The sequence below is a fragment of the Brienomyrus brachyistius genome, chromosome 11, assembly GCF_023856365.1.
Source record: "Brienomyrus brachyistius isolate T26 chromosome 11, BBRACH_0.4, whole genome shotgun sequence".
NCBI lineage: Eukaryota > Metazoa > Chordata > Actinopteri > Osteoglossiformes > Mormyridae > Brienomyrus > Brienomyrus brachyistius.
In genome coordinates this window covers 12,608,584-12,666,550 of record NC_064543.1, presented here as the reverse complement: position 1 = coordinate 12,666,550, position 57,967 = coordinate 12,608,584, and the positions used below count along the sequence as shown (strand labels likewise).

The following is a 57,967-nucleotide window of genomic DNA, read 5'->3' as shown; positions in this document are numbered from 1 at the left end:
GCAAGATGATAATAAATGCTTTAAACACGCCAGCTTCCTGTTAATGTTGGGAAAAACGGGGGTGTTTGCGTAAGACACGCAGCCTCATTTGTGAGATTCCTGGCACGTAACTCCAGACTCGTCTTCATAAAAATCGGTCAATAAGCAAAATGCAAACACCGAGGGCATTGTTTCTCTGCCCTGTTCCCAAAGAGGGCATTTAACGAGTGGATGCACATTCGCCACGCGAGAATGAGTTTGTCCAATGTGTTTATGTAGCGAAAAATAAGGCCGTTATCCGCGGGCGCCATTGCCCAGGTCCCCATCGCGTCATCGGCCATTCATTCTGTGCTACGTGCGGCTCGGCACAACAGCGGGTGCGAGGAGAGGCAGCGCGCACAGGCAGCGCGCACAGGGCCCTAAGACCCCACTGTACCTTCACACTACAGCAAAGACTTAGGAACTCTAGTTTGTCAAAGGTTTTAATGGCGTACATGCATGAGCGTTGTATGATGCTTCATTTTATGGTTAATAATTTGCCAATAACGAATCAATGTCCACTGTCTACAACTGATATACAATTTCCTCTGTATGAACAGTATCACTCTTGAGACTGACGATGGTGACATCCTGCTGGATTACTCTAAGAACCTTATCGATGAGCAAGTCATGAAGATGTTGCTGGAGATGGTAATAAACTCATTTTACAAGCACCGTATTACTCCGCGTACCAGTGTGACCCGGGTGATCATTCTGGTGGTCTAGTCTGGGAAGAAATGCAGGACCGTAATGACCTGCCGAGACTCTGGCAATACTGAGCGATTAAACAGCGATTGAACTGTCATTCTTTATTAATCTAAGTCATCTTTTTATCCGTGCTGTCAGAGTAGTTTAGTCCCTCTTCAGCATGCCCATTGGGTAACCTGATGAACAGAAATGCTTTGAACCATAAAGATTCTGAAATAATAGTGTTATTTTCTGTGCTTTGAGTTGTCTATTGTGAACACTGGTTATGTGCTGATAAAACAGAAAGGTGGGGCGTCTTTTAATCTGCTGTCGTTCCCATAAAAACATACTTTGTGCGCATATCTAGTTTGCAGCTTTAAGGCAGGGATCCCCATTTCTGGTTCCTTACGGTAACACAGTTTAGATTTCCCAGTTCAAACATACCTGCTAAACCTGCCAGCTAACTGGTGAGCTGAATAAGGTGTTTGAGCAAGGAAATCTTAAAATTGTGTTACAGGCTGCCCGCCCCCCCAGGCCCAGAATTGAGGAATCCTAAACTAAATTATCCATCTTTATATCACCTGGTCCCAACCACATCCCCCCAAACTTTTGAAGGATAACTGGAACAGATATAATGAGGCTGCCTGGACCACAGTCATTAAAGTAACACATTTTCGGGCCATAAGGGATGTTCTTCAAGAGCCAAAAGCCTTCCCATTTGCCCCAGAGTTCTGTCAGAGGGTCCAGTTTGGTTAGATATTAGTCCTGTGCCCCTGTGAATATTTTCTTTTAATATTAAAAGTAAGTTTTCCACTTCTCTGATTATCTTGTTCCGTTTCTGTACAGGCAAAGTCCAGAGGCGTGGAGGCAGCGAGGGAGAGGATGTTCACTGGCGAGAAGATCAACTTTACTGAGGTACCTGGAGAGATAAGGATGGTTTTAAACATTATTAGTGGTCTCTTTATGATGAAAGGGTAAATATTTAGTGACTTTAATCCTATTTTCTGCATTGACCATACCTCTTTCTTTTTGTTTTTTAGCCTTCAGCACTGCTTGCTTCTGTAGGGACGTTTTTCAGTCTGTCTTTAACGTGTGAAACACAGGTTGTGCAATTGTGTGTCTTGCAAATCCAGATTACATGAGAAGGGAGAACCTTCCAAATGCATTGGACCATTATATTTGCTTATGTAACGTGCAGCAGAAATCGCAGCAAGTCGCATTTTAAAATCCTAGATTTGTTTGACATTGGAATTATTTCTCTGAAAAGTGTCACGATATGGGCACCTTCCCTAGAGCCCATCTGATAAGTTGTGACGCTGTGCAGAATAGAATTGATTATATTCACCCGCAAAGTCATAACTGGATTTATGTCGTCAATAATACCCGTCAACTAGCACAGTGTTTCCCAGTCCAGTCCTGGGGGGCTGTGCTTAGTCAAAATATAGACTGTCTGTGGATCCCTGAGGATCGGACTGGGAAACCCTGGTGCGGCATATGAATTGATTAATCGTGAGAGACTTCTATAACCCGGCCTGTACCTCGACTTCCTCCTGCTCCATGCCTGGATAGGGCCGTGCCGTCCTTCACATTGCCCTGAGGAACCGCTCCAACACCCCTATTCATGTCGGTGGGAAAGATGTCATGCCTGACGTCAACAGGGTCTTGGACAAGATGAAAGGTTTTTGCCATGTAAGTTGGATATTATTGTAGTGAAGGTTTCACAGATGTCTATTTTGCTAAATGTTGGCGTGCTTTTCCAGCTCATCTGTTGCATCAGGCGACAGTATTGAAATATTTTGTGAAACCTACCAAAAGCATTATGAACTGTACCACACTGCTGCCTTGTTATGGTGGAGCTTCTTACCATTTGGTTTATTTTTAGTGGTGACCTTGAAGGGAACCTGTTTGCAAGGAGAATTTTATAATGTAAGATGAATGCAGATGAAGATTTGGAAGCACTAGCTGTTGAACTTAAGTCTTCTGTGTTTTATTCACAACAAAGAGAGTACGCAGCGGGCAGTGGAAGGGCTACTCCGGGAAGTCGATCACTGACGTCGTCAACATTGGTATCGGGGGATCTGACCTGGTGAGATTCTGTGTGTTCTGTTTGAGGTCTGCCTTTAGCAGGCCTGCATATGTTTACCCCGTACTGAGATTCTGTTTGGTGATGACGTGCTTGTTCCTTAGGGCCCCCTGATGGTCACAGAGGCTCTGAAGCCCTACTCTAAGGGTGGACCACGTGTGTGGTTTGTCTCCAACATTGATGGGACTCACATCGCTAAGACTCTGGCTGAGCTCAATGCCGAAACCACCCTCTTCATCGTGGCATCCAAGGTATCTGTCTTCTACCATCTTTTAGTTTTTCAATATGGGGATGCACCTACCTGTTACGCAAGCACAAAGTCCGCCTTTAAGAGCGATTCATGCAGCCGTCGATTGTCGCAACAATGCGAATGCGTCCATAGTGTATGTGCATTTGTGCTCATATGACAAGAAACGTGCACTTTAACTTTTATATGCTAATTCATGCTTCGTTTGCGGTCTAAAGGAAAAAATGCATGGTAATTTGTCATAACAGCATGATTGTACATAATACGTGAGCATTAACGTTGTTAAAACGATCAGTTTCCAAACATGTTGTTTTAAAGGTGAATGCACACTTGCATACCAGTTATTTTATATAAACAAGGATACATATAAGGACAAATATATCAGTGCTGACTAAGGTTTGTTGCACATTACGTCTGTCGCAGAAGCCAAGAGGGGTCATCCATCATTTTTAGGATTCATCTCAAGGTTGGCAAGTGTAAATATAGACATTGGTTTGGATTAATTTAGCATGTTACACTGTACTTTTTTAAGTAGCTGTAAAGCAAATATTTGAGTTGTGAAGCTTAGAATTATGCTTATAATGCAGCTCAATACAGACACACAGAGAAGTATTTTTCAAAGCCCTTCTTGGGGACTCCTAGATGGTGCAAATTTTTATCCCTGGGAGCTGGGAGGGAGCAAAATCATAGATGGTTTCGGAGGCCCCTAGTTTGAGAAACTCTGCTCCAGGTGTCTTTGTGTTGAGCTGCATTGTATAAGCGTATTTAGAGTATTGATTTCTAAATGTTTTGCTAATGGCATAAAATGGGGGTGCAGCGATGCTGAGAGTGAGGCGTTGGATTGTTGTTAATTTTGCTCTGGATCATCAGCTTAGTGGAACTTCTGCTTTGCAGTGTGAGGGCGTATTGACCGTTTCCTCTCGCCCCTTGAGATTCTTCATTCTTGAGGTGAACGGTGTTCCCTCTAGTGGCCATGCTTGATAAAGCAAGTGGAGCAGGCAGGAGAAATGGTGGGACTCCGCTTTGCAGAGACAGGGGCTGTACTGGAGAGAGAAGGAGAAAACGTCACCAGGGACCTGTATCACAAAGCTGGATTTTTGGGTTAGCAAGATAACTTGTTGGATTTTAGGTGCCCCAGTTTAAATGGACTTCGTCTTCGTTTACATTGAACCCAGACTGGCTTAAATCCAGCGATCTGGGTAACAAATGTAAGCTTTGTGATGCAGGCCCCAGTTCAGCATGCTTCGCCCAGCAGTAGCATTGCTTTGTTTTGTAATTTTAGTCAACGAGCCACTTGTGGAAGCACAAGTGTAGGAAATTGCTAATATAAAACGAAGCCACATGGCAGGCTGCTGTTTCAAATCCCCCCCCCCCCCCCCCCATGTGTCACACTAGGTTCTGGAATCAGGAAGTAACTTGAAAGCAGACAGTTTAAGGAGAGTTGTGGGGACATGTGACCCTGTCATGTTTCCATTAAGTGGGTCCATCCATCCCATACCCGTATCTGCTCAAATGCCCATGAATTTCATGAGTTTTGGAGCTGGAGGAGAAATTTGTATGTTTGGGTCCTGTGGTAAGAAATCCGCCTACGTTCAGCTCGGCTTCCTCCAGCGTACTAGTACAGTGGCTGGCTGCCAAATCCAAACCAGTGCACATGCAGAAATCATTCACTGAGACAGTGTGACTCAGCTTCCCCCCATGAGGAAACTGGCTGCCCTGAATTTGGTTATTCTTTAATAAAGGAAGGAATGTGGCCCTGTAATGAATCGGGCTCGCCTTATCAGCCCTGCTTCTCTGCATGTTTCAGCCAATAGTTACCGTATCTACCCTCGACTGAATCTGCTGGTTTCTTATCTTTTCAGTTTTATTTATTGCTTCTGTTATCTGTTTGAGATGTTTGTGGCGACTGTGAAACATCTACATATCTTCCTCCATGTGCTATTTCAGTTACATGTAGATAGATCCTTTGTCATTGCATATTGCATAAATGGGGAAAAAAGTCTATATGAGAACAGAACTAGCAAAAATGCAAATTACATCACAACTTTAAAGTGCATATCAATGATTATGAAATCCATGTCTGTGACATCACAGTGCAACAATGTATCAGATCTTAAAAGTCCATGTCTTGCTCATCCATCCTTTCTTTGCACTATATTATATTGGTGTATTATGTCATTGTATCAGTGCCTCGGTGTAATGTGAACCCCCCTCCCACATTCCCAACAACTTTAAATTGCCTTTTGTGGCCTAACCTGTTTGTGATATTTGGTAATTGTCAAAAATGAATTGTGTACAAATGTGTTTTTTGCTGCATTTCCATTGGTGTGTGTGTGTCTGTGTCTGTGTGTGTGTGTGTGTGTGTGCGCGCTGTGGCCTTCAGCTGTTGCCTGACTAGCCTCTTATGTTTCCCCCAGACATTCACCACTCAGGAGACCATCACAAACGCGGAGTCTGCCAAGGAGTGGCTGCTTAGGTCTGCTAATGATGTGAGTGATCTGGCCTGGGGATAGGGGAGGGGTGTCCCAGTACAAAACAAACACACCGTAATTAATTCCCCCCCCCTCCCCTCTGTCCACAGCCTTCTGCTGTCGCCAAGCACTTTGTGGCACTGTCCACCAATGCGGTGAGTGTCACGCTGCTCCTCTCTATTCATAAACCCATCAGAACATAATCTCCTGTCTGGGTGATCGGTGCTCTGTGAGGTTCACCCTGGATTTGTTCCTCCTCTTTCAGCCCAAAGTGAAGGACTTTGGGATCGACACAAACAACATGTTTGAGTTCTGGGATGTAAGTGGCCTGTGCTTTTCAAGCAGACACATTATCGTCTCCATTTTTGAGTGACTGACATTACAGTTAATGGAACTGAACTGCAAGATTCATATCAATTGTTATTCGTATGATAGAGATGCTTATTTATCCTGCGCTTCTATAAAAATATTCCTATTGCTACTTTGTATGTATATTATTATCACTGTAACAGATACTGCAGCTGTCCTCTTTTGACTGCGTGCATTTTTTCCCCTCCAGTGGGTTGGTGGACGTTATTCTCTGTGGTCGGCAATTGGGCTGTCCATTGCCTTACACATTGGTACGTTACTAATTGTCAGTCATTATCACTCAAGAAACCCCCCCCACAGGGAGATTTTGGATAGAGTCAATGACTGAAGCATTGGATTATTCACTCGTTTTGACCTTGCTAATCAAGATTATGAACGTTATTGTTATCTGAGTGTTTCTTTTGATGAATATTTGTTTGGCCCGTATAGATACTTTATCAGAGGTCTTTGTCTCTTCTTCCTTCTCCAAAGGCTTTGAGAACTTTGAGCAGCTGCTTTGTGGAGCTCACTGGATGGTAGGTACCTATGTTTAAGTCCCGAAGTACCCAACATGTTGTGTAATTTTCGCCCCTGTCCTACTCGTAAACGGAGGAATCTGCTTAGCTTTTCTAAAAAATCAGTTTCCGAAACCTTTTCCATAAAAATCAATGACTGTCAGAAATCTACCATCCACTTAAAAAATGTAAATAATTTGCTGGATATTTAATTAATGATGGCGTAGATGAACATGCCCGGTATATGGGGCATACAAATACCAGTTTGGCATCGCCAACTGAAACGACTCCTGCCATTTACTTTGAAACTGGTGAAAGAAGAGAGGCTGTGTATCGGAGGAGAGGGTGCAGAAGGATCCCATTTTTCTAGCAGACGTCTGACCGGGCTCCCCCCTCCCCCACAGGATAACCACTTCCGCAGCGCCCCCTTGGAGAGCAATGTCCCTGTGCTGCTGGCCCTACTAGGGATCTGGTACATCAACTTCTTCCAGGCGGAGACTCATGCCCTGCTACCCTATGACCAGTACATGCACCGCTTCGCCGCCTACTTCCAGCAGGTCAGTGTCCCGGGACAGCGATGGTGAAGTTGCAGTGTTGGTGTGGGCGTGAGCCGTGTGGCAGCTCTCCTAAACGGGCTCCACTGCGGACTGCTGGATGTGGGCATGTCCTACAAGTCCCTCGTACGCCTGCAGTTTACACCATGAGAGAAAAAAGTCCAAGATGCAGTTTGGTTTTGCTTTATTGGCCTTGGCTGAAACCATGTGTAGCCTGGCTTATATGTATGAGTGATCATTTTGCGGTGTGTGCTCTGCAGGGCGACATGGAGTCCAATGGCAAATATATCACCAACCAGGGCAAGCGTGTGAGCCACCACACCGGGCCCATCGTGTGGGGGGAGCCTGGGACCAATGGGCAACACGCCTTCTATCAGCTCATCCACCAGGGTAAGCTGCCAGCAGGGGGCGCTTCCGCTTCACTGAGCAGAACGTGCCTCCACAGGGGTGTCTGATCCCACATTCGGGTAACGGTAGTGTAGCTGTTAAGGTTCTGCCGCGCCACCGGATGGATAGTTAGTCCAGCTCCTGGGCTGCTCCCGTGTCCTGAGTGAAGTGCTTTACCTTCGCTTAAGGTGTGTAAAGCAAGAAATCTGTATGCCGTGTTCCCTTTGCATGACACTGCCAGGCGTCTCTGCTTGACTTTCCTTAAGTCAGGCAATTCAATTACATTTCCTTTTTTATTGCACTGTGGCAATGGCAGCTTTTTTGGGTGAATTGACACTGATTAGGCCATTCGTTGTACCCCAACCCCTTTCAGGAACACGCATGATCCCGGCCGACTTCCTCATGCCGGCCCAGAGCCATCACCCAATCAGGGACAACCTACACCACAAGGTGAGCGCATCCAAGCCCGGCCTGAGCAACCACACCATCTCCATGGAAACAGAAAACATTCAGCCACAGCAGGACAAGTGTGAGTTCAGAAATAGCACAGGGTCAATACTGGGAATCCATTTGGAACAGAGACGGTGGTGATTAGGCAGCACACCACTGTCAAACTAAGGTGAAAGTTACCCTATAGTGCCTACCGAAGCTTATAATTTATCATGCTCATCCAATGTAATTGAAATGTGGACCTCTGCCTAAATCAATGTGGTCACTTTGATGGAATTATCAATACACATTACAGGACTCTTTATGTGATGATGCATTTTATCTGGTCCTTTAAATAACCCAGTAAGTTTAACAATTTCACCCCTACCCTTTCTAAAGAAATAAAGCAAGGATTACTATTTTTATACGACTCCCATAATATTAGCACAATTCTGTACTTGTTGAGCTACAGGAGCTATTAATCTGTGTGTATGACTTAACTCTGCTAATAGCTGTAGTGTAGAGCCCTTTGTAATGAACAGCGCCATGTTGGTATGGTGCTCTGGCCGGCTGGGATTTGCAGTAGGTGTTTTTGGGTTGGGTGGGTGTACAGTGCAGCCGCACTGGGGCCCACAGAAACAGGGGGCCCCCCACAGAGTGTTGATGGGGCCTCTTTGCAGGAAGGATCAAGAGGCCCTTGGTCTATTAATTTAAATTATGAACTATAAAAGTTCATAACGTATAACTTCACAGAGATGTGTGGTCCATCTGAAAATGTTTAACCATTAGGGATCAGAGGCTTTGAGCTCTTGGATATGTGTCCAGAAATGAGGACGGCCCCCCACCCCCAAAAAAAAATAAAAAAATGTTGCACTGGGGCCCATCATATGAAGCGTATACCACTGGGCTCAGCAGCTACTGCAGGAAGTTAAACGTGGTTTTCGTGACTGTCCAGGCTTTCTAACACGCTGTCTTTCATTGGTTCTGCAGATCCTGATCGCCAACTTCCTGGCCCAGACAGAGGCTCTGATGAAGGGCAAGACTGCAGAAGAGGCCAGGAAGGAGCTGGAGGGAAGCGGCATGAGTGGAGAACCTCTGGAGAAGCTTCTGCCCCACAAAGTGAGTAGCTTATGGGGAGCTGCAGCAGGACAGCAAGCAGGCGGGTACTGGCTAATGCCACGTGTTCTGCTGCTCTGTGAGCACTAGCCTTTTGGTTAAGAACGTTTAAGACAGTTTGTGGGCAATCTACTGGTGTAGCTTTGATATGCCAGAACTCTTAAGTGCTGCTGTGAAATGTTCAGCTGTGTACATGGATTATTGGAAAAATAAATCCTGGATTTGTTCTCGAGAGACTTTAAAGATTACACGAGTGTGATGTCTCACAGGGTACTATGTGGGGTTTTCACTCTGTGAATCTGTACTTCAAGGTTTTCCAAGGAAACAAACCTACCAACTCCATAGTGTTTAGGAAGCTGTCACCGTACATCCTGGGGGCACTTGTTGGTAAGTGTGGGTAGACTTGGGTTTACGGTTTTGGATATCTGGTTTTGGATATCTGGTTCTGCATCCATACATATTCAGTGTTGTAGCTTTACTACTGCAGGGATGGCAAATCTTATCCGCAAAAGACCGATGTGTATTTAGGGGTAACCATTAGGTCAGCTGTTCAAACCCAGGTATGAGGGCTCTTCAGCCAATCTGTCCTCTAATTAGTAATCTAATTAGGGAGCGAAAACCCGTATTCGCACCGGCCCTTTCTGGGCAAGACTGGCCACCCCTGAAGTACTGACTCGATTTAAGTAATTGTTATAATTGCACGTCTACATAGCCATAACTTTACAATTTTTATTATTATTTTTTTTTATCTTTTCACAAACAAAAACCTGAAATGCATTTCCTTACAGCTATGTATGAGCACAAGATCTTTGTGCAGGGAGTTATGTGGGAGATCAACAGTTATGACCAGTGGGGGTGAGTTTGAGCTCTATACAAAAGTTCATTTTTCCAAAGAAACCTTGATACTTGCTGTTATAAAGGCCTTTGATGTGGGGAAAGAAGCGTAATTTCACTGGCTGGTGTCTGGTGCCTCCCGACTGCCTGCTTCTAGGGTCGAGCTGGGAAAGCAGCTGGCGAAGAAGATCGAGCCGGAACTGCAGGACACGGCGGAGGTGCACACGCACGACTGCTCCACCAACGGCCTCATCAACTTCTTCAAAAAGAACTATGCTTAAGCCCCACCTCCCTCCAGACACCAGGGCCCAGTCAGCCAATGAGAATCAGCGCTTTGACACCTTATCCAGCACCGCCCAGTAGTGTAACTGAGGAAGAGCACTTTAATAGTCTGTGTCTGTGTATTGTGAGTCCTCACTGTACTTGTAAGCGATAAGGAAGAAGCCATTGTCACCTTTGTAGGTGTAATGTTAAAATGCCTCCCCCTCTTCTTGTATCTCTGGCTCCATAGTAACATTGTGACCGACCACAGTAAATGTTTACGTGCTTAAAAAGCCTGATGTGTTGTGATTTTCATCATCAGTGACTGAACTCTGCTGCTACCTGCAGCTGCTCAATTTATTCATCTAGACCCTCTGAATCATGGGTCACGCCATTGACTTTGGTGAGCCATTAAAACACTGGGCTGCAGCCCCTCTGCTCGCCACTAGGTGGGGCAACCCACTAGGACATTGGCAGGGGGGGTCCAGGACCTTGGACCTTGCAGGCAGGAATTGGTCCCTCCCTCTAGCTGAAATGAACCTGTATGGACAGTTTCTGGAGTAGGAAAAATAACAGAACAACTTATGTCAGCAAATTAGGGGCTAGTTCTCAAGCACTACAAAATATGCTGATCTAGTGTACATTCACTTTATATACATATAAATACAATAAAAAGATGCACATAAGTCAGTAATTTTAGTTTATCATATTTTAGCACCTGAACTGTAACAAAAAAACTCTTTAACCCAAGTAATGATCCAGGTTTTAGGAAAATGTCACGTAAGCTGTGGTATCTTGCTTTAGTCTTAAATACATTATTAACTATAATATTTAGAGTCTTTCTTTAACCAAGTGCCAGATACTGATGCCTGAACATTCCAGTTTATCAGATAAGCATCACTGTTCAGTTAGTCACAGGCAGTCACATACTTCCATCTAAATATAATCAAAAATGCAGTGTTGCTAAAAATTTAAATGGGAGTTAAAATAGTGCAGCTTGTGTAGGGATCGAACCCGGGTCCCTGGTGGGGTCATTCAGTTATACCTGTGAGGCAGCCTCCTGCTGCTGTCAAAGTCTAGCTGTATAAAAACCAGCTATGAATACGTATCTGAAAGACATCCACCTTTGAAGAATTACCTGAAGGACTAAAATCAGAATGAATCCGGGGATGTGTGACATACAGCTTTGGTGTTATTTTTGGAGGGCATGCTAGAGGCGGCTGTTGCGAAGCGAAATGTGCAGTTTCCTTCAGGTCAAATCTGCTCGCCACAGAGGTAAATCGGGGCCCCTGCGATCCCCGGACTCCATTTCTTCTGTCTCTCTTGGCGTCCCCGTGGACGGAAAGGGCCGCTGGCCAAGACATTTCAGGGTGATTCCCACGATCCGCTGCTGGTATCGCCGCCATGTCAAACGGCTGTGCTCATGTTACAGCTTTATCGTAATACCCTATTTTAGGCTCCGCAGAGAACCTGGGATAACTCCGCGACAGAAGCCGTTCGATTTGCTGGGAGTGGAGCGGGCACAGTGCCCACTCAAAAGCAGCCTCGGAATGGGCATGGCTACGGGTTTCGGATAAGGTTACCGTTTTGACACTGGATACTTTGATGGCGGAACTGGTTTTGTGCAGCCTGAAGAGCATAAAACCATCCCCTGAGAAGTGCGCAGTGACTGAACGCCCAAAGTGCCAAACCTCGGGTCCTCTGTGCCAATCATTCACTCCGTGTTCGGCCTGACATGACGCCGTAAAGTGTTTGCACAGCGTCATGCTGTGAGGACATGAAGAGTAATTAACACCTGCCAAAGCAGTGGATGGTAATCGCTTCAGAAACCTGAAAAACAAAAACCAGGCCACAGCCTGAAAGTGATACAGAGAATAAATGTGGTCAGACTGCCTTAATCCATAAAGCATTTTAGAAACTGCAATCAATAAGCAGTATTCTTTTTAAAGAGACTGAGAGGCAACAGTCTTTGAACTGTCCTGCGTGTGATTGGGCGCGTGCGTCATGTGACAGACTGGCATCCCTTGAAGGGTGTTCCCCTGCTTTGTGCTCAGTGCATTCTGGGATAAGTCCTGAGATCACCATGACCTTGCATTGGATAGTTACGGAAAATGGATAGTGGATGGAAAGGCAGATGGCTTCTATATTTATTTCACATATAACTTCACACACAGTTAATTTTAGTTCAACAGCTCGTCTTGGCAATCACTGACGGGAAATGGTTTAACTGTCTAATCCGAAACAACCAATTTTGTTTTTCATTAAGTAGATGTCAGAATTTCAAAAGATGTGAAACTCGTGTCCAAACAGGACCTTAAGATTCACAACCTTGAACCTGAGTATGCAGGTAGTGCCACCACAGTGCTGTAATTAAGGACCATTCAGGATTTCTGTCTGCCTGTCTGTACTTCTGCAGAACCAAGAAAACAAGTAACCTCAAACAGCGGTGATGGACTAGACAACCTTGTTGCCTGGCAACTACACATTAGTCCAAACAAGTTATCCTTTGTTATTCCCTGCTCTGGAGGGTGAAACAAGAAAACATGAGTTTGCGTTATTCAAAGGGTGGGTAATTTTGAAAGCGGAAACTCTTCCCAGGGGATTTGCTGATGATCGCAGTGCAGCTGTAAGGAAAGGCAAGTTGCAACTGGAGACAAACATTTGTGACACATAACTGGCTTTTAGTAAACCACACTTTTGGTGGCCGCAGCTTCACAGTACGAAGTGCAAGATATCACCAGGGGTGGGAAGTCCAGGTTGAGAAAGTACAAATCCAGACCAAGATTTTATTCCAACCAACCAGTTGAGCTTCTTGCTGACTGTGACTCTTTACCCTCAACTTTTTGGTTGGAACAAAATCTTGGTCTGGATTTCTACTTTCTCAACCTGGACTTCCCACCTCTGGATATCACAGAGGAATGTTTGAATGTTGACGAAACAGCTACAGATGTTACCTGCTATCATACAGCTGGACAGTATGCTGGAGCTATTCAGGTTAAACGTGATCATGACGTGTCTGTCTGTGGCTTGTTATTGGCTGCTTCAAACAGAAACCTTCCTCGTTGCGCTAAGCTGTCATGATAACCATAACCAACACCTTTTATTCTGTATCAAATTAAAATATCTAGAGAAAAAGTATTTGGAAAATATATTTGTACAGGTATACAAAAAGAATGATCCTGGGATTGACGCCTATTTGTTTGCGTAATTTAGTTGGTTACTTCAGTTAGTAAACACAAAACATTAGTCATCGGGGTTAATAGAGGTTGATAATCCTCCACAATTAAGTCATTAGCCGGTTGGATGGAAACAGCATGTCTCTGTACAGACCAACAGTACTTAGAGTGTTTTCACTTCATTTATTCCTGGATAAAAAAACACTTTATACTGGAGAATTACAGCGTCCACGTTGTCAGCTTGCCATTAAGCATTGCGACATCACAGCTCCCCCTCTGGCCGAAAGGCTCCACTGCGGTTATTCTGCATTCACTGTAGCAACCTGCCCGAAGTCTGAACTGAGGTTCCCCCTGCACACTGAGTGAGTTATGGGGTCCTTGGGAAGCTCCCAGGTTCATCAGATGCCGGAACCCCCATGGTTGGGGGGGGGGGGTTCTGGAGCTTGTCCTGGAAGCTACAGGCACAAGGCAAGGAAAAACCCAAGATGAGACACCAACCCTATCACAAGGGATCCATAAATATACATACAGTGCAAATATCTATATATTTTTAGATTTTATAAGTACATTTATGTATGTACATTATATGGACAATAGTACTGGGACACCTGGCTATTACACCTACAGGAATTTTTATGGCATCCCATTCTAAATCCATAGGTATCGATATGGAGTTGCCCCCCCCAGTGAAGCTATAACAGCTGCCACTCTTCTGGGAAGGCTTTCCACAAGATTTTGGAGTGTGTCTGTGGGAATTTTTGCTCATTCATCCAGAAGAGCATTTGTGGGGTCAGGCACTGATGTTGGACGTGAAGGTCTGGCTCTCAGTCTCCGTTATAGCTCATCCCAAAGGCTTGGGCCAGTCAAGTTCATCCACTCCAAACTCACCCCACCCTGTCTTTATGGACCTTGCTTTGTGCACTGGGGCACAGTCATGCTGGAACAGAAAAGGACCTTCCTTCCCCAAACTGTTCCCACAAAGTTCGAAGCATAGAACTGTCAAAAATGTCTTGGTATGCTGAAACATTACGAGTTCCCTTCACTGGAACTAAGGGGCCAAGCCCAGGTCCTGAAAAACAACCCCATATCTTTCACAAATGTTTGCAAACCTGACTGCATGGCTAGGTGCTTGATTGTATACACCTGTGGCATTGGGTCTGAATGAAACACCTGAATTCAACGATTAAGAGGAGTGTATCAGTGCCTTTGTGCATATAGTGTATATGCATATATATTTTTATATACAGTCATGTGTCACTTAATGATGGGAACACATCCTGAGAAATGCATCACTAGGCAATTTCGTCATTGTGCAAACATCATGGAGTCTTCTTACACAAACCTAGACAGTGTAGCGTACTATACACCAAGGTAAACTACAGTAAACTTTTTATTTACAATCAGAAAATAGAAAAAGTACACTCTCTAATATAATGATAAAAAGTACAGTATAGTAAATACATAGATTAATAAAGTCATTTATTATCATTATCAAGTATTACGTACTGTACATAATTGCATGTGCTGTACTTCTATGTGACTGACAGCATTTTCGCTTTGTTCACACCAACATCACCACGTGAGTCATGCGTCATTCCACGAAATCACTAGGCTATAGGAATTCTTCAGCTCCATTTTAATCTTCTGGGACCACCATTGTATACGAGGTCTGTCAGTGACCAAAATGTCGTTATCCAGTGCACGACTGCATAATTAAAATATACGCAGTGGGTTAATTTGGTGATTAATCTGACAAATTATTAAAGCTTATTCTTTTTAAACGGACTTATTTGCACAAATGGCAGATCATCAGGGTGAAAGACTAACAGTAGTGGTCACTGTGGATTCCGCAGCCTAGAGGCATAGCGCAGTATCTCATTCATAGTCACGCCCGCGGTGCCTCACAGCTTTCTATTGTAATAAAGGAGAAATAACAGCCGGACAAACAAAAACAAAGTTCATTGGGATGTTTAATAGGTCTGCTGGTTGGGAACACCGTGCTAAGAGGCCCTGGCGAGTCTGCAGCGCCTGCATGGCTGAACCTTTGAACCACACAGGCTTCCATTTTGTTAACTCATAAAGCAAGGAACAAAATGTCAAATGTCATTCGACTCCCATAATGCATCAGAGACAAACACCAGTGTCCAGGCCTCTGATGCTTTGTGGTCATTTTTTTTTCCCCCTCCTGCTATTTTTCATGTAAAATTCCTGAGTTTCCACATTTTTCTGCATTCCACACAAACAGAACTGGGACCCTATAGGTCGCGGAATGCGGCCTCCGAGTCAAACTGTGCACCACTTTCCCATGACTGCTGAAGTTATACAAAGGTTAGTCTGAATTGCTGCGAGGGGAGGAATCGTGCGGCCCTGGGGGAGGAGCCACTGCGGCCCTGGGGGAGGAGCCACTGCGGCCCTGGGGGAGGAGCCACTGCGGCCCTGGGGGAGGAGCCACTGCTGCCCTGGGTGGTCCTCGGCCCGTGATGACGATGACCTTGTCAGGACCATCTTTGACTAGGTCAACCCTGGGCCGTGACCTCCGCCACAATCAGGCTTTTTAGACAAGGCCACCACTGCTATATAATGGACCAGGCGGACAGATGTAGGTGCCTTTGGCCTTTCGGTTTGATTTGTCAGCTTTACAATAAAAACAGTGTTTATTGGATTGTGCTCTTTTTGTGCAGCCATTTTTCTAACAGCCAGCATAGTCCCACCTCCATCTCTCTTCACGACAGCCAGGCATTATTAGTTTTTATGTTTTTATATCCAAACTCTCCCTGATTGCACCCTTTGCCTAATTAATCATTTCAACGGGTGGCAGCCTCTTCCCTGCATCACGTTCCACGACTCTCTCCATACATAGGCTACAGCTCTGACACCTCCCCCGGATACTGACCAATCGTTTCTGTCCATATATCTTCTTCCAATCAGGTACCTTGTGCGACTATCCTGTAAAAGGTCTGCTGGCGTCATGCATCATTGAGATTTACCTACCCGGGTGGGATCAACCAACCAGGTCACAAAGTGCCACCCACTTGCTGTGGAGAAATTATGAGTCGGGGGAAGGGGGTGGCAGTGATCATACAACTAAACAAATAGGGCTTTTAATTTAATGGCTACAAGGGTGAAAGGGCTCAGGACACCATCTATTCTAAGCATCTTAAAAATAGTGTTCCACGCAACTCCAAATAATTGATAGAGCAGTGGGTAGCGTGTCACTGGAAGACACTGCCAGTATCACAAGGGGGTTACTGGTTCTCAGAAAATCCATCAGAGTTCTTTCAAGCGAAGCACCAGTATTGTTCCAATAAAAATATTCAGTAGTTTAAGTGGCTCAAACTTTATGCAAGCTTCTTACTGTAATATATTATAACATCATTTCTGGCTTGCACTAAATCCAGTGGGATGAGTGCTTGCAGACACCGCTTCCATAGCAACCAGCGCAATCGACTGCGTAAAGATCAGCCAACCGTGGTTCAGCTTTGGCTGGAACGCCTGCCTGGTATCACAGAGCACCGCTGCGCCACTAGCAGCTGTGATCTAGGGCTTACACTCAAAGACAGAACTCTATGCGTCTAATCTGATTCCCGCTTTTCAAATATGTCAAGCAGATTATGGCATTACAGCACTGAGGGCCTGCCAGCGGTCATCTGCCGAGATCTTCGCCTCTGGACTTGCAGATGTTATAGCTCTCTGCAGAGCTGGACTGGTCATTTGGCATACCGGGCATTTCCCCGGTGGGCTGAGGGGTACATGGGCCAGCAGAATTCATTGTGGGGAACCCCAAGTTCCTGAGTCGATTTTTAATCCCAGCGCAGCCCTGGCTCACTCTAGGTCAGTGTTCCCAATCCGGTCCCCTGGGACTCACAGCCAGTCCACGTTGTTGCTTCTTTCCGAGCTCCCTGCCAGATAGTCTATTTTTGAGAGGGAGCAAAAACCTGGACTGTTGGTGGGTCCCCGAAGACCAGATTGGGAAACAGTGCTCCAAACCAAAAACGTCTATGGAGAAAGGCCACAAAATTAATGCCAATAGGAAAGTACTTCAGTCGAGACCCTAAGTGCTCATTTTGACTGCAACCCTACATGTTTTGAAAGTCTAACTGATCTCAATTTCTTGCCACATAATGCTGAGGCAGGAATGATCAGTTGTGGCTGATTGCTTTGAATGAGAAGATTTAATTAATGAAAAGCCCCCCCTCAAGGCTACTGCAAAACACCCCAGAGCTGAATTTTCTCTCCGTCTCTCCACAGCCATTCCATATGTAGAACAGCAGCGGGTCTACTGCATTGACGCACTAAATAATGCAAAATATGATGCAATGCTGGGTCAGCCAGCTTAACACACAATACATACTAAATTCCTGCTTGGAGAGAAAGCTGAAATATGAAAACTGAAGTATGAATGGAGAGTCCATAATGCATCTGAATTTAACCATGTATTCAAATCAGGGGCGGCAGAAGCATTTTGAATGTGGGGTGGACACTGGCATAAAATTACTATTTTTTGTTAAATGTGGGGGGGGTCCAAACGAATAATTATGAAGTGGGAGGGGGACACGCCACCCATGATTCAAATTTAAATCCCACTTTTCAGTCTGTTCGAACTCTGTGGATGTCATTAAAGGCTACTGGTCAGGTTGTTTCAGGCATGCATACTTATTTTAGAATTTCATGACAATTAAACCTCGCATGGCACCTTTAAAACTTGCCGTCTTGTCCCTATTTGATAGCCAATTTCAAATCAGATTGGCTGTGATAGCTTCCTGTAGGCATTTATGGAGAGACATAGGATATAATGTCTTACATCTCATCTCTACATACCTACCCATGAGCATAACACTGTAATGTTGGGAGAACAAAATAAGGAGGGGAGCAAAATTGAAGACGACGGTGAATTCAGCACGTTTCGTTGCTTTTCAAAGTCTGTTGCCTGCTGTGTGAAAATCTACTGCGCTCCCAGCTAGCTGGGGAGCTGGACCCTTTTCCTATGTAAGGGATCTCTTTCCCAAGTTAGTGCAAAATGCTACATTTCCAGGCAGCACCTTTCGAAGCCTATTCCTCTGCATGTTTGAAGTTCATAAAGATGAGGTGGAGAGAGCAGTTGTGGCATGCAAATTGCATGCGTCGTGATAAGATAATCCGTTACTAGTCCCACAAGTGGGAAATTTGCATCGTCGCGGCAGAAAGTGGACAGTTCAAGAATAGAGCAGCAAAAATGAACTACAATAGGATGAACACTATTTATGTACAAGTGGAAATGTATACATTTTAATATATGTACAACACTGTGGAATTGCACTCAAGAAATATTGCACATAAGAAAAACAGCCTGGTGTATTGGATGTGTGTGTGTTGTTAGTCTGTGTGTGTGTGGTCTGCTGCAAGGACTTTGTTATAAAGTCTGACAGCAGATGGAAGGAAAGAAAAGCTACCGAAGTGTGTTAACTTTCTCGCATTCGGCAAAACGAGCGGCTTGCTGCTAATTCAAGCGTAATGAATACTGTGATTAGCACGGAAATTACTGTCTACAAATGTCCGAGCGATTATGGAGCAGCATGCAGGGCAATATTTCCCGTTAATATTTGAGTAAAAGCCATCTGAAGGACATGCAGGGCTGCCAATTCTCACGCATCTGGTGTGGTACTCATGTTTTCTGACTCTCACGCTCAAGCAAGAAATCTTACAGCAAATCTGGATTATTCTGTTATGAACCTAGAATTAGCAACGTCAAAATAGTTGGGGTAGTTTGCAAACCCTACAAACTAGGTAAGATAATAAAACTCTTGCATACATGCAAATGCGTGTGCAGACTCGTCTCGAATTGAAAATCTCACTCCAACCAACTGAGCAAAGTTGACAACCCAGGTCTTGGGTGGACACAGCATCGGACCCTTGGTGTCTCCGCCTCACATATAAGAGATGTTTGCAGGAAAAGGAACAGACTAACTGCTGCTGAAGGCTGTTAATTGAGGAAGTATGCCTTGGGGTTTTGGAGAGCAATGTGGAGTTCTGCTGAAACTGCCTCTCCTTTGGCACACTTACACGCTTACCACCCCCCATGTAACAGAGCCAACCCCAGAACTGAACACGGAAAAGGCCCAGCTGTTGTCTATCAAAAAACAGTCTGAGAACCTGCCTATGCTCCCTCCACCCACACTTCCGCTTTCCTGCTCCATCCATCCATCCATTTTCTCTACACAATTCTCCTATTCAGGGTTGCAGATGCTACAGGCACAACACAGGGAATAAGCCAGGATGGGGCACCAACCCATACATATATGCAGCTGATTTTGATAACTCCAATTAACCGTTGTGTGCTTTTGGACTGTGGGGGCAAACTAGAGTTCTCAGAGGAAACCCCATGACGACTCAAGGGAGAACATGCAAGTTCCACACACATGGGGCTCCTGGCAGAGATTCATACCCTGACCCCAGAGGTGTGAGGCGACAGTATTAACCATCGACCCACCGTGAGACTTCCTGTTCCCAACACACTGTAGATTTTTGTCTGTATGATCTATAATAATTAGGCATCTGGGTACTCTGCCTTCTTCCTTGTGTTTCTTGGTTTACAACAATCCTGCATTAGACACACTGCTATGGAAGATGGCGGGACGGACAGATGGCGGGACGGGCAGATGGCGGGACGGATAGATGGCGGGACGGGCAGATGGCGGGACGGGCAGATGGCGGGACGGACAGATGGCGGGACGGACAGATGGCGGGACGGGCAGATCGGGGGTACGGGCAGATGGCGGAACGGACAGATCGGGGGTACGGGCAGATGGCGGAACGGACAGATCGGGGGTACGGGCAGATGGCGGGACGGACAGATGGCGGGACGGACAGATGGCTGGACGGACAGATGGCGGGACGGACAGATCGGGGGTACGGGCAGATGGCGGGACGGACAGATGGCGGGACGGACAGATCGGGGGTACGGGCAGATGGCGGGACGGACAGATCGGGGGTACGAGCAGATGGCGGGACGGACAGATCGGGGGTACGGGCAGATGGCGGGACGGGCAGATGGCGGGACGGACAGATGGCGGGACGGGCAGATGGCGGGACGGACAGATGGCTGGACGGACAGATGGCGGGACGGGCAGATGGCGGGACGGACAGATGGCGGGACGGACATATGGCTGGACGGACAGATGGCTGGACAGACAGATCGGGGGTACAGGCAGATGGCGGGATGGACAGATGGCTGGACGGACAGATGGCGGGACGGGGAGATGGCAGGACGGGCAGATGGCGGGACGGACAGATGGCGGGACGGGCAGATGGCGGGACGGACAGATGGCGGGACGGACAGATGGCTGGACAGACAGATCGGGGGTACGGGCAGATGGCGGGACGGACAGATGGCGGGACGGACAGATGGAAGGAATGACAGTAGTATGACTATAAACCTGAATATTTTATTTTGTAAGAAATTCAGTGTTATATCATCATAGTTTAGTCCACTTAGAATATACAGTTTAAGGTCATAACAATTTTTGAAGTTCGTTCATTAAATAGCATTAATTTTCCCGGTAAGTTTTAGTTAGAATTTTTCAGCACACATAGTTCCATGAAACAAATATAGCTGATGAAAGGTAGGCGCAGAACTACCCAGTACAGAAATGGACATCGCTAACCATCTTCCACAAAAAGATTAAAACTCTTTGTTGATCTCATGCCAATTTAATATGATCGCAGTGTTCCTAGAATTTTAACTCACTGAATGGATGCAATTTAAAATGTTGACATAAGAGTCTCCTGATGATCTGTGAATTCCCTATTGACTCGAGTTCACTTCTTAAAATAAGCCATGGCAGCATTACAAATGAGTCCAACATTAAGAATCCCATTGGGGTAAAAAGAAGCACCACACTCTGTAAAGCACTGATAGCTCCTTATCTCTTACGATTAATTACGAATATTGTCTCGGATAGCCGTTTCTTTAGGTTAATTACTGACAGCATCTGTCTGGGTTAATTACAAAAATGTTTATGCTGTATTTTGGAGGAAATTTCTATCCTTCAGTATGCAAAACTCACAGCGCTTTGAGATACGGGACAACGGTCGTAAGAAAACCTAATTTTTTGGCTTTTTTTTTTTGTGATAAAAATCACATATAAACATGTCATCCAAGTCAAGGCCCCATGAACAGATAGTCTTGCATAACCAGACAAACCTTCAGTACTCCAGAATCTATTACCGCTTTCGAATTTGGGACCCCCCACCTTTGCCCAATTAGACAGATAATCCTACAAATCCACCCGCAAATGGTTTAAGGCTTATTTGCAGCACGCCAGGTAAAGGGTCCCTGTCTTCACATGAACCTGAGCAGACAGTCCATGTGATTCATTTGATAAGCCTTATAGTATTAGTCAAATCTTATTACAGGCAGACAAAAAGAACATGGGACGAAAGCAGCGCTTGAACAGATTTCGGTTTGTAAGCGACGGTTTACTGGGAAATATTCACACAAAGCAGGGCACTGGGGAAGCGAGGCCTTGTGAGGCTTTGGCGTGTTGAGAATTGGATCTTCCTGAAGTGAAGCCAGATGAACACAGTACCAACCCATATCTCACACACACACTCACCTGCCACTGTCATTTAAAAGCCTTTAATGATACACTCAGTCACACTGAAGAGCTCAGAACCGTAAAACATAATTCAAGTTTAGGCCACGTTCTACGTCTTGAATCCATTTGACAAACGGTGGTTATCAGTCACCAACGTGGGACACGAGATGGTGTCGCAAGAAGGTGGCAGCCACTCAGCCTTACGTCCACTTGCGTGCCATTCTGTAATTACCTCCCATACCAAGCCAAGGCTGATGTCTGCTGGATACCATTCCAGGATAATTGCTGTAATCCTTAGGGCTGAAGGGGAAGGACCATGAGACGTCCAACCACAAACATGGCAAACGTTTAAAAGCAGCTCCAGTGGTAAACAGACAAAAGACAGTAACAGAATAGAAACACTCCATTTAACTAGAAAACCAGTTTATTGGGGAAAAAAGCAGGTTATAACATCTAAGGTTAAATGACACTTTTGACCTTTAAGACATTAAATAGCTTTAGAAATTTATTTAGATAAATAAAATCTACACATTGCATTTCTGTTCCTCGACGAACCAGCTACACAATCGAACAGTGAACGATGCTGATGTCTGACACGAACTGGCCGGGGAGGAATCGTGACGCGTTTACATTTGTGACCGAAGACAAAGACTACGATTTTGTACAGATAAGCTACATTTATGGAATACGACAGGGATTCCAGGCGTAACGCACGATTCCCAAACGGAACGCCGTAGCGTGTGCTTTTTCTGGTCCTGCTTTCCCCCCAGCCATCTATGACATCATTTGACAGAATCTACAGTTTCAAAGTTATTCTTCAGCATTAAAGTTTTAAGACGTGATGTGCTTTCACCTGTGCTGAAAATGTCAAGAGTAACAGTATGAGTCATAGCTGCACCTCAGTGGGTCTGTAACGTACCAGAAGCATTTCAAAGCATTTAAATTTGATTTTTATTTTTTTTTCCTTTCTGGTTGAAGACTTTCTTTTCCATCATAATATATTACCGGTTCCAGAAAAAAAAAACCTGGAGCAGAGAGCACTTAATACACATCCTGCCTTATTATTCCCCTGGTCTACACGGTGCTTTTCATACTCAGTAGTACTAATGTGTGCACACGGATGTGCACTTTCTGATTGGCCCTCACTGGGCAGCTGCTATTCGTCCTGCAGCGGCAGGTGGGGGCGGGTCGATGCAGGCATGGCCAATAGCTACATGCACACTGAACACTTGGGTTTCCTGCTCCGCAGTGCAGAGTAACCCCCATCCCTAAAACACTACCAGCACCCTCCCCGCCCCCACCCACCCCATATACCTGCACCCTGGCGCCATGCCCGCAATACTACCCTGCCCCCATTTAAAAATGTCAGCAGTTTCTTGGTGACTCTCGTAAATGACTGTGCACTGCGCGCTCAAAGGCGTCAGGTTTAGGTAAAGATGAAGGCATCTATACAGCACTTTGTTTTTTTTGAAAAACAGTTCTCAGCTACAGAAAACCAGTGTCAGAACAAAAATATGGAGGTTCTAACGGTTTGCGAACCACACCTGGACACCGATAATAATGGGAGATTCGTGAATGTGCCCCCCCCTCCCCCCGCCCGCTTAAAAAAGGGGGCAATGGACCAATAACATCTTAAGATTGTGTGTCACATACCAAGCCTCAAACTCCACTGGACAATGAGCATTTAAAAAAAAAAAAAAAACTATTTAAAATTCTTATGCTTATTCAATATATATATAATTTTATAAAAAGAGATTTGTACAGCCTATGTACATCTAAATCATTATGAATATTATAATTAATGACTGCTCATAGATCTTTTAAGATTATATTATGTTAAAAATTGCCAAGCGGCCAGTTGGGTGGCAGCGAGCTCGACCGACATGTCCTTCGACGGTGTGTGTCACATGGCACGGGGGATCGGTGCGCGGGTAACAAGCAGGCCAGCTGTTCCTTTGCATAGCCAAGAAGAAAACACAGAACCACCAAGGTTCTGCAGAGGGGGGAGCCAGTCACAGGGCAGCCAGCTTAAGTGCAACATTCCAAGTTAGGAGGCCGGAGCAGAGGATCAGGCACCTCCTGCAGGAGAGCTGTGGGTGCAGCTAGCGCTCCTCAGTCTGCATCTTCAGTCGGGGAGGATTGAGGGAGGCGGAGTCACAGCATCATTTTCACTTTGGCCCTGGAATGCAACGGGTTAAAGGGCAAGGGCAGGTCAAATCAGCCGTATGAAATGGGCGCCTTCCCCAAATAACAGGGGTAACAGAGCTCCACTTAACGCAGCCGAGGGCGGGGCCAGCAGAGTGGCCTTGACCTATCACGGTCTTTGACACTGCGATGACCTCATGTGCAGCTGGCTGGGGACACGAGTGACTGGAGGCGCCCTTGTTGTGACCCCGGGACCTGCTTTTTGTCCCGCTGGGGCCCATGTGCACGTTCCCCCACAGTGTCTGGCCCGTCTCAGGCTCCTGCTCCCCTCCCCCATTTTGGTGTCCAGTCACGCTCTCCAGCGCCGCCCTGGGGGCCTCACAGCTCGGTGACGTGCATGGGGTAGCCTTGGGGCAGATGCTGGGGCACTTGCGGCTTGAGCCTGCGCAGGTGGCAGCTGTGGCAGAGCAGGTGACCGTCCAGAGGGTAACAACGGTGCCCCTCCTCATCATTCAGCTGAAGTCCGCAGTCCTGCGTAAATGAAATGAAACAATGATGAAATGATGAATCAGCCCCTTAATTGCCATTTGCACAAGTACAGCTATACTAGAATGGTTCTTCCTGTAACCTTTTTTGTATATTTGTATTATTCTATTTTTGGTAACATAAAAAGCGAAGCTAATCATAATTGATACTTTATAGATCCCCGTGGGGAAACTGTCTTTAAACCTCCTTCAACATGCCCTTCTTTGTAGCATAAGTTCTCTGTAAAGGGCAGCCACCTGTAGAGGTGCCTAGATGGACTGAGACTGGGTTTGAACCAGCCACCTTCTGATTACAGGCACACAGGTTTAGCCCACTGAACCACAAGCTGCCTCTTCCAGTTAAGGCCATTCATGTGGTGGCCCTGAAGCATTTCAGGGGGTTAACGGCTTTGTTTGATGGTCCAAGGGACATGAGACTTTCTGAGTGAGATGACTGAGTGAGATGAGAGGAGGGGCCTGGCTCTGCAGTTTACATTCAGGGGTTAAATGCAGCCACCTGAAGTTCATTTTAGGCCGGCGATGGGGACGCACTGCAGAGCAGAGCCACACTGCTACTGTGGCCACACGCCGGGGGTGGGGGGGGGGGGGCGGGGGGACGTGGAGCTTGCGGTTAATGAGAGAAGCAACCGGAGCCAGAACAGTCTAAAGGGCGCCAGCTGAGACAGCAGAATGATCGGGCTCCCCTCGGCGTGTGACTCACGCTTGGCTGCGTTTTTAACGAGCACAGAAAAAAATCATGTGCGGTAAACTCTGTTTCCCTCCCCCTTCCTAATTAGGAGAAACTTTATTTTCTTTCATTCGCTTTTGATGACTGTTTAAGGTTCATCTGGGCTCACGGTGACTCAGGGTCTGTCTTTTGTTTCCATCGGGCACGACCGTTAGCTGGCGTGACGAATGCGGCGTGTGACAGCGGCTAAGCTAACAATGGGCCAGATATGGCCCGGGGCGCACGGCACAGTGTGTAAACACTCCGTCATGAAATGCACGCCCCAGTGTATGAATGCTGCCGTCTGATTATGACCCTGCAGAAACACTGGGGGGTGCACTGAGCCCCTCAAGCGGGAAAAATTACTCTGCAAGCTGCCTGCCGGTAGGTGGAGTTCTGTGGGCTGTGTAACTGTGGTGTAACTCAACTAGCTGAAGCTTCTCTCAGACCAGAGCAGGTGCCACCATCAGCTGGCTTATCCACCCCTGCCAACGTGTCCCTCAGAGGGCCACTCGCCTCCATTTGCTGAGACCCTGCAGAACCCAAATGCTTCATGTCTTTGTTGGAAGCATCGGTGGTGTAACAAATGAGTTCGTTATACAAAAGCAGCCACCAAACGCCATGTGGAAGGTGGGGGCAGTCAGTAATGAGGACCGCCAGACAAACACACAGACAATAACCAGCAGTGTGCAGTGTTTACCAAGACCAGTCTACCAAACAGCTCAGTTGACCTGATCATGGCTTGATTAACTGTAAATCTACACTGGCTATGTTATCTAGACTATAAGCATAGCATTAGATTTTTCCAGATACGATTAATAATAATGACTTAGGAACTAAGCCAAGAAATTAGGCCACTGCTGTGGGGGGAGGGGGAGATCTTTAGTGATTTTATTGTTGGCTGTTAACCCAGCTTTGGTCAGCTTGCCGGGGTCTGAAGGTCGGGTGGCCGGAGGGGTTCCCGGGTAGCTGTGGTATGCAGTAATGCCTCCGTGGCAGAAAGCAAGACCGTGGACAGCAGTGTGTCTGGCTGGCCTTTGGAGAAGCGCTGTCACACGCACACACACATGCACACACACGCACACCATAGGCACCCACCGCACAGTGGTAACACTCCACGTGGTAATCCTTGTCCATGGACACGACCCTGATGGTCTCTTCTGAGCCCTGGCAGAAGACACAAACACACAGACACACATTAATACAGAGAACGGAAGATTCTAGACCCTATTTAGGGAAACTTCAGCCATTCTGCTTTTCCGTCTTAGCTGCCTAGAAAAACTATTATTCTAAATCTATCTAGCCATTCATTTTTTGTACCCGCTTGTCCACTTAGTGATTTCATACCATACTTCCTGGAGACTGAGCCCCCCCTAAGGGTCAAATCCTAGAACTGCCCCCGGATACAGAGCCCGTCTTTGTAAAAGATAGAGGCGTGTTCATGCACAACTTCAACACATTATAGCCGGACTGGGTTCACAAGATGCTGTGTTACCTGGGCAGGGAGGATGGGCTGCTTACAGGAGGCGCATTTGGGGGCAAAAACCCTAGAAGAGAAAAGCAAAGTAAGCCCCCACCTCTATGTGCTCACGAAAGAAGGATGTGTGTTCACATGTACTGTTTGCGGGAATTTCGATCTAACTTAACATATTCGAGGATGACAAGTTTACGTTAGAAAACACACATTTGCTAAAAAGCCATGTGACCAGGTGGAAAAATCAAAGCCAATTTAATTGTGGTGCAACAAACAGACCTTAATGCATCAGGACCTCCACAGTACCACAATAGAACATGTTTGTTCACAAAATGCCAAGAGAGACCAAACAGGGAGAGTCCAGTACTGTGTGTGCTAAACAGGGCTGCCACTAACGACTAATTTTCTATGGATTAATCTGTAGACTATTTGAACGTTTGGTCAATTAATCAAAAGGATTCATTTCCCTCTAAAAAAGTTATTTTTAGTTAAAAGTTATTTTTATTTATTTTAGATGATGGACGCCAATTTTTCGGCACTATATGGACTCTGAAATGTTAATGAGATATGTATTGTGATGCCAAAAAGTTAGTAATCTGTATAAATTTGCCATTTCCTGATGTTTAATGAATGCGGTTAGTGGAGAACCACCTGCTAATGTTTTGGTAAATTATCTAAGCAATAAGCACTGAAGTGGCGAAGTAATGGACAGCTCACGGCCACGTTATTTAAAAGAGGATACTGTGATTAAACCAGGTAAAAAAAAACTCAGTGGCATGGCGGTACTTTCTGTAGTTTTTAGCAAATAAGGTTTTCATTTTTATTTCAGATCACAAATTATTTTCTTTTATTTAGTGTCTGTTTTTTGTTTCGTTTTTAGTTTACGATAATAACTCCGGTCCCAACAAGCCCAATGAGCACAAACACACACGAGGTCCGTCAGGCAACATACAATAAAGCCAGATGCTAGACTGAATGTCTTCTCAAACACTTATTCGACCGACACCTTTATGGCTTTAATAATGAGTGTATTTAGCAGCTACAAGGACAAAAGATATTAAAAAGCTCCCCGCACTGATAAATCAATAGACATGAATAAACAACACTGAAGGTGGTTTTGCCTACTCTGGCGATCCATCACCCAGAACAGCATCTGTGCGTTTCCTCTTCAGGTGCCCCCTGCATAGCGGGCGAGTTGCTATGGTGCGCCATCGAATTTTGCAGTGTACAGACCACCTTTTTGTTTTGTGAGAATCTGAACTACTCACATGGTGATAAATATCAGACGGTCCTTGATAAACCATCCTGGACTACAGAAGGGAAGATGGGATGATGTATGGCTTACGTGTGGTAGTCCTTCACGCAGTAAATGTTGTTCTCCACATCCACTGTAAACGGAACCCCGTCAAGGGCCTCATTGCAGATGACGCAGCGGAAGCAAGCTGGGTGGTAAGACTTGCCGAGAGCTTGCAGGATCTGCAAGCAGATGGTGGTGGGGGGGGTCAGGTCCGTAAAAACTAAGCACCCCCAATGGATTGATTGAACAGAAATAGTGCGTGCCCACGCACAGCACACAGAACAGTGGGCACTGAAGCTTGACTTAATGGTTCTGTTCTGCTATTGAATAAAAAAGTTAACCTGGAATGCTTTGCTTTAAAAGTGGCCTAAAATAAGAGTTGAGTTACTATATAACATAACATAATGGTTATTCTGCACCCGCCATGGGTTGAGAAGGTCAGACCGAACGCAGAGCATGCAGTGACTCTCAGGCATTTGTCTGCGCCCCTTACCATCTCCATGATGAGATGTCCGCAAACGAAACACTTGTCTGCCGTCTGCTGAAAGCCGGAGTACTGCAAGGCAAAGACACCGAATACTCAGGCACTTCACGTTTAGAAATGCAACCAAGATATTTTCAAAGCTCTGGATGAAGACGTACGACCAAATTAGCAACCCACGGAAATATAAAAAGCATTACAGTTAAATGATGACGCGATGATGAGTGTCCCAAAAGGACATGGTCAATCTCCTTCAAGAGGATCAGCTTTGCTCTGACCCATGTTCGCAGGCTGCTGTTCTCTCCTTGGCCTTTCTTCAAAAACGCGAAGGGCCTGCTACCTCTTACCATAATGACCATCAGGACAACCAGCAAATGAAAGCATGTCTTCGATGCATTTCTAAGACCGTCTATCTGGGCTGATAACCCGCACTCAGTCCTGCAGAAAGACCATCTGCAGAGCGGCATTCTGGGGTCACAACCTTCCCATGACCTCGAGGAGGTGGTGGTGGAGGCATTGGTCACATCCAGCCCCACTACACCTGACCCATCTGTCTGCATCCTAACTACAAACCCTGACATAAAGCCATGGTTACTGCGCTGAAGATCACAGCATCCATAAGATGATGACCCACACATTTTTCTCTTTCCAGTCAAACAAATCTTAGACCTAAAAGTGCAGTAATCACTACCATATGTATATAATCTGTTAACCCATTTCCCAACACACATGCTTACACAATGGACTTTGTGAAGGCCCTTAGTTAAGCAACATATGGTCAGTGCTCTGATCTAATCCAGGGTTGCCAAGTATCAAATACAACCAAGCAGAACCATGAGAAAGCACCAACACAAAGACACTACAGCTATACTCCATAAGACACCAAGTGTGTGAGCCAGATTTCTCTTATAAGGAGCACCTTGACTGGCTAAACCCCCAGAGAACCTCCAGTTTTTTATTCTCAGGAGACAAGCTGGACCAAAGAAGCCAGAGAGCAGATGAGAGTCTGAGAATACAGTCCCTTTGTCTAGCTCATCCACACAGAAAGCAAGGGCTGAAACTCACCAGGAAGTCTTCCTCACAGTAGACCTTGCCGTTGACATTGTAGAAAGCTTTTCCTCTCAGCCTCCTCCCTGGAAGAGAGAGAAGGAAATCTGAGCTACATATTTAAGTGCTGTGGTTTCATCAATGAATTAATGAATGTTACTGCACAGCATCTCAAGAGGGAACACCTGGTCTAAGAAGGGAAGCCTTATGCACACAAACAAGCAATTTAAATAATTATTTCCAAAATTGGACTAAATGAAACTAATGCCACTACTGGGAAGTACAAAAAAAAAATTTGACAGATGACACAGCTTGTCAGGAGCACGATTTGGGGGTTTTTACCTCTAAGGCTACATGATGGATTCCATGAATCCATAACCTGGGTTTCAGGACTGAAAACCAGCGGGAAAGAGTATTACACTGGAAGTTGAAGCCTGACAGATACGTTTGAAATTATATTTGTGGAAATATGAACATGTTCTAAGCAGGTGTCACTGAAAGTACAGTACAGCTTTCAGAGGGGAAGCCGAGGGTGGTTCCCCTGCCATCTCAGATCTCATCCTCAGTATCATTAGCCCCCAGTGGTCTCAATACATCACCTACTAAAAACAACAAAAGCTAAATTGTTTCCAACCATCCGAAGCTCAGACCGGCCGACACGGCTCTGACTCCGAGGCATTTCATAGAATGGCATTCAATATTAGAACTGCCTTTACGAGTGTAATCCAATATATCTAACATTTACATTTGTTCCTTACATTAAAAAACTCCAGCGGCATACTGTAGACTCACACCATCCTTTGAGACTTTCTCCACTCTTTACAAGATCTTTATACCTACAGTACAACATTCACCACAAAACCTGCTTTCCAATCCACCTTCAAAACCCATGAATATAATAGTAATGAGTAATTCATTAAAAAAACAAAATGCACCGCATGACCGACTCATTTCTAAGTCTCCTTTTAGCCTTTGAAACAATACTGAGATCTCTGACACCAAAGCACCCTGTGGTTCTGTTGTTACTTCACAGACACGTTTTTCCAAAGCGACGTGTTAGCGAAGCAAATAGCAGATTGTACATTAATGCTGTCAAGGAGTCAACTAGGCATAAGAGCGGCTAGGCCCAGTGTAAACAGTATCGCAGCAGGAGCTACCAAAACATTTGTACAAGTCCACATAACTATCAACAAAATAAGAACCTAATAAGAAGATAAGTGCTAATAAACACAACATAACAGCGTTCAAATACGTTAGTGAAAGAATTCGTGTAACAGATGGGTCTTCGGGTGTTTCAGATGGAGAGGGAGTCTGAAGACTGGATGAGGATTGGCAGCTCGTTCCACCATCAGGGAACCGTGTGGAGATACGCTCCTCTCGTGGTGGTGAGATGAGACACAGGTCAGGAGGAGATGGGTGCCTTTCAGTGGAGATGGGTGCCTGTCCATTGATGGACCCGTTACAGGTATAACTGAAGTTGTATTTAACGGTACGAGCTCTCACGACTAGGACACCAAAGCGCAATGATTAAAAAAAAAAAACAAAAGGTCAGAAATACCGGTTTGCAGGCACTGACCCCCAAAAAGAGGGAATATTATTAACGCGATTCTGTGGACATGCAATCTGAGCTGCTTTTACAGCCCTCATTTGCTGGAATTCTTTTAACGCACTGAGTGGAACGATACAAGTTGGGCAACAGGCACCTAAGGAGAGGCACCAGGACAAAGAGCGGCTCCGGGGGGGCTGGTCCCAGACGGCCACAGGGCCTGTGCAAACAAGGACATTCCTTTGGCCTGAGGTCACAGCATGTCCTATTCATGGGCGCCCAGGAGCTTGTCCCTGTGCTTGGGGACGTGCTCAGTGGGGATGGGTCCGGCAGGACTCCATCTCCCACTCCCCGTCCCCCCCCCCCCTCTCTCTCTCTCACTATCCCTCCCTCCTGCTCCTTTGTCCGGAGAGCTGGAGAGTGTCTGGCCATAGCAGCCCACAACTACGAGGCTGGTGGGCCCTATCCAGGACCTTGAAGCCGTTTCCCTCCAGCATCACGCCAAGCGGGAGCGACGCTGAGCCAGACTCACTCTGTTTGTTTTTCCATTACGGTCAGGAAGCGAGACACTGACTGCAAGTTGGTCAAGAAATAAAGTCAGCATGAGGAAACCGAATAATGTTTCAAATCTATTATGAGCATATGATATATATATATATATATATATATATGAAAAATTTGAGTTTATTCCAGAAAAGGCACAGATACCAGCCAGATTCAGAAGTGAAAGTGGAGTGAAATTCTTCACCGGGCTGCAAGTAACGTAAAAACAGACTCTCCCCGGAATGTTCTGGCACAGCACAGCAGTAGGGAATGGACATAATCGCTCCCCTAACGCTGGGCACTGAGCTTCACGACAAACACTGGCGTTTCATCGGTGGGAAAAAAAAAATGACTTGGAAACCGGTGCTTGACTCACAGTGTCTAAAATAGCCGCAACACAGGATGTCATACAAACACAAACAAAGAATGTGGACACTGGAATGGATTCAACAAAGCAGTTTGGAATAATACGCTCATTTCACCAATGGCAAGAAAATACCTCAAAAGACTACAGTTTAAAATGGATTAGCAAAAGCGGATACCTTGATCATTACTAATGTGTGCACACCCTTGACCAAAACGTATGCAGCACTGAACTATATACATGCACTATACGTACAAAAGTATTGTGACGCTCTTGGTAATCAGTGAATTCAGGTGTTTCATTCAGACCCATTGCCACAAGTGTATGAAAAACAAGCACAGGCTTACAAACATTTGTGGAGAAAATGGGTCGTTCTGAAAAGCTCAGTAAAATCAAGCATAGTACTGTGACAGGATGCCACCTTTGGAATAAGTCAGTTCGTGAAAATTCCTCCCCTTTAGACATTCCGCGGTCAACTGTGCGTGGTATTCCTGCAACGTGGAAGCATTCAGGAATAACAGAAACTCCACCGTGAAGCGGCAGACGATGTAAAGTAACAGAGCGAGGTGGCCGACCGCTGAGGCACATGGCGTGTAAAAGCCATCAACTCTCTGTTGATTCAATACCTGCAGAGTTCCAAACTTCCTCTGGCATTGACCCCATCATAAAAACCGTGCGCCATGAGCTTCATGGAACGGGCTTCCATGGCCAGGCAGCTAAAGGCAAGTCTCACATCACCAAATACAATGCCAAGCATCAGATGAAGTGGTGTGATGCATGCCAGCACCGGACTCCGGAGCAGTGCAAAGGTGTTCTACGGAGTGATGAATCATACTACTCTGTCTGACAGTCTGATGGACGAGTCTGGGTTTGGAAGACGCCAGGAGAACGTTACCTGCCTGACTGCATTATGCCAACTGTAAAGTTTGGTGGAGGAGGGATAATGGTATGGGGTTGTTTTTCAGGGGCTGGGATAGACCTCTTAGCTCCAGCGAAGTGAAGACTTAATGCTTTAGTATACTAAGGGATTTTAGTCAATTCTATGCTTCCACCTTTCTGGGAACAGTTTAAGGGAGGCCCTTTTCTGTTCCAGCATGGCTGTGCCCCAGTGCAGAAAGCAGGGGCCAATAGGACATGGCTGGACGTATTCTGACGTCAACCCCAAACAAACACCTCAGGGTTGAACTAGAATGAACATTGCGAGCCAGGCCTTCACGTCCAACATCAGTGCCTGACCCCACAAACGCTCTTCTGGATGAATGGGCAAAAATGTCCACAGACACACTCCAATATCTTATGGAAAACCTTCCCAGAAGAGTAACAGCTGATAGAGCTGCAAAGAGAAGATTAACCCCATACGGATGCCTATGGATTTAGAATGCAATGTCAAAGGTTTCTGCTGTCGTAATCGCCAGGTGTTCCAATACCTTTGTCCACTATAGTCAGTGTGCGTATGTATGCGTGGTTATATTATATATCCCTATCACAGCTGGCTCTTCAGGCGCTAAATACAAGACAACTGCTGCATGTCAAGTCCGTCACCGCCTTCAATTCTCAGGTGATGTTAAGACACCCTTCAGCAGATGCCTGACAGAAAACCCAGTCAGTGAAGATTTAATGGAAGCGCCGTTAGCTTCGAACATCCTCAGGAGATGGCTAAACGTCTTCTGGTGTGTAAAAAAACAAACATGCGCAGAAATGAGCCGCTTTCTTGTCATTCGGTGGCATAGAGTAAATTTAATGACCATTTTATTAGATATACGTTCTCGTTAATGCAGACGGCCTGCTCCTCCAAACTGGGAATCATGGAGCTGAAGGGGAACACACGCAGTAAACAGAGAGGATCAGAAGGTGCAGTCGCTGGGCGGCCAATCGGTAGGAGGTGCTGGGTGGAGATGCTGGTGGTTCCAGCATCCCAGAAGTAGCCTCTTACCTGGGAATTTCAAACTCAACAGTGTTTAGAGTTTTAAAAAAATGGTGTGGTGGGGAAAAAAAAAAAATTCATCCAGTCAGAGCCAGACTGTGGGCAAAACCAGCTAGTTAACGAGAGAGATCAGAGGAGAATGGCCAGACTCGTTAAAGCTAGCAGGAAGACCACAAGTGCAAAAAGAACACCTCAGTACAACAGTGCTGTGGCAGAAAGGCATCACTGAATAGAAAAACCAATGAAGCGATTCAGGGGGCAAATGTGGGTCCTTCCCAGTACCAGATAAATGTGAGCTTAAGCAGCCAATCAGTATTCATATCAAGATAAGGAAATGGGACTTAGTGTGCCACCTATAAACCAAAAAGCTGTTAGAACTCAGGGTCCACTCATTAGTCTGATTAGAGAGGATCTGATTGGACAGCTTTGGGGTATAGGGAGCCTGCTGACATCACAGAGCAGAGGAGGAGGAGGAGGCGGAGGGCTGTCTCACTGTGGAAGGCCGACAGTCTCGGGGACACGGGCCGGCCACGGGAAAGACCCTTCTCCAGGGACTGGGGACCTCCAGACGTATTAAATGACTCATAGCAGAAACAAGAGAATAAGAAACAACGAATCCAGAACTGAGGTGAATGCAGAATGTGACAAAAGGTGGAACCCAAGCCAGCGACCTGCTACAGCATTGCCATAGCAGCCCCTACCCCATTTGGGCTTGAGGGAGCCGCCGGCGATTCCAAACGACCTCACACCGGAACAGTGAAAAAGCACCGAGCCGGAACCAGAAGCACGTCCCCATCCCCACCAAGCTCCACATGACTTCAGACTAATTGAGAGCTTTCATGCTGATGTTCAATGAGGAAGGGGGGGGGGTCCCAGTGGGGAAAAGATTACATAACCTAATGGATGGACATTTCATGCCTGATGCACAAGGTGCAGTGAGGGGCTCGATACTGACACGTACAAAAGCTCCTGCTCCATAAAGGGAATGAAAATCTAACAGGCTGCACAGCGGGATCCCTCTGCGGACGGCGTGACCTTACAGAAGGGGTGTCCCCATGACAGGGTGGGTGGGGCAGCACGCACGAGCATGTACACGCACACGGGCTGCACCGCCGGCCAAAACAGGCAGGTCTTTATCACGTGCAGACACTGTGCCTGGGAGCAAGATGCCCAGGTGGCTCAGACAGGAAATGATACAAATGATTCATTAGGGCCTGTGGTCTCCCCACACCCTGGGGTTTCACCCCCTGCACCCCGGGCGAGTACAGGCCTGCCGGCCTCCTCCACTCATTTGATCATAGCCTCCTTACTACCCCCCCCTCCCCCCACCCCGCAGTCTCCATGGTCACGCCAAAGACACACTGAGAGACAGGAGGACTACAGTCACAAACAAATGGGATCCTCATAAAAAAGACAGGATCGTGTCCTAAAAGCACCTCCACACACCGACAGAAGCTGCCATATTTTAATGAGAGGGGGAAAGATACCTATAAACAGGTCTGTGCACTGAGTCTGGAACACAAAGACTGTGCTGAGGAAGACGCTCAGATGTCCAGTGGGTGGCGCCGTGTAGAGCATGAAGGAGTGTGTGACTCACTTCCTCAGACTGAGACTGAGTCTGAGACTCATTTGTGCACCTAGTCGGATTACACCCTCCTGAACTCCAGTGGTAGGGTGGTCTGAGTGTGTGTGCGTGGGCAAGTATATTACATTGTAGGGGGCCAATTGTCCCCACAATATGATAAAAAAAAAAAAACTTTTCACCTTGTAGGGACATTTTTTTCTGCTCCCACAAGGATAACATGGGAAAAAATGTAAATGCAATCACAAAACAAAGGTCTAGTATCTTATTTGGTTTGGGCTGGGTAGGGTTAGGGGTTAAGGTTGTCATACTGGGGAATAGGATCATGCCCACACAAATGGAATCCCCAGGAAGATATAGATACTATATCTGTGTGTGTGCTAGTGTGTTTGGGGGGGGGGGGGGCACACATCCACAAACAAGAAGGGCAAACACAGATCCAGGTTCCCTGACATGGAAGCGGAGAGTTTGCACTAGATCCCGCTTACACCTGAGCTGCGATGGGTCCGGAAATCCTACCCTAGCAACAAAGCCGGTTACCCAGCAGATTTCAGCCTGAATCTGTGGTAAGAGACACATCCGCCTTCTGCCTCTGGTACAATTACTAAGCACAATGAGATGTTTACTTGTGTGTTTCCTGCAGACAAACGGCTGTTATCTTGTTACTGCGTTACGCAGCAGTTCGGTTTAGTCTAAGCTGACTCACAAAGCAGGATTTTGCAAAAGGAAAATTGACAAACTTTAGGAACATGTTTCTGCTGTTAATCTAAAAATAGCCCATCTACAGTAAAGCACTTGACATTATCAAACATTATCCCTGTACCCATATTTTCCTGATAGCATGTCGTTGTACAAAAGCTCTGCTCTTCATAAAATTGTCTATTATAAGGTTTATTATACTATTTTAAAATTGTCCATAATTTGTTAAAGAGATAGTAAATAAAAATAATTTTGATCATCACAGTATCAATTACTAAAGAGATCAGAAATCAACTTTCGTTCTCCTTTCACCTACGCAGTGCTAAAGAGGCATTAACCATCACTGCAACAGGAAGCAGAGAAACTGGCTCAGGCATTAGCCTATTGGGAGAGGCGATCAGCAAAGCTTCTGGTCACTGTAAAACAGGGGTGGGGATCCTGATCCACAGACAGCCAGTGCGGGTTTTTGGGATGACATATCAATCAGCCAATAATAATGCAGTGGTTCTCCTCCAGTCCAGGCGACCCCCTGTTATTGCCTAATGGAGAGGTAATCTCAAAAACCCTCACCCACAGTGGCTCTCCATGGATCAGTTTCCCTACCCCTGCTTTATAACCTCAATAAGGATGGCCAACAGAGTATTGAGGGGGGGGAGTGAAAAATAGTGGGGAGGAACAGAAATGGGCATAGAGACAAGGGACGACATGCTGGAGTGGTTGGCTACAAACAGGATACAGAACAGGGTATCGGGAGGATAAAGTAAAATCCAGCTCATTAGACGGGCCGTGATTGGTCAGGTGAAATGAATGGGCGTGTATGGATTATGCCCCGCCCCCAGGACATCCACAACGCCACCAAGTGTCATTTACACCTCATAACTGCAAAGCTAGAATGTTCCGGTTTTGTCGCGGGTGTTCCCACGATCAGCAGCAGAAATGGAAGAGGTGTAAGAAGCAGCATTTCTTTTGTCAAGCTTTACTGAGCTGCTGAGCGTTAGAGTCCCATGTGAAGGACCCCCGAGGGACCAGAGGCCCGTCTGTCCGCCTGCCTGCCCACATGCAGCCTGACTGGCAGCGTCTTAGGCACACGGGCGCCAGCTGGGGGTCTTAGTCACCACCCTTGGGTGGATCGTCCGCACTGGTGGGGCTTGTAAGCACGGCTGCCGGAAAGGTTCCCGGCTGTTCTGGGAGAAACACTGGGCGCATTTTCTCTTTGTGCAAAATTTGTCAGAAATGTACTCAAAAAAATTATACACAAAAAAAAAAATTCCTGGTCCCTGCATCCTGAAATATTAAATTCATTCATGCCTGTATCTTCAAAGAAACGCCAGAGCAGCAGAGGGACCTGAAGAACTCCGAGTAAAAGCAAGACACACACACACACACACACACACACACACACACAGCGAAACATCTCCTTCACGACTAAGCTAAATAAAACTGCAAGATGAGACATAATGTGTTGCATGGCATGAAACAGAAGGTCCTTAATGCTAGGCTATGATTTACATTAATAGTTTTCCATTAACAAGTTTAAATAAACAGTTGAGGACACATAAAGAGAAAGAGTGCAAGCAGAGCTTCACTCTCCGTCAGTAAGGCAGGCCAGCAGAAGGAGTGTCTTACCACAGGAGAAGCAGGTGAAGCAGTTGGTGTGGAAAAGGTTTCCCATGGCTTGGCAGGCCTGACTTGCTCCGTACACGCCTTTGCCACATTTGATACAGATACCTGGGAGAGAGAGAGAGAGAGAGAGAGAGAGAGAGAGAGAGAGACAGGGAGAGAGAGAGCGAGAGGGAGAGAGAGAGAGAGAGGTCAGTGCAACTGCACACACCAATGACTCATTTTCACTGCAGATTAGATCAGAAAATCTGGCTAAAAATCTGGGAAACTCCCATGAGGCAGCACCTCAGTAAAGGCGTTTGCGCTGGGTGTGGACAGAGCCCCAGCACTCTCAGGACGGTTCTCAGCACAGCAGGGGAGGGCCGAGGCTCTGTATTAGCGCCCCCTAGTTACATGTTTGGGCCCCACGCTGACGTAAAACAATATCTGCGTGAGGTGGTGCGCGCGGATTGGCCGACATGGCTGAATAATGCCTGGCCAGCAGGTTGTAACTGGAGACAAACACACTTGGGAGAGAATAGAAAGCATTTATTGTCATCGTACAGACTGCAAGCACAACGAAACTTCAGTATTCACATATCATGCTCTCCTGTGAGACACACACATGCAGGCATATACAGGTGAGAGCGACACTTGGGGGGGGGGGGGGAGGGGGGCGAGTGCAGGGTCAGGACACTTATCAGGCAACCTTGAGGGATTTTGGGATGAAGGGTTTTTCTGAAGTTTCTAGTGGTGATGCCATTACACTGCTTGCCATGGGATTTGAACCGTTTAAATTGTCAGGATGCAGTGCCACTAAAAATATAAAGGGGGGGGGGGGCAGCTGTGGATCTAAATACATTTAACTTTCTTATTTAGCAGATTGTTTTGTCTAAGACAACACACAGCTGAGGATCGGACAGCAGGTTCAGACAGTCCCTGGGGTGACTGGGGTTATGGGCCCAGCCGAAGCATCGTTACTCAGCAGGCTTTGGGATTTGAACCCACAACATTCTGGACATGGGCATAGACCCGTAAACCTGCAGGGCAAGGGCACGGTCCCCACCCAGTCACAAAAGCAAACGGCCAGAGCAAAATGGGTTAACAGCACTCTCCAGAGCTTCCATGTCAAAACTGCTGCTTCTTCATTGAAACCGAAAACGAAAAGCGGTTTAGCTGCCGACTCACCTCTCGAGTCTGAAGCACTGTTTCCCTGCCGGTGAAGCCGGCACATGCTTCACTAACCCGAGAGAAATTATAACGTGAAACCACTACAGGGCACCCCTCCTGGGTGTATGAGGACACTGTGGCTCTGTGAGGCTGGGAGGAGCCGCCTGACACGAGAGAGAAGGTCAGGCTTTCTGTACCACACCCAGGTACAGCAATGTCAACCTTCCCCTTATGGACCACCACAGAGGGGCAAGTCGACACCGAGAACCGAATGACGCACCACCCAGCATGGTAAAATTCGCATCAGAAATATGGTAAGAACATGACAGATCTTAGAAAAATGTAATTATTCCATCAACGATTAAGCTTTCAGATTGTTGCTGTGATCACACGAGTCTCCAGGACATAACCCAACATGCAACCTGCATTCTGTGCGGTATGCTGGCCTTTACAAGTAAGAATGGGCGACCGTAACAGCCCCACAGCAGAAACATGAATGTTGCTAGTGTGACAAAGGACACAGAGTTGTTTCCTTGAGCCAAACACGCACTTCCTTGCCTTACAAATGTCCGTCGTCACATAAAAGGTGGGAATTATCGCAAGTCACCAAATAATCATCAGTCGGTTTGGTGGTGAAATGCAGGATTCTGCTGCCTGTCCGTCCTCCTCTGTGGTATTTAACTGCACACTAACCTTTGTTCTCTCTCTCGAGGGCTGTATGGATGTTCCAGAGTCGGGCCGCTCCACAAACACGTACAGTACGTCTGACTACATGCCCCTAGGACTTTGGCTATTATGCAAGATCGGGCTTCGTTAGAAAAATGATTCACTCAACGAGAGAAAGGAAATGAAACATTTTTTACTAACTGTACCCAGACACAACCACATTAATTGGATCTATTTAGTTTTAGTATTAATGGTCAATTTTACATATTTCCCCATGTAGAAACTAACTTTTGTAAACAGGCTCCCGAGGTTCTTAAAATGAAATTAAAGTTTTGCTCAAGACTCCCTTCCAGTTACATATACAATAACTTTCAGGATCAATATCATGCATTCAGAAGATCAGAGGTTGTCTAAAAATGGAAGAAATGCATTGATAAAAACATATTACTCCATTAAAATGGACTACCCAGTTTGCAGCAAGGCAATGCACCACATCCCACCACTGAAAAGCTCGGGCAAATCGATACATTCACACCAATTTCTGTCGTGCCAGCCCACTTTGCGCCTGAGTGCATGCGGGTATAAAGCGCTAAGCCAAGACTTTCTAGAAGATGAGAATTGCCTATTGAAGGATTCATATTCAAAATGTGTGATAATACTAGGCAGAGTTGTATGATTGTATGATAACTACCGTTGCCTACATGCATGAAAAAAAAAAATTATCCACCAAAACTTCTACAGAAAGCATTGGTATACAAATGTAATATAGCTGGATGAAGAAGAAGAAAAAATCTTGTATGACCAAGGTTCCCAGTTTGCCCTCAGCATTCCGTTTCCAGTGCTTCAGAACAGGAGTAAGGCTTCCTGTTTTATTGTTACCTATCTGGCTAAAAGATATTGACTCAAAGTCCAAAGGTTGCTGGTTCGAGTCCCGGGAAGTGTCCTACTGAGGCACCCTTGATATGACCTACTTGGGAATACCTAGAGAAATCTGAAAAAGGTGTAAAGGTCTGATCCTACAGGCCAAGAGATAAAGTGCTGCCCTCATTGCACAAAGCTTGGGGATTGACCTCCCAGGAATCACACACAAGTGGTAACTCTTTGGGGAGGTGTCACTCAGCAGGCTAGGCCTCTGTTACTGGGATCTAAAGTTCGCTGCTTCGACCCCCGGCCATGACAAAATACTTACATGTCTGTAGGGCTCTTAACCTGGAGCTCCAGGGGCAGTGCACGCTGGCTGACCCTTTACTCAGACTCTCAAGCTTATTCTCACCTGTTTACGCGTCTCTGTGTCGCACATGGTGCTTTCCCAGTGGCACACAGGAACCAAGCCGGACCGCAAAAAGACCAAGTACAGTGCAGTTCCAGCTCGCTTTGCACTGCAGCTGGGTCAGCTCGGTAAAGGCACTGCCGGATTTGGAGAAAGACAATGACGAAAAACTGAAGAGACGCTTGTTTAATGTTCACAAAGTGTACATCATGATTTACTACGTGTCAATTTCTGCTAGCAAGTCTGCGAGAATCAGTTACGTTAGCATCAAACACTAGCGGAATTACCATTCGGTTGCAGAAATTTGCAATACAAATCCATTCTGTTCAGCTATCCTGTAGTACTTTAAGCAGGTGATTGCCGATTTTCAAGTTCCGAGTTATCGGGAATGCATCAATACGTCACGATTGGTGAGACTAACATGACGAATAACATATAAAACATGCCCTTTTTTTCCTTCAGATAATCCACGCATGTTGACTCAGAACACCAGTATCGCCCTGCATGATGCAACCAGCTCAGTTAGGTCGTTCCTTTGGTCCTGCTAGTAAACAGAGTCGTGTCAGTGCGGGTATGGTTTGGGTACGGCTGGCATAATTTACAACGGAAAACTGTTGGTTCACGGTACGGCAAGGGTATGGTTCAGTTCTCGGTGGGGGGGGGGGGGGAAAAGCACCCAATACAGAGCAAGACGGGGTAGCCGAATACAGAATTTCCTCATGGCAATTAATCAAGTATCACTATTCTATGTAGATGGGCTAAGTAGCGAGTGAAGGACTGTGCACGCGTGTTAACCTCTGCCTGTAAAATAAACCTGCCAGATGGAGTTTATATAGCATGCATATTGTGAAGGGGTCACTTGCTAATTAATTCAGGAGTGACTGGCGCAATTAAACACCCTGTGAAATTAATTTCTCCTGAGTGAGAAAGATGTAGGTGTGTGGAACAGAAATGCACATGGCGCCGTGTGGCGCGTCCCACGGGTCTGTACCGCGGCTGCGGGATGGCTACGCTGCTAAACATGCAACGGCCTCTAGCCAGGGTGGGGGGGGGGGGGGGGGGTTCCCGGCCCGCCGAGAGCCACGCGGACTCTCCCACGGCAGAGTTTCCCACACCGTGACGGCCCGGTATTCTGTGAGAGCACGGCTTTCGGCGAGTACGCCACCGCATTCCCACAGCGCTCACTTTGAGCAAAAATAAATAAAAGCTTTAAGCAGCCGCTCGTTGGCTGCAGCAGCCAGCCTGGGTCTGGTGCGACTCGCATGCCGGCACGACTTTGTTTCCTCAAAATGCGTCACGGTACGATACACAGTTGCCAAGACAACTAAGGTACATCAAGTATATAATTTAAAATTTGGATGTTTTGAAAAGCAGTTTTAAAACTGGATGGGCAGAAACTAGTAGCAAGATATTGGTATTAAATTTGTAGCTAAGTTAATTTGTTGAGTTTCATGACCTCAGAAAGCTACATTATTCAATACTGGCCTCTCAGCCAAGACATATGAAGAAAGGTAAGCAATAATAAACCTATGAAGTGCATTTACGCTAATTAAAAGCACTTTAGAGCATTTGTCAAAGTAACTGTAGCAGTTTCACAGATTGCTTTGTCTACAATCAAACACTCGTCTTCCTCTTGATAATCTTTCAGCGGAGGGTTATGTGAGTGAAAGTGCTTTGAAGCAGAGCAGGGGGTCCATTTTATCTGCCACCCAGGTGGGACATTAATCCATCATCCCCTCCATGATTGTAGCCATGAGAGAGTGACGTCAGACTGAGCTCTCTGATCCAACGCGAGTACAACTACTGATCAGCCCCCGTTATTCTGAAATACAGTGCATATCTAGCTACTGTATGTCACACGTGGCACTGCTGGTTCTGAATACACGCGGGAGCAAATATTTCCTTCCTTTATTTCCCAGTGAACTATATCTGAAATAGAGATGGACATTCCTGCCATGCATCAAGCATGTGACAGATCTGCCATCGCTTGTACTTTTGGCACAAGGGCTGTACCGGGTTCCAAAACATTTGTGCAACAACCAGGAAAAATAATAAATAAATATTGACTAAGGCCACTGACTGACTGCCAGTCTTGGGAAGAAACAGCCCACAGATTCCATCTTCTCAGGACCCCAGCTTTTTATAGCAGTATTTTATTTCATGGGAAAAAGTAGCTTTCTTGGACTTAATTAACATCAGATCCTAAATAACCGCTCTCCCGACTAGGAATTTATTCGTTTGGATTTTTTCATTCATTATTACCCTCACTAAATACAGGACTTAATGGATAAGCCAATATACTGATGCATTTAATTTTCTCCGCAATCAAAACGATTAAACACACACACATATATATATATATATATATATATACACACACATACACACACATACATACCGGTATTTTGGTTTAGAAAACATTTTAAAATGGAGCCCCTTTGTTTAAAAGGTTTAAAGACCCACAGTGGGAATACCATAAGCACAGATCGTGAATGTCACATGACCCTAATTAGCTGGCAAAGGAAGTGGTGCATTGTGGTACCTCGGACTCCTTCAGACATGTTTGGGAGGCAGGTAGGAGTGAGCCGTGGATGGCAGGACAGCAGTGGACCATCCCAACCGCGGGGTGCATAACCCCGTCATCCGCCCTCGAAGCAGAAGGGTGGAGAATCGAGGTCCAGATGCCGGTACAAATAATCCACCATGACAGAAACACACCACGTTAGGTGAGGAAAGAGCAGGCATAGCCACATTTCTCTTATGCTACAGCGTATTACATCACCGGGCGGATCCCAGTGTCACGTCCGAATACCTCCTTCAGGGTATCAAGGCCTGGGCATGGAGTGGAATTTTAAATATTCATGACTGGGAAAAGCAACTTCCAGACAGCAACAAACTTCAGTTAACGCAGCGTGGCAAAGACCCAAGGTCACTGCACAGCACCCGGCCGCAGGTCATATCGAGACGCTAAAGACTCTGAATCTCATTTCTTACCGCAGGGTCGTCTTCACTATGTTCTGGACATTTGGAGGAGATCAGATTTTCTGGCCACACCATAAATTCCCGGGGCACGGACAGGAAGAGCATGTCAATGTAAATAGAAGTTGGCAGGGGGGGCTGCTCATTCTGCACGGACAAGATGGACATTCAAAGTAAAGAGCTTTTGTTGGCCCACTAAGGAGGAGGACATCCAGCCTTCCAGTGATGCTGAAGAAAGAGAAGGTCTAGCGAGCATCGGGCAGAAAGCCTCCCCCAACCATTGAAGTCGGCATGGACGAAAGCAGCTCCTCGGTCGGCTTTCTGTGGGCAGGGATACGCCGGCCGGCAAGTCCAGAATGCCACTGCGTCAGCGCCCACGCACTGGAGCGTTCGGCAGGACGCGCCGAGAACGTGACGTGCTCCCTCACGGCTGAAAAACGCCGCCATTCAGTGACACAACAGAAGCAGTCAGTCATATGAATAACAGAGGCTGGGGGGGGGGCGTTTATCAACATGGCAGTGACGATGGCGTGCGTTGGTACGGGCGATTACTATTCCGTGCAGGTGAACAGAGTTTACCTCCCACCCAGTTTGGTCTGGCTAACAAGATGTGGTCCCCTGCCAGCTGTCTGAGCCTGAATGGCCCCCCCATTGACTGCTTAATGGGGGGGCTTTGCAACTTCCCTGCACTCCAGCCCTGTCTGGCTCAGACAGTTGCTTATTCACAAACTGTTATGGGTTGGGGCTATGTGGGGGGGCTTTACGGAGAATGCGGAAGACATCGAGCTGCCTACTGTCCTCAACGTCACTGCTGGTCCCTGCTGTCAATTCATTACAAAACAGGAATTTAAAGGGGGGCAGCATGTTCGTGTAAAAATCGCTCTACCGATTAATTATTTACAGGATCCTGTCCCGGAGAGGCTGTGTCCTCATCCTGGAACAGTAAACTTGAGGGAAAAAACGCCGGAGAGAAAGGAAACAACTAAATCGCCTGACAGGCTACAGCACAATTGGAACAGGGGGTCCCACTGGAGCTTCCTTTGCCTTATTTAAATGTTAGGGGGGTGAATGTAAGGGCCATCACACACACCCCCCCTCCATTCACTGAGCGCACAGACCGGCAACATGGACCTCTCAATGAGAGAGCTCCATCTTCTTTTAAATTCATTGTGAGGGTCACCGCTCTGAGTTAAAACTTTCTAGCTGTGAATAAGGGGGACAAAACATCCCCACAATTCCACCAATTCATAATATAAACCCCGCAAATTCTTACAATTCATGTCACTGCAGACACAGGGGACGGACGAACACATCGTAAGCCAATGTGTTCAGACAAATATACACACCATCACTTATATATTGAAAGCCTTTTTAAAAATATGATTGGCCCTGTCACCCCTTTGTACCCCAACTCATGTTCAACATATTTAACATAGGGGACTCTCAACAGGAAAAGCAGCAGGAACACGAGAACTTTAATTCATTAAATTCAATGAGCTGTCAGGTGCATTAAATCGGCGAGATGAAGGCCCACGGATCGGCCCGGACACGTCTCCAATGTACCGGTGCTGGGAGCGTCAGGCGGCTCAGGGTACAGGCTCAGAAAGACACACAGCCGAACACCAGCCAACACCTAAATGGCACCCCTGCTCTGAAGGGGAAGATGCGATGCCTAAGCCCACTACCCCGAGGAGAAGCCGACCAGGAGCCAAACAAGGCAAAGCGTCCTACTGAACACTGTCAGGTAATTAGCACAAAGTTTTACAGTTATATAAAAGGGGAGCAGGAACTTGCGTTGAGTGCTTTCAACAAACAGCAGGCCTTCCATCTCCTGAATAGCTGAACGGTGTGATGTGTAGGACTGTCCAGCTATTCAGGGGGTGGGAAGGGTGGGGCCCTCTGGCAGCCTCCCGTTAAATTCGACCGTGCCTCTTCCAAACCCTCATTTCCTCAAGGACTGGGCGGGCCCAAAAGCGGCACCCCCGCCCCTCCACTGGCAGCTTTTACTGTCATTAACTCCAACCCAGGAACAACGTCGAGCCAAGCCGATTGGCCACCTGGCAGGGTCACAGCAACCTGGCGTTCCATCCCACCAATCAGAATCCAGCTGCTCTTCAGAGGTGACTGTTAGGGCTCCGGTTAGCCTGGGTGCCCAAGCAGCGAATCACTCACTGTCGCTCTTAATATCTGGCAAGCTACATGCCTTCCTGCTGACATGTTCCAAGGGGACAGCAGAAGCAGGCTAACGCAAAAAACTCTGCGGTCAGTGATGCCATAATAGAAAGGTCTTCCCTACATTCAAGGCAGTACTCAAATATTTAAGCAGCCAAACATTGGCTGTAAGGCAGCTTCTCGCAAGCTCAATGCTAAGGGGCACGGTTTTATAATTAGAGACAGAACAAATGTCAAACACAGCTGTAATCTCACAATCAGTTACTCTGTCCCAAAATAAAACCAATTAACTGTACGTTCAGCACTGCAGAGTCACCGCTGGTCGGAAATGTGCAGTATCTGCAGTCAAAACCATAGAACATTACAGCTTAATAGCAAGGATAAACAAACCATAAATATCAGCAATTATATCGCTAATATTCTTTCTGGCAGCATAGGTTGCTTTCAGAAATTAATGTACAGAAAGACTGATGGAATGTTGATAGATATTAAGCTTGAACAACATAAGATAAGACACTTATCCTAAGCATTTATCCGGTGTTTTAGATAATATCCTTCTTTAAGGGCCATATTCCCGGGAAAGTGTTTTAGAATGTAAGAGTTCATAAAAAGGGCAGCGGATATGGTGTAGCTGTCAAGGACAGGGACTCGTACCCTAAAAGCCGACTGTCCGTCACCTAGCAGCACCCGGCAACGGAACACCTGACCAAGAACATTTGACCTGAAATCATTCCAGTGAAACGCGGCTGTATAAAAAAATTTTTGAAAACAAAAAAAGCATGAGGCAAGCAAAAAAAAGCAGGACATCAGTAATGAGGAGACAGACAGACGGAAGTCATTTAAAGCAGTGCGGCGGGCATCTCTCAGCTCTAACGAGGCAGCCGAAGGCATCTCCAAACATGGCTCTTCACCTGCACTCCAGGGCTCAATCCAGCAAAATGGAAATTAAAGCCGCCTTATTACTTCCCAGAAAACTACGCGAGACGACTCGCCGTGTGCTCAAGCCGTGCCACGAGTAAAACACACGGATGCCAGGCTACGACAAAACCACAGGAAGGCCTGAGACAGCTTAGACGCTCGCGATTTTCCTCAAAATACCACCGTTCATCTGAAATGGCACAAGGACTGAGCTCCACCACTTCAAAGTTTCCAAACCCTGGATCACAAAAATAGCCCAGGCCACTTGAAAGTGTAATTTTACCCTTCATGTGAAAATTATCTACTCCTGTGTCATATAATTCAACTCTGACCCAAAGAATCATTCGTGTTGCTATGGTGCATTCTAATGGACAAATGGCTGTAAGGGAAATGGTTGCATATTTATAAATGGAGATAATGGACGCAGCCCATGGTGTTATGGAAACTCTACATGCACTCAAGTTTACCATCAATAAAAGGGATGGAATTAGTACTTTCAGTCAGCAACTAATCTGCCAATAGCAAACATTCTCATGTATTGGAGGATGTAAACAAAGGCAGGAGAAAAAAACAATATATAAAGAGGTGATATTGCTCTCTCTATTCTCTTAAAGTAATTTGTGGGAGGATGCAGAGTCTAAAGTTGTTAGGTGGTTGCCCTGGTTACCACAGCTTCTTCCAGAAAACTTATTTGTTTGTCATGGGGGATGGGTCTTCGGTACGGGGTTCTAAACTTTCTAAGGAGCATCCTGCAAACGGTTGGCGCACGCAAGAAATTTGCGAGGAAGGCCTTTAGCTCTCCATTGCGTTTCCTAAGACTATTGTAAGATTTCAGGTGGAAGGGCATCGCAAAAACGCTTGAAATTAATACTGAACGCAACAGCAATGAAAAATCAGATGCCTCTTAAAATCATAACAATGCAACGTCGGTTTTGATATCCTACATGCCCCCCCTTCACGTATTTGCGAGTTTACCGAGTGCCTGAAGGAGATTTTACGGCCAGTAACATTATATTTGTCTAAGACTCAATCGGATAATTTATGCCACAGAATCATTTGCACGCACGCACAGTACTGCTCCCAAAAGTATTACTATCCTTAGCAAGTGCTTGTGATGCTGAAAGAATGTATGTTAAAAAATAAAAGCATGACCCTTACCAAAATATTCTTTTTTCATATGCATCTCCAGTTCCTTCTCAAGCTCCAGCGTCAGCTCCTCTAACCTCTTCTCAGCTTGGCTGGGGCCAGCTTCCCGGCATGGGGTAACTTGGTACGGCAACTTAAGCCTCTGGGCCGGGGTCGAGCTTTTCGTGGGGCTACTGTAATTAAAGGGCGCCTGCAGAGAAGTCGCTACGTCGGGGATCAACGCTCCCTGGGTGCACTGCTGATGCGGCACGCTGTGCAGGTAACTCGGCTCTCCGAAGTCCTGGGCGACGGCGTCCTCCAGCAAACCAGTGGCCAGCAGCGAGGACCGCGGCGAGGGTAGCTGCAGGTCCGGGTACGTGCTCATGGAGCCGCGCGAACTACGGGAACTTCGGGAACTGTGACTGGAAATGCTGGAGCGGGGGCTGAGCGCGCAGTTAGCGGCCATGCCGGCGCTCGCCACGGGCATGCAGTGTGTCACCGCGCCGTCCAGATCGCTGCTCCCCGGCGGCATGTACCTAGAATCGGAGTAGCTCGACCGGGGGCTGGTGGTGCAGGAATACTGGCTGGCGGTGCTGGACCTCGGGCTGATGTGCCTCTGGTCGTATCCCATGCTGATGCCACTGGTGCGGTTGCTGCTGGGCTTGCTGCTGCAGTCGTAGCTGTTCAGACTGGCCCTGGGGCTCGAATGCTTACTGGAGTCGCTGGCCGTGCTTGCATAGCTGGACCTGGGGCTGAGAGCTGCGCTGCCCTCGTACTGCACCAGGCTGGAGCGAGGGCTTGCAAATTTGTCTTGACCCGGCACTACCAGGCTGGACCGGGGACTGCTGATGCTGGACCTCGGGCTCGGGCTCGGGTGCTTGCTCTGTTCCTGGGGGGACAGGGAAGACGCCAAACTGGACCGGGGGCTCGTGGCGCCGTACCTGACGTCCTGACCGGTTCCGACGCAGACAGTGCCGGTCCTGCCGCCGGCGAAAGAAGGGAACGGTGCCGGCTTGTTCAGCTGCACGCCGTCGTACGCGCCCCCGCCGCTGTACCGATGCCCCTGGACCTCCAAGGAGAACCTCCGATGACGCTCCGGGGCTCCGCCGTAGCACGGCAGGGCCACTTCGGACTTGGTACAATGGCCATCCTCACAGTACACCGGATCCCTCTCGGTCGGGCAAAAATCCAGGGGGACCAATCGGTTTCCATTGGCCGAGCGCAGAGGCGACGCGTTATAAACTTTATTCCCGGGGGGATAATTCTCAAACGCGTGGACCTGTTGAGGAGCCGAGGGACTGCCATTCATCCGTCTACTTTTCTGCTCGGGAATCAGATCCATATTCGGGTGAATGACCATGTCTCTCCTCAAACTGTACGTGCCCTCGTATATAGAAAGATCCTCCATTAACTTACTTGCGGCCAGTGCCGCATCCTCCACGTACTTGGCCATGGGTTTTCCTTCCCCCTCCCTGCTTTGCATCCGAAGAGCAAAGCGAGCGAGCGCAGGGAAGCTTGTCTAAAAACTACAGAGTTGGAGTTCGCAGCAATTCCACTTCACATGGGAAATCAAAAAACATGTGTCGGATCCCAAGCGCAGCCCGTCGGATCATCTACAAAAAAAAAAAAAAAAAAAAAAAAACGGCTCCCTTTCCGATCAGATTAGCGCACAGCACGACATTTGGGCATCCAGATGAAAATCCACCCGCACAAAACCCTTCTTCCCCCCAAAGAGCCAGACGTTTGTCAATTTCAGACTAGTTGAAAGGTCTTTTACAGTCAATGGCGCGCTGCGCGGAGGAATTTCCCCCCGCTCTCTCCCTCCCGTGTAGGTTTCACAGCTTCTCCAAAAACCCTCCTTGCATGGCATTCCCAGTCGCTTGAAATAAATCACTGGGGCACTTCTGAAAGCAGGCCGGCGGTTTAGGCGGCCCGGCTCAGGCAGGCGGGAGTCTTTATCGTTAATACAGACCTCGGGACTCGTTTCTGCGGAAAGAATGCGAGGAAGGAGACCAGGGCGCGCTGCGTCCCTTTGGAATGTAGTTAATGCTGGAGCAAAACAATGAAGCGAGCGGCTCGGCCGAGCTTTTAAAAGGAGGAGCTGCGTGTGGGACCGGGAAACGTGCTCCTGCCTCCGTCTGGGCAGCGCTGCTTGGAGAAGTTACAAAGCTAACAACGTGTGTGCCCCTTCCGACTATCTGAATGTTAACTTCACTTGAACCAATAGAGGAAAATGTGTTTTTCTCCCTAAAATAAAATATCTTTAAGCCACGCAGTACTTTTCTTAGTCTCCTGGAAAAATGCATACAGCTGAGTTTTATTACTTACTGCACCTGGTTACATGTGTTACTAATTTCCTGTATAGTGTATTTATCTTTTTGGTTAATATATAAACTCTTAAGAAGCACTCCTCACCTCCTGCCTAAATACCACTGTCAGTTTCATCGTGACACACACATTCTGTTTTGAAAAAGATGTTCTCTGGTCTGGTTTTGGGTAGGGCTTTGTTTAGGGGCTACAATGTATTATTTACATGCATATATGAGAATAGATTGGGGTTCGAGCTGAAATATCAGTTATCTGTGTAGTTACACATTCGTCATTGGAGATGCATTCGAATATTTTTGGAAGATAAAACACGCCACGAAACGCCATCTAGTGACTTTTAACAGTTACTGCAGAGTCTGAACTTGTGTCTGCCCTTGATCAAGTAAGAAAAATGGACTTGAATTTAGTTAGTGGACGCTTTTGTCTAAAAAGGACAGATGAAAGTTAGGGGTCAGAGCCAGCATCAAGCACCCCGGGAACAGTTAGGGTTAAAGGCCTTGCTTAAGGGCCCAGAGTTGATATGATTACTCTACCAGGCAGAGGATTCAGACCTTTCAGACATGGGCTTGCATCCATCATGCACAAAACCACACACTCCCTGATTTGTAAGGCTTCTTTAAAAGCAATTCATGCAGGGTGTCCTCTGCCTTGTGGGATAGACTCCAGGTTTACAATAACCGTATACTGAATAAGTGGTTATGAACAAAGATATAGATTTTACTTCTTGGTATCCATCCATCTGGAGGAAACCCCATAATAGCACAGGGAAAACATGCAGACTACACACCCAGAGTCATGGCAGAGCCTTGAATCCAGGTCCCAGAGGTGTGAGGTGACAGTGCTAACCACTGTGCTCCCCCCTTTTTGTTATTCATGTCCATATTATTAGAATTTAATTTCATTTGCCATTACTGTATCACTGTTCTTTAATTGCAGCTTCTGAATTCTCTTTAATGGAAAAACTACTTTAAGGAACTGGCATCCTGTCCAGGATATACCCCTGTCTGGGAAAAGCTCCAGCTCCCCCCCCCCCCACCAGCCTTGTCCAGGATAAGAGGTTGGAAGATGGATGGATTGACTGACTATTGTTAGAACTTTTCTAATAAATGAGGCTGTTTTAAGGTTGAGTTTTTTTTAACGGCATTGCATTTCCTGGGCTTGATCTAGATATAGTGAGGCACTCATGGTATTCGTAAAAAGGATTTTAAAAAGGCACACATTATACACTCACAAAAGACCCGAGCAGTGTTTCTCAAGCCAGTCCTCAGGGACCCACAGCAGTCCACATTTTTGCTCCCTTCTAGCTCCCTGTAGCGAAAATGTAGACACTGTGCTGGAGGAAACTGATGAGCAGTAAGGGCAGGGTCTGACTCAAAGTGACAGCATTTGTCATTTGTTATTCTTACTGTACCCTGTCCTTATGCATACCATGTTTTTCCATGTCTGAGATGTGCAACGTTGATGTGGCATGATATGGATTCCATTCTTTGCAATAAAATTCCCAGACGTGGCTCATCTGACAACTGCAGAAAGAACCATTCAGTATAGCACAAAGTACATGCACTAGCCACCAGTGTGATGTTGTTGCTGCCACAGATAACTTGTGTGGCCTTTGTTTTGTTAACTTCAGTGTTTCCCAACCCATTCCTCGGGGACCCACACACAGTCCACGTTTTTGCTCCCTCAAAAATGGCAAGGAGCTCGGAGGGAGCAAAACCATGGACCATCTTGTGGGACCCCATGGACTGGACTGGGGAATTCCAGTGATCTGGCTCTCTGGTTCCCCTTCTTCTTCCCTCCTCAGATAGACAGGTTTATGCAGCATACCGAGCAGCAGCATGCTCTTCCAGAACTTGTGTTTTCCTTGTGCTTGTATACTGTACAGTCATTCTGCTGAGTATGAATAATGTTTTTAAACAGAGGTGTAGCTTGAAATTCGGGGGCTCCTGGAGGGGGGGGATTAAGGGGATTCCTCGACAGTAACATTTAGCCCCGCAACCTCACCACCTTAGAGCCTTAGAATTTTACATATTTGAGGGCCCCTGCCAGGGTGCCAGTGGCCTTAATACACCCCTGTTTGTAAGACACAAAGACAGTTCTTTCCTCCTTTCATTCATGGTTTCTGTCTTTTTTCTTGCTCATTTTTGTTTTTATTTCCAAAATCAGGGTCGGAAAATTGAAGGAATTACTAGGTGAGACACTTGTCTGGATACGGGGTATATCTCTCTTATTGCCAAAGACTTACAGCACAGTCACCCAGATGAAATCCTTTAGGTTCAGCTCTCACAGCCAGTTTACGTTATACAAAAACTTCATGGACAGGCGAAATGGGTGGTGGAGGAGAGATGGAATTGGTGAAATTTGCCCCCTACATTCCGTGGTCCAGTGAAATACTGGTTGTGGACCATGGGGACTGAGAGCCTCTACTTTAGGTCATGAGGAGAAATCCGTATGGTATGTTTTCCCAGTAAACAGATGACAATGTAATGTTAACCATATAAAAATGTCAACAAAAACAAAATGTATATCCACAGTTTTTTGGCTTGATTGGTAAACAGACACAAATGGACAACTGATTAGAAAGATCTTAACAATAATCGCCATGTTAAACACCTATGCTAAATAAATCAATGACATTTTTTTAGAGGACTCTAGGCCTGTGATCAGAAGGGCTCTGGTTTGAATCACAGGGACTGTGCTGCCATTAGGTCCTTGAGTAAGGTGCGTAATCCCCAGTGGCTCCAGGGGCACTGCACTCCAGCTGACCCTGCACTGCCTCCCCCAAACTTGCTCTTTTGTGAGTGTGTCTCACGGAGAGCAAGATGGGGTACGCAAAAAGACAATTCCCCACAGGGATTAATAAAGTATCATTATTCAATTTGTACACAAGTGACTTTTACACAGATATCACCACTGATATCGGCACTGTATTCATGATATCTAAGCATTATATTACTTAATTTTCCCTTTAGATGAGATGTACAGTTTTACCCACGTGCAGAGCCAGATGTCTGAGCTAAGAGCTATCAGTACACTGCCATCTGGTGCTTTTCTAATGGTATCGCAGAAAATGTTTGGGAATCAGGGTGACGTTACCCGGAAACATTCATCTGTTTTCCATACCCACTTTTCCTATGCGGAATCATGGGCACGAGGCAGGGAATTATCCAGGATGAGGCGTCAACCCAGTGCAGGGCACACATACCGTTCATAATTTGCCAACTCCAGTTCACTTTAACATGTTTTTGGACTGTGGGAGGGAAACCGGAGAACTCAGAGGAAACCCCCTGAGGACATAAGAGAACATGCAAACTCCATACCTAGAGACTCAAACTCTGGTCTGCAGATGGCGGAAGCTGCCACCCTTCTGCTGAAACGATATTTACAAGCATATTGATGAATTAAAACACACAGAACTGACTCCAGTTCTACAGACAGTAGAAATCTGATTGACTGGCACCTGCATAACTTTCTAACGACATCTGTATACAACAGATGGAACAATATAGAGAGAAATGGTGATTGAAAAAACTTGAGTCAAATGTATAATTTTTCAAACATTTAGAAAAAAATTCATGACATTTCCTTTTAAGGGAAAAGCCATTGGGTGGGTGTGGCACCACAGGAAGGTCCTTGCTGGATGCAGACAGGCTGTGAAAAGGCTCTGAATGGACTTTCTATGGGGGGGGGGGGAGGGGTACTATTAGACTGCAAATGCTTTCCTGAGAGTATGGTGGCACCATGCAGTCCCATAATCCTTCAGCGCTCTAAACCATCTGCCTCGACCTAGGGGCAGACTTATCATAAAGCAAGGGTAGGCAGCCTCCTGGGGCCCCCAAAGACTAGGGGCCCCATGAAGTCAATAATGATAGAAGTTAGATTTATAGATACAAGATATTGTGGTGCTCGGCAGATCCAGGCATCACAGCAGCAGGAACCTGCTGCCCCTCCTGATCCCAGTACAGATCAAACAATTTTGCCGAACGATGTTGAGGGGATCCAGCTTCAGGTCCTGCTGGTACTGGCCTTGCTGCTCCTCCAGCTCATGGTGCTCCCTCGCCATCTGGGCATCCAGAGCAAGAAACACGGTTGAGCAGTGCAGCCTCGGCCTCCTGCTCCTGGCGGCCGCACTAGTACTCCCAACAGACCAGCTCCTTGCTCCAAGGGCTGGCGCAGCCACTCCTCATCCTTGTCTAGTTCTCAGGACTCCTGGGTCAGCTGGGCCTCTAAGGCACAATACACCTCCTCTCAGCCAAGTGCAGGCATCTCCACAGCCTAGGCCGGCTGATTCCGGCGGTTCTGCTCCCAGCTGGCCAGCTCATCGTGCAGTTATTCCGATTTCTGCCGCTCCTGCTCTGCCGACTCTCGCAGTCGCTCCCAGTCCTGCTGGATTCCAACTGTGGCACACCTCCTCACAGCCAACCAGCGGAGAGCCCTGGCTGGTTGATGAGTGGACAGAGTCCATAGTAGCATTTTCTTTTTTTGGTCACAGTCATCTTGGACGGAGGACCAAGCAGGGGTGGTTTGAGAGTGCCACCCCAGACCCGTGCAGTACACCTCTGTCACTGCATCATTCCCATCTCATCTGGTGGTGGCTTTGGGTTGGGCTTCCAGGTGAAAGTGCACCCAGTGTCCGCTCGTCATAGACTCAGCGACCCAGCAACTCCCAAAACCTGCAGTCCCAATCCGGCCTCACCATCAAACCGCCGCCACCTCCTGTCTGACAGGCTGCAGTGGGCTTGCTAAATGATGTTGAAGAGCACCCATTCCAGTAGCACCACTTCTAGCATCTTCTGACACCGATGTGGTGCTCAGCGGACCCAGGCATAGTGGCAGCAGAGATGAGAGAAGGCCAGGTGGTTTGAACACCATGTTCTGTAAGTCCACTGTGCCACCCCAAGCTGAAAAACATCTGCAGACTTGCAAAACCCAGCTGCTTCTTGAGCAAATGCACCACCTCATTACTGCATTTGTCGAACAGACATTTTAATATTAACAAAATATTCACAAATATGTGTTCATCGCCTTTACATAATCCTCTTCTAGAAAATAACACGCAAAAGGTGAATAAAAAAAGTCTTTGGCTGGGGTTGGTGATGCCATTCATGTAAAAAGGAAAACAGGTTCTGAGTCATGGCCATGAATTTACCTACAGAGCAAGGAGTGACTGTAAAGCTGGCAAAATCCAGGCATCTCCACCCACTGTTACAGCGGTGCAGCAAGGCGCAGGCAGAAACGAGGGTGACGATTCACTCGCGGCTTTAAGAGACAACAGGGGTTTATCAGGGAAACTGAAACACACTGGGGACCAATCACAAAAATAACAGAACCACGAGGACCAAAGACGGAAAAAAACACTACAAACAGAACTATGAACCAAGCTAAAAAGGAAACTGGGCAGGGAAGCACTGGGCACCATCTAGACGGTGAGATTCACTGGGCACCATCTAGACGGTGAGATTCACTGGGCACCATCTAGACGGTGAGATTCACTGGGCACCATCTAGACGGTGAGATTCACTGGGCACCATCTAGACGGTGAGATTCACTGGGCACCAACTAGCCGGTGAGATTCACTGGGCACCAACTAGCCGGTGAGATTCACTGGGCACCAACTAGCCGGTGAGATTCACTGGGCACCAACTAGCCGGTGAGATTCACTGGGCACCATCTACAACACATAATACAATGGCTCACTGGAGAATAGAGCAGGGCAGGTACTTAAATACACAGAAAACTGGGGCAAACAAGGAACAGGTGTTAGACAATCAATTAACCAATCAACAAACAATGGCACAAGGAAATGGGCAACAGGTGGAATTAATAACAATACAGCACAGAAACTAGGGAACTTTACAAATACCAAAAACTGGGAGTTAAACACTAGGAACAAAACGCAAGGATAAGTAAACAGAACCAGAAAGGAACAGATCAGAACACAAGCACAACCTAGGACAGGAAATATGGAAAATAAACACTGAGAAACAAAATACAAGACATAAAAATAAACAGATGAGGCTGGCCTACAGTCAGCCTCAAACTTCTCATCAGCAGGACTCAGCTCACTGAGCTATAAGGCAGTCAGGGAAACACAAAAAAGCACACAAGGGTTTGCTGAGGAGTGACAGGACAGGATGGCTAGCGACACCTGCTGGTCTAACAGGGAAGAGACATGAAGGGTAGGGTAGGGCAGGTGCTGACGCTGACACCCACATAAATATATGTACATACAATACATACACTGTAGTTTTTGATCTTCCTTCTATCGTTGTTTATGGCTAATTTTTGTGGACTGTCTCCCTCCGAACTGCAAATGGCAAATGAATGAGCTGCAGTATTTATTGAAATTTATGTGCTCTATAATTTGTCCTGGGTTTTGATGTTAACCTGCATCCAGCCCAGCAAGTGGCCCTCCAATTTGCAGGGAAAATTTGGGGGGTTGGTGGCTGGATTGGCAGCCGTGGTAGGCAGGCGTGTGGAATATCTTGTCTCTCCTGCATGATGACCATTTTCCTCAGCTGTCGTGGGAGCTTTGTGATCTCTGTAGGTGGATACAGTCAGTCTGATGGCTGCCATACTCAGGGAGTAGCTGTTGCTGTGGCGGATCCACTCCTCCCAATGGTGTCTGACGTCTCTCCTTTCAAAGAGCAAGTTTTGAGACTCAGATTAAGACACCCTGCAGGTATCTTGTCTATCTCAAGTGTATGGTCTGACCGTAGTGAGTGATGTCTCCATGAGGAGGCAGCATCACAGTTGTTTTTGAAAGTCATTTTAAATGTCGGACATTGACTGTTGAGAAGTATTTGAGTTTTGAAGCATAGGTGTTTAACTCTAACGGTTGCAATCCATTGCTCTGTGTTGTAGTGTATAAACCTCCTAAAGCTAATAAGGAACTTTTAGCTGACTATCTGATTTTCTATAATCAGTTTTGCCTACTACAAGAAGAATACTAATTTTTGGAGATTTTAACATTCAGTCGTCTGTTTAAGAATTAGTAGCTGTTCTTGCATAGAGAATTATAAAGTGGCCGGCTCTCTTAAATTTTGTGTTTTTAAATCTTGACAAAACTATGGTGCACAACAGTGTTACAATAAGTAAATTTCTCTTGCAAGGAGGAGAAAGGTGATAGGCAGTTAAAAAGTAATAATTTATGTTATTGACGAGATGCAGTAAATGTCTCAGGTCTGAAAGCAGTGCACAACCACAAGAAGTGGAGGAGACTGGTGGTGGAGAGGATAAGCTGCTTGAAAACACTATGACTTTGTTGCCCCAACATGGCTTAACTTTTAAACTGGAATTAATCAAGATTTATCTACTAATCCCGTTGCACCAAAGTTTAAACCTAGTTTAAATTATTTTACAATTTATCTTGGTTAAATCTAAACCTTTGTTAATGCTAGTTTAATTTCCACTTAAACCTAGATTAAATTCAAGTTTGTTGCACCAGTGACATTAAATCAAGTGTAAAACTGGATTAGCAGTCATATTTAAACCACCCCTCGAGGAGTTTTATGTTAGGTCTGTTTTAGTTTTATTGCAAACATGACAGCATTTCTTTGTTGGGTGGGATCAGAATAAAGTTTCCCATGTAGGAAAATTGGAGACAGGATAAACCCAATTGATATTTTTTAAGCAATATTGAGTTCTCCAAGCGATATCGATTTACAAAAGAGTGTATCGTATACCTC

The 57,967-nt window shown here is 46.4% G+C and overlaps 2 protein-coding genes across 2 annotated transcripts in view; one reads left to right on the top strand and one right to left on the bottom strand.

Annotated features, from left to right (window-relative positions):
• LOC125751939 (glucose-6-phosphate isomerase-like) overlaps positions 1–10,243 on the top strand; it is an 11,009-nt gene extending 766 nt beyond the window's left edge. Inside the window, exons 2-18 of the mRNA XM_049031381.1 lie at positions 579–669; positions 1,552–1,620; positions 2,275–2,394; positions 2,708–2,791; positions 2,893–3,039; positions 5,453–5,524; positions 5,617–5,661; positions 5,772–5,825; positions 6,066–6,126; positions 6,347–6,390; positions 6,774–6,926; positions 7,184–7,313; positions 7,684–7,760; positions 8,730–8,858; positions 9,167–9,242; positions 9,644–9,710; positions 9,847–10,243. Coding sequence (XP_048887338.1) covers positions 579–669; positions 1,552–1,620; positions 2,275–2,394; positions 2,708–2,791; positions 2,893–3,039; positions 5,453–5,524; positions 5,617–5,661; positions 5,772–5,825; positions 6,066–6,126; positions 6,347–6,390; positions 6,774–6,926; positions 7,184–7,313; positions 7,684–7,760; positions 8,730–8,858; positions 9,167–9,242; positions 9,644–9,710; positions 9,847–9,970 — 1,543 coding nt within the window. The 3' untranslated portion in view covers positions 9,971–10,243. The remainder of the gene's footprint in view (positions 1–578; positions 670–1,551; positions 1,621–2,274; positions 2,395–2,707; positions 2,792–2,892; positions 3,040–5,452; positions 5,525–5,616; positions 5,662–5,771; positions 5,826–6,065; positions 6,127–6,346; positions 6,391–6,773; positions 6,927–7,183; positions 7,314–7,683; positions 7,761–8,729; positions 8,859–9,166; positions 9,243–9,643; positions 9,711–9,846) is intronic.
• An 11,862-nt stretch (positions 10,244–22,105) lies between these two features.
• On the bottom strand, positions 22,106–50,042 carry LOC125751924 (Wilms tumor protein 1-interacting protein homolog). Its single transcript, XM_049031360.1, has 8 exons — positions 47,985–50,042; positions 37,679–37,780; positions 29,413–29,480; positions 28,360–28,422; positions 27,915–28,045; positions 26,591–26,642; positions 26,194–26,262; positions 22,106–24,375 (listed from the first exon to the last, which is right to left on the bottom strand). Exons 1-8 carry the CDS (start codon positions 49,432–49,434, stop codon positions 24,223–24,225), a joined length of 2,088 nt encoding a protein of 695 aa, XP_048887317.1. The 5' UTR covers positions 49,435–50,042; the 3' UTR covers positions 22,106–24,222.
• Between the last annotated feature and the right edge of the window lie 7,925 nt (positions 50,043–57,967).

Coding starts and splice junctions, on each gene's coding strand:
- LOC125751924 (XM_049031360.1), bottom strand. CDS start 49,434: ATGCAAAGCAGGGAGGGGGAAGGAAAACCCATGGCCAAGTACGTGGAG. Junction 28,046..28,359: donor GACATCTCATCATGGAGATG/GTAAGGGGCGCA, acceptor ATCTGCTTGCAG/ATCCTGCAAGCTCTCGGCAA. Junction 24,376..26,193: donor TGGAGTGTTACCACTGTGCG/GTGGGTGCCTAT, acceptor TCATTTACGCAG/GACTGCGGACTTCAGCTGAA.